General features: G+C 32.4%; 2 pseudogenes; one reads left to right on the top strand and one right to left on the bottom strand.

Moving 5' to 3' along the window:
- Window positions 1–18,027: 18,027 nt before the first annotated feature.
- LOC131646892 (uncharacterized) lies at window positions 18,028–20,521 on the bottom strand (annotated as a pseudogene).
- A 21,090-nt stretch (window positions 20,522–41,611) lies between these two features.
- LOC131627069 (calcium-dependent protein kinase 2-like) lies at window positions 41,612–46,352 on the top strand (annotated as a pseudogene).
- Window positions 46,353–56,646: the final 10,294 nt, after the last annotated feature.

Raw genomic sequence — 56,646 nt, 5'->3', positions numbered from 1 at the left:
TAAGTCAAGGACGCTTAACTGTGGAGTTCTTATGGTTAGGCTACCGAAAACAAGATGCATCTTCTTTTTGGTAGCCTAACCATAAGAACTCCACAGTTAAGTGTGCTTGACTTGGAGTAGTATGGAGATGGGTGACCTTATGGGAATTTTCTTGTAAAGTGTGTGAGTGAGTTCAAAGCATGATGAAAAGATTCGTGTTGATTTGTGGGGTCATTCGATAATCCCGAAAGATTCATCTGATGATAAAGATGAAATTATCCCTATCACAATGTTTTCTTCCAAATATTCCTACACAATCCTCCTACTTACAGTCATGGATGCAATTTCTTTATGGTTTGGCTTTTGATCAAATGAGCTTTTATCATGGAATTTTCAAGAATTAGGATTCAATTTTGACAGAAGATGCCACTATTCCGTCTTAGAACTAGAATTGTGATCGATTGATGATGAAGGAATATGAACATAGTGTATTGATCTCCATTATAGAGGCACGGAGATGGACCTACAAGGTTAGCACTTCAACGCTCAAGTTAGTTATGGAGTCCAAGATTAGTGAAGTGAAATTATGAGATCAGAAAAATGTACCTTGAATTTTACTTGTGTTGATTAAATACGTTGGATAAATTTTATGGGCCTTTCATGGTTGGACATTTGTTTGACCCGGGATAGTAATCAACACTAAAAATCTAAGGAGAGTTATGGATCATATTTCTCTTGTTGAGCACAATTGAATCATAAATGTCTATATTTTTCTAAAAATAATACTTTTGGTTGGAGACAGAGGTAAGCCACTTAAGTTATAATGTTTTGAATAAAGGGTTTCTTAACACTAGACTTAGAAGGATTGAAACTACATGGTTTAAACTTAAAGGTATTCACAAAAAGTTTCTAAGAATATAGTGTTCACTTGATCCTTAAAAACTAACAATTTAGTATTTGCTTAAAAAATAAAAAAGGACTCGACATGACGATGATAATCATAAGGAGGAAAGGACCTAAAAATGCTAAGCTTTGAGTCTTCAAAAGAAAATAGATAGGTACTTCGGACCTTTATATTAATTTTTTAGCATTTTACCCTCAAGCTCAGAAGCATATTCAGTCATCCCTTTGAAAACATATTTAGAGGCATGAAAGTGTGTTGAAGAGGAAAAATTTAAGAGCTTGAATACATTGATATTTGAAGAAAATTTGTAAATTTTTTGAAGAATGAGAGAAGTGAGAAAAGTATGTTCAAAAATTTTCAAAAGAAAAGATAATGAAAAAATATTTTGAGCTTTTATAAGTAACAATGAGTTCACGATAGACACTATTTGGAGAGTCTAAGTTATACTCAAAATTTAAATATTCAAAAGGAGGCATTCAAACAAGATGCATGTATAAGTGGAAAAGGGAAAATATAGCTCAACGATGATAACGAAAATGGTCAACACATATTTTGAATTCACTATATATTTGATCTATAATGCCATAGATTTAATAGTGTTTGTATGTAAAACGCTATTAAATATATCACCCAAAGATTTGTAATAGCACTTTTTTCATGGGCACAATTGTAAGTTGTAATAGACTAAAAAAGTGTCTGAACATTTAATAGCTCTTTATACAAAACGCTATTATAGGCTAAAAAATTCAAATAAAAAAATCATTTGAGCCTATGGTAGCTGTCATACCCCAAAATTTGCCCTCCTCTTTTCATCTTCAATGATTCAAGGTTCAAGGGTTTTCTCAAGTCACTCCCTCCTATTCAAAACTAGGGTTTGCATTTTATCAAAGAAGTTTGAATCTCCAAGGCCTAAAAGGGACCTCAAGGTATCTCATATGTCTCAGAGCCTCTCCAGGTTGATAGTCAAGCTTCAGTTCCAAGGATTGTTCATTCAATGGCTCAGATGACCCACAGTCGACTAGTCTGACCTAAAAGTCAACCATAGTTGAAATACGGTCAAACTTCATGACTTTTGGTCAACATCAAGTATTGGAGGTTATATCCATCATTTGATCAAAGGTTGATCATGATCCATTAATAAAAACTCAGAGATGAACAAATTCAAAAGGTTCAAATTAGGGTTTTTTTACAGGAAAAGTCAACTCAACTTTGACTGGTCATAACTTTCACATGGAGTATCAAAAATTTCCCAACCAAAGCCTATTCTGAAGGAAATTTGATTCTCTACAACTTTTCCTCTCACAAGCCAAGGCCAGAAATGCTTCATTTGAGAGATATGGTCCAGTACATTACAGGTCCTCCAAAAAGTCAACAAAAACACCTTTTGGGTCAAAGCTCATAACGTGAACATGGAAGCGTCAATTGAGATGAAACAAAAAGGATCATTTAGAGGACACTCTAAGCTTTCTAAAAGGTCCTAGAGCATGGCCATATGACAAAAATTGAAAGAGATATGCTTGGTACAAGTTGGGCGATTTTGAGGAAATGCATTGAATACAAATTGAGCAATCTTGTATATTCTCCAAATGGGCCCATATTTCTTTAATCCAAATTTGATTCTATCCTTGGTAGAAGTCTCCTGGCCCAATCACATGCCCTCTTATTATTTATTTTATTTTATCTCAATTCAATTTAATTAAAATAAATAATGGAAAATCAAAGATTTGGTTTTAAGTTTATTATGTGATCAAAATATCAAGATTATATCAACATAATTAGACTAAAATTCGTGATTAGGAGAGATTGGAAGGAGAAGAATGAAATTAAACCAAAATTGGAAAGTTTGGATGTCGATTTTCAATCAAATGCCAATCTCCTTAAATCATTGAAATTGGATCCAAGTGATGACCTAAAACTGATCTACTATATATAGGCAAAGAATCCTAATAACGATGGGGAGGAAAAATTGCTGGCAGCCTCAAGAGTTCTTCATAAAAACAAAAACAAAATTTCAAAGAAAAAGGGAATCCGGTTTTGGGAATTGAGGCAAGTTCAAAGGCTTTTGAAGATTGAATCATGTCCCCGGGCCCTCTCTGAAGCTTTTCCAATCATCTTCAAGGCGTGAAGCACTCGAAATCACCTCCAAGAACTCACGGTTTTGCACTCTCTGAACTTGATTCGAATTCAATGTTTTATACACCATAGATGTCATTTGATTGTATATTCACGTTTGTCATGATGCTATGAAGATTTTTGGATAAATTAATTGCTGTTTAATCGCTTGTATGGAAGATTGTCATTGTTAGGTCTTGAAGCTCCATATTTGGGGTCTGTTGATACATGTAAAATTGGACCAAACTGCTGCCATCAATGCACTCAGACGAAGATTCTGAGTTGATATATGGTCCTACCTAGAATTTATTTAACGTTTTTGTTAGCTTAACAGGTGCAAGTGTTCGGCTACGGTTATAATCGTAGCAAACTGGTGGCTAATTCGTAGCAAGGAAAAGGACAGATTCTGGAACGAATAAGATGAAGACGTGTTGACGTCTGATTGGACCGATTTGAAAATCCCACCGGCGCGCGTTTGATCTTTTAATTTCCAGATATTGCTATACTTTTATATAATATTGTATTCACATGTTTCACTAACAAAATAAACAAGTAGCACACTTGGCAGGATGCGTTGGCTGATGAAGGAGAAAATTGGGGTTCGAGCCCCACCTGGGACATATTTTTTTCTAACAATTGTGTGTTATGGTTGTCTCATGATTCAATGCTCTTCTCCTGCGCCTCACCATGGTACACTCTCATACAACAGCCCTTGGATCCATCAAACAGCAAATCTAATGCATCAGGAACTAAGGGTACACCATGGACCTCTCAAACGCAGCTGCACAGGAGTGAAGCCAGGTTTTTCCATATTAATATTTTATTTATTTTATTATTTATTTAGATTAAATATTAGATAATTAGGTTTAATTTAATTAATTTCTTTTAGGATTAGGTATAAATTAGGGTTAGGCTTTTAACTAGGGTTTAGGATTTTCTCCCGATTATTTCGATTATGTCGATTTAATTTATTTAATCATTTTTAATTATAACAAATCACAAAAAACCTAGAAAGGTTATATGCATTAGGGTTTGCCCAATCCCACTGGCCACTTGGCCAAAGTTTTAGGATTTAATTTATTATTCGTTCCGACTAAATCTATTGGTCGCAATGGTTAATAATCAATTAAGTTAATTAATTCAATCCTTCAATCAAATATATCCTTTCTAAAATAAGGCAAATAAATTACTATATTATATTAAACATTAATCCTTAATTAATTTTCTCTTCGATCCGATTATATCGAATAGTCGCATTGGTGAGAAATAAAAATAATAAAATACATTTTATTTTGCTAAATGGTTTTAACCAAATCTATTGGTTACAATGATTAGCATATTCAACTCGTTATCGTGTAATAATCAAACCTATTGATTATGAGGGATAACGATAAATTAATAATTATTTAAAACATACTCATTTGCTATTCGTGACGATCGAATCTATCAGTCAGAATGGTTAGCAATACTTTATCTAATCCGTTAACTATAATGATCAAATATATTGATCATCGCAACTAACGGTAATATATTAAACCAGGGTTGTACGCCATTTAAAACACTCAAAAATCATCTCTTCAATACTGCGATTTTCAAAACTACGATAAGGTAATTCAAAATACCTTGCGAACTTCGCATTTCAAAACTTCGACAAGGTAACTCAAAATACCTTCAAACAATTTCATAATCAATTCTAAGGCGTACAACTCTGTGCCCCGAACTACGTTGACTCTGATTCTCCCTAAGGAGATACGTAGGCACTTGGCAACAAGGCGAGTCCCCTTCCTCAAAATTCTAATCAGGCTCAAATCTTGCCATTCACCCTTTTCATTTTTTTAGCTATTAAACCTTAACATTTAGCCATAAAACCTTTACTTTGAACATAAAACCTTAGGAGAGGGTTAAGGGTGCCTAACACCTTCCCTTGACCTGATTATAATAATCTTACCCCGATCTCTTAACTGCGTAGGGTTTCCTATTCGCCCTGGTAGAATAGGTGGCGACTCTAAATAAATTTAATTTTTAGGGCAGGTTGCTACAGTAGCGCTCTATCAAAAACAATATCATAGGTAGCGATACAAAAAAATTAATTAGTGGTCTTTATTAGCGCTTTACCAAAAGCGCTATCTTAGATAGAAATAAATTGAACAATAAAATGGAATATATGCATGCCAACCAGATTCAAACTTGAGACATTGCGCTTAAATTTTACTTCCCGTCTATAATAGCGCTTTACCAAAAGCTCCATCTTAGATAGAGTTAATTAAAACAATCAAAAAGTTGATTTTGTATGCTAGGCGTATTTGAACACTAGACCTTAGCCTATATAAAAATTACTTCTCTGCTAGGCTATTTAACAAGTTTGATAATATTATTGAAACATACTAATACATGAATTTTTTTGAATAAATCAATTGTTCTTTCCATCAAAATATCTCGCCCTTCTTCATCTTTTTTTCATGAAATAGTTCCCACTAACTACGATTTAGTCCAATCATAAGGCAAATTTCAATTTTTTTTCCTTCAACGCAAGATTCACTCCCATAAAAACCTTAACTTGTTGTGTTTCACCTCCTTCAAACCCTAAAAATTTATTGATTTTTTTGTGTCATCTCATTTAAATCCTAAAACACCACTGGTTTGTTATGTGACCTGCTCTTAATCATTCTTTAAACAACCAGAACACCAATAGTCACAAAGTAGCTCCCTCGTAGCCCAATTTTCATCATAAACCATTTTCTACAAAAAACCTCTCACAATGAGGTTACTATATGAGGAATTCAACATTCCAAAATCTTAATTTTTCCCTTCACATCTCTTTGTCTCTCTTCAAAGCTTTAAAATCATTGTTTCAATGAAAAATAGAGGTATTTCTTGAAAGTTTAATCATACAAGAGTTGATATGTTTGTTCTTATAATTGATATAAATATAAGATGTTCGATTAAATGTCTCATAGAACAAATTTGTTAAATTTTTGAAATGATTATGATCTTGTTTCATTGATGTGGCTTGAGAGTAAGAGTTTATGGTTGTTCGTAGTGGAGTCGTATGTAGTGAAACTTAGGTTACATTCATTGACGAGTTTATTGTAGTTTTGGATTTTATTGTTAGTAGTGGAGTTATATAGTAGAGGTCATTAATGTTTTTTTTGCAGTGTCCTTGTGAAACTAACAATATTGACTGTAAATATTTTGTCATGCGATTTAAGGAGGTCATCATGGAAAATCAAAATAAAATTCTCTTAAATGTAAGTGATTTTAATATTAATTATCATTATTATTATTAAATTATAGTCATATAGCCATGAAATAAAATGTAATTCGGTTATAACTCAATTTTTATTGTTTTTATATTTGAAGTACTTTCCTGCACACAAATGTGTTACTTACTCTAAAAGTAAGTTAGCTGAAGTCAAAAAGAATTGTGCTTCCTATATGCTAGAGGATGTTATTTGTGAGATTCGTTTGCATTCTTCTTTAAAACTTTTTAATTTTGTTTGAGCTTATAGACCAATACAATACAAATAGTAATGGCATAGGTTTATTAGCAAGACGCTTGGTAAATTAGCAAGACTGAGATAGTTACATAAAAATATATTTTTATGTGTGGACTTGGGTATACTTTAATTTTCAATCATACAGGTTGTGATTCTTTTTCTTTAGTTTGGTGTGTTTAATAATATGAGTTTTTCATAGTAGAATGTGATGCTTGTGTTGGTTGTTTTTGACATTTATGAGTTTTTCATAGTTTTCATACACTACTACAATTTTGACTTGTAATAGCATAAAATCAATAGCATTTTTTTAACAAAGTGCTATTAAAAATTACACACAGAGATCTATAATAGTGTTTTATATTAAGTGTTATTATATGTTAACGCCTATAATAGCTATTTTCTTGAAAGCGCTATTATAGGGTGTTTAAAAAAACAAAAACAAAATTGTATCAAGAGGTGATGGGTTTGACTCCCATGTACCTCTGGATTTTAAATCCCAAAAAAAGAAAATAAAAACATTTATGGCTTTAATGGCGCTTTTCAATAAATGTTATTGTAAGATACCCTTTGTTAGCATTTTTGAAAAGCACTATCATAGGGGTTTCTTCTACCAAATTAAAAAAATGCAAAAATAACTCATAACGCAAGGGAAAAAATCTCATTCAACTCTTAACACTATTTAAGAAAACATTTTATTTTATTAAAAATAACACCGACTCTTGAACTCTCACTGAACCTCAAAGAGCACAGATTCTTTATCGTGGTACTCACCTTATCCCTCATTGTCTTCCATCATCTTTTTCTTCCCCAGAACTTATAAACCCTTCCTCTAGGAAGCTCACTTGAACCACCCTCCATTCTTACCACTTTGGACTTTGAAGCCTTCTTCTCTTCGCCGAACCCAACCTCCATTCAAGAACTTAGAAATCCTAAGACCAAAATTGATTGAACTCATAACTCAAATCCTAAAATTCGATTGAAACACTAAGAATTTATTAAACTCATAAGTCGATTGATTTGTTTCCATAGATCGATTGAAATCCTAAAACCATATTTGTAAGTATTCAGTGTGCCTAAGAGGGGGTGAATTAGGTTTTAAATTTTTGGTTTTATGAATGGATGCTTCGTTATTTTCTGGTTTATGAAATGTGATGAAAGAGGTAAATTGCAGAAAGATAAAAAAAAACACCAGAAAATTATACTAGTCCCCCTCACAGTCGAAGAGTGTGTCTAGTTCCCTTCGAACATATAAGAGATTTTAATAATTGTTAGAACTCTGTACAAGCATAATCCTAGACTTCTAGACACAAGCTTATAATCAATCACTAAGACAACAACACCTTATGATCCAACCAAGTTGAAATGAGAACAATCCTCACAAATTCAACTCTTTTGCTTCCAACAATCCTGGACAACAAGTTATATACACCAATCAAGTAGAAAAAGAAAATAATCTTTTTTTCCACTCTCTTTTTTCCAACAATCCTAGACAACAAGGTGTATACACAAATTTGGATTTTATAAGATGTTTGAAGTTGTAAGACTTATATAAATTACAATAATTGATCTTCTCTTTCAAATAAATAATTCTCAAGTATGTTATACAAGTGCTCAATGAATATGATGCTGAAACTTTCTGGACTGTTATGAAAATTGTATACAGCAAGTTACAATGAAAGTTTAAGAGAAAGTGCACTTATGTTTGAAAATGAGATGAAGAATGTGTTTGAATTTTATTTAAAGATGTGGAAAAACAAAATCTGATATGATAGATATTTATATCAACATATGACCTTTTTGAATCAGCATGAAATCATGAATCAATGCCATGATTGCTGCTAGATGCATTTGGAAATTCGTTAGAATGAGCTTTTATGTGAAAATTTTAATTTTTTGAATGTGTAACCAGTTACACCTGATATTTTTTCCAAAAACAAGGCAATTTTATAAATCGGTGCAAATTGTGATTGTTTTAAAGTGTTGTTACGTCGGTTTTAAATGCCACAATTCACCAAAAACAGAATGTTTGAAACAATTTTCAAAAAAACCAATTTTACATTTATGTAACCGGTTACCAAAAATGTATAACCGGTTACCAGTCATTATAATAAAAATGAAAAATACTTAGAAAACATAGGTTGAGAGCAACACCAAGATATATAAAAATAAGTTATACATATGGATGAATATGATTAAATATTTTTGAGCACTTAGGATATATCATAACTTGAATTGCAACTTGTACCTATTAAATGAAGATCAATGATCCAAACTCCATTTTGATAAAGTTGCTTATGAAATAAGTCTTGATCTGTAACTCTTTTGTCAAGTTGTTTTGCTCATCCTTTTCTCCATACATACACATAGTAATTGTCTTCGTCAAAACATATAATTTGGATAAGCTTGACTTCACAATATTCCCATATCGACAATACTTCATGTGTCCAAGATTTTAATCTTCATCTTCATACTTCAAATTTGACTTCCTCCCAACGTTTCTCCTCGCGTAACTAGCTATGAATTAGATTACAGCATTGTGTTCATCGGAGCTCAAAAGCCTTACAGATGTAACATCACATTCATTTCATTTATTTGGTTTATAGAAATAATATACCTTATTAATCCTATGAAGTTACTCTTTTTAGAAATAACCTTGTGGGTTAACACTTTATCTTTTAAAGATACCATTGATTCTCAGATTTAAATGTGTTGACTCTCTGTTAACATTGCACTTGTAGGTTCGACAAAGGCAAAAGTCAAGGGATACTCGCATTCTTTCAGCAATCATTGTTGCTTGTACATTGTTTCTCGTTATTTAATAGTTGTCTATGTAACAAGAATATTTCTACTTCTTTCTTTGTCTTTATATAATTTAGGGATGAGAAGATTAAGATTTTTTTACAATCTACATTTGTCTAGGAGCCTCATATTTATGTTTAGTTAAATGCGTAAAATAATTTATTTGACTCTTGAATTTTTACAAAACGTAGTCTTTGGTTCTCCAATTATTTTAAAGTAGATGTTATATGTGAAATTTATGCTTCTTATTTAGTGTGTTGACACTGCAATTTTTTTAATTGGTTGTGTTGGTACTGAAGTTTAATTGCATTCTTTTACATTTTATGCATGAGTTGAAGCAGCTTGAACAAATATCTAAAGTATCATTAGGCTTTTAATAGCGCTTCATCAAAAAGGGCTATTAAAGATAGTGTACGTGATAGAACTTTATGAAAAATGCTATTAAAATTTGGTCTTTAATATCGCTTTTATTAAAAATGCTTTTAAATCCTATTCCAAAAAATGATGTCATTTCGTTTTTCGGTCAATTAAGAGCCCACTTTCAATAGCGTTTGAAAAACACTACTATAGGTCGCCAACCTATAATAGCGTAAGCTTTAATAGCGCTACTAAAGCCCACAAAATCGCTATTAAAACACTTTTAGCATATACTTACAACATCTTGTGTACTGATAGATTTGTTGTACAATATATAATTGATTTTTTCTTTCGTGTCACAGAAAAAAGAGTGAAAAAATATTTTATCTCCTCGATATTGGATGACTTATAATCTCCTCGGCCTCGGTGTTTTTTTGGTGGTTCTACGCCTGCTTTTGTTATGTGCAAGCCTTACATTTATACTGCTATATATTTGTTTAATTTGGTTGTAATACCTTCTTTTATATATATATATATATATATATATATATATATATATATATAATTAATTTGTAACTAAAGAATATTTTTTATTGATAAAAATTAAGTTCATTTACAATATGAATTGTTGTTGATATTTGTGTTTTTAGAAGAACATTAATTTTACTTTTTATATATTGAATCAGTCAGAAATATCTCATATAAAAAAAAATGTACCTATGATAACGCTTTTTAGGAAAGCAATATTAAATATAGGTGTTTAAAATAGCGTTTTTAAATAAAATGCTATTAAATTAAGAGAAAAAGGGATATGCACTGACAGTGTAAAATATTTTTACACTGTCAACCAATCACAACCATGTATCCAATTAAAACACAATTTTAATTTTAAAAAATTAATATGACATGGCAAGTGTAAGGATTTTAATTGGATGCATGTGTAAAGTTAGTTTACACTGTCAGTGCACTACCTTTAAACTCTTAAATTAATGCATCTATCAAAAATCGCTACTAAACTATTGCATCTAACATAGACTATTAAATCTAAAATTAAATCAGAAACAAGAACATCCACTTTTATAAAAATGCTATCAAAAAGGGAGTTTAAGCGCTATTATAAATGGTGAACCTATAATAGCAGTAGCTTTAATAGTGCTTAAAAGAACTATTAAAACATAAAAAGGCGCAATAGGATTATCGTTTTGGCATAATGAAAGTGAAAAGAAATCCTTCGATGTTTAATCTCAGGCGACCAAGAGTTGAAGACTAGAGAGAAATACAAGTTCAAATGTTAAGATAACTATTTTCATAATTAAAATGTTCAATTTTTTTTTAATTACTTCCTCATAAAGATGGAAATAGGATTCTCAATTACTTACTCTTAGACCTTATAGATGAAATAAGTAACTCAATTAACAGTAAGATGGTCAAAATGCCGGTAATTGCACCTCTAAATATTTAAAAATTAACGACCTTTCAAATTGAGGAACCTACCCATAAACATCGAAACCAAAATACTTAAATTTCATTGTGGTCTAAGCATATGGACAAAACATAGAGTCCCCTGGTGGGAGAGGGACACTAAATGCTTTAAATGGAAAAGTGATGGATGTTGCCATGAGATTGCTACACGTTCACTATGGTCTAAGTATGTGAATGTGAGTGAGGCATTAGGACTTATTATATGACACTGAGTGAAACCTTTCTTTTTATGCATGAAAATGACGCAACCATACCTGTTGGGCTCACAATTCATTAGGTTTTAGGACCACTGATTTGAACCAAAGTTTGATAGATATAAATATATATATGTCACAAACCATCAGTCATCCTAATAGGATAAGCACTCAATGCTTAGATGAATGGAACACAAGTTTAGCACTTGATGCATCATTTAGTTCTTTCTTTTTATTATGAAGTGGGGCATGCTTTCATGTGATGATAGCTTTTTTTGGCCCCAACATTTATTAAAACATTTGATTTATCTAAATTATTTTATACATTTTTTATTGGAAAAACAACTAACAAAACTTTTGTTAAGTACAACTGCAACGTTATAGTAGACACAATATTATTATTCCGGTGCTATTAGACTATTAGTAAAAGGTCCACTTCTCTATAATATTAGAATGTCAAAAAAATTTAAATGTAAATAGTGTGGAAGTATATTGATTATCGAAATATATTTTCTCATGTTTGATAATTTTACTTTAAGGGATATTGAGAGTTTCTTGTTCAACAGTAAAATCTCTAATTCTCAATCCTAAAACTCACACATCATGACAAATTTTACGATACAAATCAAAAACTCTATCTCACATTGAATGATGGTGAATGACATAGGACAAAGTTTTACATAAATGAATCTTGCACCATGTTTCTTAATCAACAAGCCTTAACGTTCAACAAATTCAAAAGGTGCGTAGTTTTTATATGTTCCACTAGGGGAAACTATCTCTTTATATATAGATCAATCTATCTAGAAGGCCCATTAGGGTTTCCAAAATAAATCCATGACATATCTGATCCTTACTCAATAAAATCAAGCGGAAGCTGGAACAAAAGAAAATACAATTTAGATATGATTCAGATCGCGTAAAATCTAAAATCAAACGAAACCTTTCCAAAAATAATCCATCAGTGGATAACAGAGACAAGATGTCTCAAAAAATTAAGTGACATCTTACTTAACATCTTGACGATAAAAATAAGTCAGCCCATATGTAATAACAAACTCCCCTTCTAACTATTTTTAGAAGAAACAAGAATTTGAGCATTTCTATCATAGTAATCATCATACAAGACTAACAAAAAAACAAATTGACCAAAAATCGATACAAGCATTCAATTAACACAATCAAACAAAATATCAAAAAAATGATATGCATTATTTTCCCCATGTTTGCCTCAAAAGGGCCAAGAACAAAACAAGTAACCAACCATCTAAATAGAATGAGGGTACAAAGCTAACAATCCAAACGAGGAAATACTTAAACATCCCAACAATAAATCAACAATCCAAAAAGACAAACAAACTAAATCAGAGCGACGAAGTAGAAGAGTCACTTGTAGAGGCATACTCAACATCTTCTTCATTTCTGAAGCTAGACACATCTTTAGAGCTAGACTGATCAAAAGGAGCTGCAACATTTTCATTACCATTAAAAATTGGAAGAGCATAAGAAGGTTTATTACAGTGAGGAGTGAACATTTTGATAATCTCTTCACACACAATCTTCCTTGTAGAGGACATGGTGATGACCTCTTGTAAGGCCTTTAAGAATGTGAATTTTTGCAGGCCCTAAAATAGGTAGCACAATGTTAACAACATGTTTCCTGACAAACACCTTGTAACTAAAATTGAGAAAACTAGGAACAACACTGACTTCATCATCACTAGTCACAAATCCATCCTTTTGATTAACCAAAATACCATAAATCAAATAAAACAATGGCAGTTTCGTGGCATAAGACTTACCATGCTTCACAAATTGTTCAAAAACATACTCTCTAAAATCAAAGGAAGTACGAGTTCCTACTTGATACAATAGACCAACAAGACTAAGGTCCTGATCTGTAAGGAAAGGGGGCCCAGTTATCTAGTCCAATTTAGCATAAGATAATGTACTTCGCATTGAATGTATTGTTTTAGGATCATTTCATTTCACATGGATTTCGTTGTATTTTGTGCGCAATATTTTGGAATCTTATTTATGATGGTGTATTTTATGGGGTTTTTTTATCAAACAAATGAAATTTTATAGTGTAATAGGAAAATTCATATTCTATAATCTTGACACATGCAAAAGGGTTTTTGGCATGGCTTAGTTTGTAGATTTCGGACCCATGCATTAGGGTTTTTGGAATGCGTCAGAGCTCTATAATCCAACACACACACAAAAATTTAGACTATAATGCATAGGAACTTGTATAAATGATGTGGTTTGTTCATTTTCAATTCACATCAGGAAAACAATGAACTCTTCTTATCTATATCCCATCAAAAGAAACTATCACCTATGTGAGATATTTGATCGAACTCTAGTATGGTCGAAGAATAGCTTCTTGGTTTGATAATTTGACAGGTTCATAGCATGTCGTCGAAGTCTGTTCACATGTTGTAGTTGAAGTCGAAGTATGCGAGGATTGTTAGCATATCTAATTGGACATGTTTGTTATGCCCAAATGTTTAAGTTAGCTTGTTCTCTAGGTTAGCTTGTGTAATGGGCCTGTGTGAAAAAGTCCATTAATTTAATTTGTTAATATTATACTTATATGTTCAAGTCTAACTCGTTGATGTTATACTTATATGTTCAAGTCTAACTCGTCCTAAAATTTTGATGAGAATGTGGCGTGCATATTTACACCTCAAGAAGAGGTAGTTAATTTATCTAATCTATAATCCTGTTTGTATTTAATTAATCTTTTAATAATTTACAATTTATTATTAATGTTTGGTATGTAACATGTTAAATTTCATCTAGCTTAATTGATTTTTTTAGATCATGTATTTTTGTTCATGAATTCAACAATTTCAGATTCTAGGATTCAAAAGTTTAAAAACACATTTTGAATTCTAAAATTAAAAAAAAAAAAAAAACTTTTATCAATTTCAAGAATTCTGAAGATGTTCAAATGATGGAAAATAAATTCCCTAATAAAAAATTGATCACTAAGAGTCGCCATATATATTGTATTGTATTTATGAATCTTTGCTTTGTTAATGCAACCTAGTGTTCAGTTTTAAAATAGAGAAATGTTAAAATAAACACACACAAAAAACATCAATAGGATATTTTATACTACTAATATGGTTTTTTTAATATTTTCTCTCCACTTAGGATACATGCAAAAACTGATAGTCAAATTGTTCACGTGATGATATTCAATGATGCCAACTTTTATATTATAAAAATATTATCACATTAGTGTCTTCTCATTTAGATGCCCACTTTGGTTAAATATACTTAGATCTTCTTATCATTGTAGTACATTTGTACTTCTTAAGTTTTTTTTTTTTTCTCTAAGCAATCTGTTAGTTTTTTTTTTTCTCTAAGCAATCTGCTAGTTTGTTAATCCATGCACTACACGAGTTTTACATACCTGTATATTGTAAAATGAATTCTAATGAGAAAAAAAAATCTGATGTACTAAATGATTAAACACCATTGGAATTAATAATAATAATAATTACTATGACTGTGTTCTAAAATGACAAAAAAAAAATGTAAGTAAGAGAATAAATAATCAATGCATAAAAAATAGTGTCGCATAAAAATGTCACTAACTTTAAAAGTCCTTATAAAGAGTTGTACTCATTATCAACAAAAGAGTTAAAGAGAAAAAAGTGTCACCTTAACAAGTATGGTGGTCTCAAGTCTTATGTCACTTGTCTCCTCCACACTCCCCCTCATCAGTGTCGTCCGGATCCGAGGGCATGGACATAAAGGTGCTAGTGGTGGCTTGTAGGCGGTACTCGAGGAAAAAATTTGAAGTAGATTGAATTTGTTTCTTGATTCTAAAACATATAAAAATGCTTGAAATACTATTAGGGATGTGATTTCATCCATGATTCAAGCTTGAATCCATTCAACTTAGAAACATTATCTAACAATATAATAGTATCTCAATAATGGCTATTAAGGCTTTAGTTTCAAGCATCAATGAGATGAATCAAGACCTTATCAAGTTGGATCATTTCAATGAAACAAATTTCACATGCTGGCAAGACAATATGATCTTTCTCTTGGTTGCACTGAAGACTCACTATGTTTTGGATCCTAATTTGACACCGACTCAAAACCAAAAGAGAATGGCTCTGAGGAACTCAAGAAAGAACACAAGAAACGAAAGGAGGGTGAATTGTTATATCATGGACATATTTTGAATACACTATCAGATCGTCTCTATATGATCTCTACACAAACACTCAATCTGCAAACGAAATATGGAAGCACTCGAGTTCAAATTCAAAGTTGAAGAGGGAGGTACTAAATTTTTTTTTTAATTTCTAAATATTTTGATTTTAAAGTGTTGGATTCAAAACCCATTCTTGCACAAGTACATGAGTAACAAGTTCTCGTAAATAAACTAAAAGGTATAAAGATAGACATTTTCGGAGCTTTCCAAGTTGGTGCAATTATTGTAAAATTGTCATCTTCATGGAAAAGATGTAGGAAGAAAATTCTACATAATTCTAAGGACTTTTCACTAGACAAAATCCATAAACATCTTCAAATCGAGGAGAAACTAAAAGATAGCGATAAATTCGAGTCTGCTGAATTTTCTAAGGCCAGTGCATTGAGTGCAAAAGACAAGAAGAAACACGACGACGTGTAGAACCATCTTGGACCTAAGAAGGAACATAATAAGTTCAAGAACTCTGGCGGAGCAAAAAGACCCAAAGGCATATGTTATGTGTATGGAAAAACCAATCATTATGCTCGAGATTGCAGACACAACAAGTCCAAAAATGAGGCAAATGTTCTCCAAGCAAATGACTACGTAATTGCTACGGTGAGCAAAATTATGGAAATCAAAGGCAAGGTATAAGTATGGTGGTATGATACCTTTACTACTATTCATGTTTCCTATGACAAAATAGCATTCGAAGCCTATTATGAAGTCACTGATGGACAAGAGGTTCAAATGGAAAATGAAGGATGATTAAGGGTTGTTGGAATTAGAACCGTGGAACTCAACTTTATCTCTGGAAATAAAGTTACTCTTGTTAATGTACTTCAAGTTCTCGACTGGAACATGAACCTTGTTAGCGGGAATCTTTTGGGAAACCCATATATTAAATTTGTGTATTAATCAGACAAATTAATCTTGACTCGTAATAGTGTATTTGTAGAAAAATGTTATTCCATTGATGAAAATATTTGATCCATTGACACCTTTTTCATCTTTAAATAACTTTAAATAAGTAGGTGCAGGTATCCTCTTGTGACTAGCATTCTCCATACCAAACTTCTTCACAATGTTCTTAGCACACTTACTTTGAGAGATGAAGATAGAATCATCCATCTGAAATAACTTGAACTTCAGTATACACGCCACTCCTAACAAAAACACTTATGGATTCAAGACGAGTAACTGAAGCAAATATCTCATCAAAATCCACTCCTTCAATTTGAACGTATCCTTGAGCCACAAGTCTGGCCTTATTTCTTGTGAGAAGTCCCTTTTCATCAGATTTATTCTTAAAGACCCATTTAGTACCAATGATATTTGTTCCTTCACACCTAGGAACCAAATCCCACACTTCATTTCTTTTGAATTTACCTGGCTCTTCTTGCATGGCATTGATCTAGAATTCATAAATTAAAGCCTTATTCACATTCTTGGGTTCAAACTTAGAGACAAAACAAGAATTAGATACAACCTCTCTTGATCTATTGGTTATTCCTTCGTTATGATTCCCTATAATGAGCTCATTAGGGTGATCTTTTTGGATTCTGATAGAAGTACCTTTGTTGGCTTTATTGATCTCTAACTCAGTACCTCCAGACTTAGTGATAGACTCAATACCTGTTACATCCTATGGAGCATCATTCATCTAAGATGATGTTCCAACGTCTTCTTTGACATCATTTTCATTCTCTATGATTGAATCATCAACCACAATATTAGCATACCTTTCCAACCAAGGCTCTCAACTTGCATAGGCCCCGTTAAATCCATATGAAGAAGTTTCATAACTTTTAAAGTAGTCAGATGTTGGATCTTCTAGTGTGACATCTTGGCCTGCTTTCCAATTTGACACTCACCACATATTCTTCCTTCCTCAATTTTGAGCTTAGTAATGCCTTGGGTAGATTCTTTAGACACGGTCTTCTTCATACCTTTTAGATGCATATGGCTAAGTTTTTGGCGCCACAACTTGAATTCATCTTCCTTGGACAACAAACATGTGGATACACAATTAATTGCTTGAGGTATCTATAAGTAACAATTGTCCTTAGACCTGAATCCCCTCATCACCAATTCATTCTTCTCATTAGTGACCAACCATTCAGACTTAGTGAAATTAACTTTAAGACCTTGATCACATAACTGATTGATACTTATCAAATTATCAATCAGACCTTTTATAATAAGTACATTATCAATACTAGGGAATCCTTTGCAGACTAGTCTTCCAATTCCTTTAATTTCACCTTTAGCACCATCATCAAAAGTGACATAACTGGTGGAGTAGGACTTAATGTCCATCAAGAACTTATTCACTCCTGCCATATGTCTAGAACATCCACTGTCAAAATACCAGTCTTCTTTAAATGAGACTCTAAGAGAGGTATGGGCTACGAGACTAGTGACGTCATCCTTGGCTTCCCACTCCTTTCTAGTTTTAATCCTTACATTATTAGCCCTAGGTTAATGTGAATGTTTTGGATAACCATACAATTTGTAGTAAAATGGGTTTATGTGACCATATTTACCACAATAATGACATTTCCATGGGTGGAGCTTGGCTTTGGTGTGAGTTTTCTGAAGTCTAGCAGGATGTTGTAGCATTTGGTCAAACATTATGAGCTTGTCCTTAACTTCAACAGGAACAAATTTTGTCATGGGGGTTTTTCTTTGATTATTTAAAGACTGATAATTAAACCATATACCAGTAAATCTTCTACCTCCTTCCCTAATTTGAAGAATTTCATCCAACACATTAGACCCATTGTTCAACATCCTCGTGGACTTGGTTATATTTTAAAGTTTTAAGGTCAACAAGGTCACTTTATTTTGTAGACCAAAGATAGTATATGAGAAATTTTCTTTTTCAGCCTGCAGTTGAGCTATGATTCTCTTCTGCTTTTCTCCTGCCTTGCACACCTCTTCACTTCTCACGCAAAGCTCTTTGTTGGAAGCGTCCAATTCTTCATAAGAGAGATCCTCATCACAGAAATCTTCATCAAATTCATACGTACCAGTGAAGTTTGTAACATGCTTAAAGTTTCATCAACAGGTTCACCTTCAAAATTATCATCATCAAACCAAGGAACAATCAAGCCCCTATTGTTTTTCTTGAGGTATGTGGGACATTATGATCTAATGTGACCAAAACCTTCACATTCATGACATTGAATACCTCTTTCTTGATTTGGCTTCTCCTCTGTTCTTTCTATTCTCTAAAAGCCATTGTTTTTGTTGATGTCAAAGGAGATATTCTTGACATTTTGTCTTGCCTTTCTATCCATTTTCTTTAGCACCTAATTAAATTTCCTCCCAAGAAGCACAATAACATTAGCAATTCCTTCATCAATCTCCATGTCACTTTGATCCTCTTCATTGTTAGTATTAGATATAAAGATTATGCTCATGTTCTTCTTTTCAGATATATCATTGATAGCTAATTCAAAAGTTTGGAGAGACCCAATCAACTCTTCCTCTTTCATGTTGCAAATGTCTTGGGCCTCTTCTATTGTTGTGACCTTTATGTCAAACTTCTTGGGCAGAGACCTGAGAATTTTTCTAAAAAAATTTCTTCTGGAATCTTCTCCCCCAAGGCACTGGCCGAATTTGAAATGTCAAGAATACTCATGTGAAAATCATGAATGCACTCATCATCTTTCATCCTGAGATTTTCAAACTTTGTGGTAAGAAGTTGAAGTCTTGACATTTTGACTTTTGATGTGCCTTCATGAGTATTTATGATAATTTCCCATGCATCTTTGGCCACAATACAAGTATTTATGAACCTAAATATATTTTTATCAACACCATTGAACAAGGCATTCAAAGCTTTGGAGTAACCAAGAGCAAGTTCATCTTCTTCCTTAGACCAGTCCTCTTCTAGTTTAAATTTAGTGTTGTCCTTCCCTTCTTTGTCTGTCAACACATGATGTTTCTATACCTTTATGACAGTTTTCCAAGTTTTGCTATCCATAGATTTTAGAAAGGCCGCCATACGTGCTTCATAGTAGTCATAATTGATGTTATTCAAAATAGGTGGTCTATTAGTATTTCCTCCTTCCTTTTTCATAATGCCAGAAAATATCTTCCCTAGAGATCACCCAAAAATAGAACAGGGTATCTGCTCTGATGCCAATTAAAATTCTACCACAACAAGACAGGTGTCGTATACGATGTCACGACACCAGAATGTCAAACACAATGTCGAGCGCAATATTAAGACATTGTAACAACTGAAGTAACAATGAACAATTTAAAGAAGATGCAGAAAGTAAATAACACAGTTCAGTTGTTAACCCAGTTCAGTGCAATGTCACCTACATCTGGCGCCATTCAAGCCAGGAAAGAAATCAACTATAATAGTATTAGTTTGAAGTTCTAAACAACCTCTGGTTTTACAAACTTTGCATTTAAGCATCAACATGATGCAAGAATGGATCATAATGAACAAATGAAACCCTAAAGTATATTCTGTCACATGCAGCTTCATAAATCCTTTAGGATTATAGTCTTTTTTTTATAGCCATAGAAGCACCTGAGCTTGGATATTAAATCTGGCTAAATAAAATAATCTATCAAATCTTTTGGTGCAAAAAATAATGTTCCCGTTAATGTTTTGACATCCAATCTTGAGAACCAAATCTTCAAATATTTCTTGCTTGAAACAAATCTTCAGTGAATCAAATCTCCAAAATGTCCAGCTTGGTCCACACGAAACATCAAGCAAATCTTCTGAAGCACGAGATACAAATATTCTAAAAATAGAAACAATACAAGTTGCGATGTCGTACCAACATGTTACAACATCTTGCTGAACTAGTTGTTTTAATAAAATACAGGCAACAAACCAAAACCTAACAACCTCTCTTACCAATTTAGCCAGTGTGACAGTTCTATAGAGGGGTTTCTCATTAGTGTTTCCCTTTATATCTTGATGAGGAGTGCTCATCCTCGTCATATTACCTTTTCTCTCTACATCTAGATTTAACCTTTTCTGCCAATAATCATCCTTCTTCTTGGGTGCGTAAATCTCCCTTGGCTACTCTTGTATCTCGGTGTTCCCAACCCGAAGGTCATCCTCTCTAGGCTCTTCCACAGGTACCTCTAGCTTCACTATTTCTTCAACGATGTGGAATAAGTACTCCTTGTTCCTATCTGAAGAGTAAACATCAAGTCAATGTAGGTCATAGTATTTGTAAGATATATGACACATATTAATCATAAGTAAACATCGTCTCAATTTAAATCATAGTATTCATCAAATGTCTCAAAGCCAATGCTGACATATTTGTTGTTATTCATTAAGAAATGACCATCATCTATTTGAGCAATGTCGGTCACTAATTAAACATTGATCCATCTACCAAGTATGTCACGCAAAGAAGATGACGTCATTCCCCATAAAAGTTTGAAGCAACCAAGAACACTTATAATGGACTCCTTTAGGAGAATTTCATTTAAGAGTTGACGTATACAGAATGGTTGTCCAACGTGGTATTAGTTAAGAAATCATATGGAAGGTGGCATGTATGTGTCGGTTACACTAACCTCAACAAAACATGTCCAAAAGATTACTATCATCTGCTCAACATTGCCAAATTAGTGGACAACTCTGCATGGTACATATCATCGTCATTTATAAATCCTTTAAATGGGTCATCCACCATTTATATTCACATACCAAATCCAATATTGGTGGATATGAAAGATGTGTTAATAATTTCACATCGATTAATATAATCTTTAAGATAGAACTAGAAAAATACTCTTACATTTGCATATGTAAATTTATCTAATACAATATAGATTTTATTTAAATATACATGTAAATTTGAAATAAGTTATTTAATTGTAGAATGAATAAAGATAACATAAATCCAGTTGTATTAAATAACCATATAAAAAAAGAAAAAGGCCCAGTGAAATAGAGAAAGAAAAAATTGAAATTTCAAAACAAAATGTTTTAAATAAAAGCATGTGTTAATTAAAATAACATAGATATTTTGGCGATAGTAACATGTGAGTTAAAAAGTTAATTGGGTCATCCACCATTTATAAATGCATTAATTGGATCATCCGCCATTTATATTCACATATCATATCCAATATTGATGGACTCGAGAGATATGTTAATAATTTCACGTCGATTAATATAATCTATAAGATAGAATTAGGTTCAACCTCCTCATACATCAATAATGGACTATACTTGTGGTCTCATAGTATACAACATGATTAAATCATGACGAACACCAGTTTAATAAACTTGATGATAAATGGTCAGATTGTCTCAGCTTTAAAAAAATGAATTTTTTTCTTTATCTCAGCTTTACATAAAAAAATGAATTTTTTCACAAAAATGGTGAAATATCCAAAATAACATTTTAATAATAACTATTCGAACTAAATTTTCATTTGAAGCTTTTATTAAAAGTTTCTTTCTAGATTTTTTTTATACAAGATTATGGGCTTGTTTGTTTCGGCTTTAAGAAAATGATTTCTTTTTTGTATTTTAAAACATGAATTTTACAAAATCTTTTTTCAAAATATTATAAGTTTTTATATTTGATTTTTCTAAACTAAAAGACTAATTTTGACATTCTATGATATAAATATACATTATTGAATATCAAAACATAGTCGAAATCACAATTTTTTTAAAAAGTGATATTTCAAAAATGATTTTTATGAAAAGCTATTTGAAATAGCTTCAAAATTAAATAATTTTTTAAAATTTTTATATTCAAAAAAATTTTCATTAAAATGATGAAATATCTAAAAATAACATTCTAAAAATAACTATTCAAACCAATTTTTCATTTGAAGTTTTATAAGAAATTTCTTTGCAAATTTTTTTTATCACAAAATTATATGTTACACTACAAAAATCATTTTTAAAAAAAGCTAAAACAGACCCATATTACAATATAAAAATCATTTTTTTTGAAAAGACAAAACAAACATACTCATAAATTTATAAAAAATTGTTTTTAACAATAATAACTTATAAACTTTAACAAAGTAGCTAGTGCAAACGCAGCGGATAAGTAACTATATTTTGTTTAAAAAATAATATGATCAAATTTTTTTAGCAATGAAGGAGGTGTAAAAATAAAATAAGCCAAGAGAACATACAATATAGTTAAAAATTACAACAATAATCAGATTCAGGCCTTAGAAAAAGGCCCACCCACGCCTCACAGGCCTAGGGCAAGCATTGTAGTTACTGATCATCCGTGCATAGAGCCCAGTGCTAGTAACACCAGCCATAAGCAATCAATGACATAAGTTATGGTATTTATTTTACTAGCAAAATTCTTATGGTCTGTATATTTATATTTGATATATACTATCAATATTATATCAAATATTTTTATAAATTATTTTTTATTTTATATATTAGAATCCTTTAAAATATTGTGATGTGTTTGTTGCAGATTTTATATATTTATATTTGAAAAAGTGAACATTTTTGTCATTCCTAGAGTCAAAGTGAGATTTATTAAATCACATTTAAAAGTATAAAATGACAGATTTATACCAAATTAATGTTTTATGTTTCTTCATGACAAAAAATATGTAACTTATTTTTAAAAGGTTAAATATAATTTTGACCCTATAAATATCTCAATTTTAAATTTTAGCCCCTATAAAAAATATTGATTTTTAATTCCTATAAAATTATCTTTTCATGCAGTTTTAGTCCATGTACTAAAACTGCGTGAAAAAATAATTTTATAGAGATTAAAAATCAATATTTTTTATAGGACTAAAAATCAAAAGTGGTAATTTTATAAGGATTAAAACATATTTAATCCTTTTTGAAATATTAGTGTTAAGTATTTATTTTGTATTTTCTTATGAACAATGTAAACTTAAATCAAACTCTCCTATATAATTAATTATTCGTAAATAATAATATATGTTACTATAGTAAATGTTATTAAAATGTAGGATATTCTTTAGTAAGAGTAAAAGCAAGAAGAGGGTAACAAAAATTAGATGATAAATAAAGTGATAAAAATATTAATAAGAAAAGGGTAGATTAATCAACTAAATATAATTTAAATTTTAAATGTTAAATTGAAATAAGTTAGAGAAGAAAGTTTAACATATAAAAGAAAGTGGTAAAAAATAGAAAGTGTGTGAGAGAAATAAATAATATTATAAAAACAAAATTTCTCAAAAACATTAATTTCAATTATTGTCCACTTTGTTAAGAAGATATCATACTTAATTGTGGAATGAAACTCACATCACTTTTTTTTTTTTTCATTTCTTTTAAATATCTATCTATTTGAATATATGATAGCTAATAGCAAAATAAATCGCTATTTTTTTCTTTTTCTAATTTTTTTAGGCTTAAATGCACTTTTGATCCCTGTAAGTTAGCGAGTTTTTGATTTTCGTCTCTATAAGTTTTTTTTTTGTTTGAGTCCTAATATTTCAATTTCGCGTTCGTTTTAGTCCCTAAAATCAAAATCCGCAGGAAATTTCGCAGAAAAATCCGCAGGAAACCTGCAGATTTTCCTGCGGATTTTGGCTTTAGGGACTAAACCTCAAGCAAATAGTAAGATATAAGGACTCAAACCGAAAAAAATAACTTACAGGGACGAAAATCAAAAACTCGCTAACTTACAGGGACCAAAAATGTATTTAAGCCTTTTTTTATATATGTATTCGGTTAAGAGCTAGAAATAGAATATGAAGCATTAAAGTTACGTCTCACAGCAGTAGAGCAAACTTCTGATGAAATAAGATCAGGTGGATATGCAAGGTTAGCACTTTAATATCCAAATCACTAAGAGAATCATAAGTAACGTGAGAGTGGGCATGGATTGAATACTTGAAATTTCGTGTTTTATCCTTATATACGAAGAGCGGTTGAAACCGTTCGCGAATGACGCGACGTGTTCAACGAAAAGTTGTCTGATTGAATTGGAAGGTGATTGATGTATTGAAGGGCACAATCACATGTTTCTAGTCATAATTGTGGATCTATGTACTTGCAGGTATAATTAAGAAGTGACCCAAGATGATAAACCTCATGGATAGAAAAATTCAAGCAGCAACTACTTAGCTTAGATGATAACAACACTTGAAGTGGTTTCGATGATTACAACATCTGAAGACAAGCAACTACTAAAGTTAGCGCAAACTGTCCAAGATGCACAAGGTGGTTGATAGAGATCAAGATATTCTTCCTAATCAAGCTAAAGACTTTTGTCAATGACTTTATGATCATTGGTGATCTAAAACATCTTAGATGATGGAAACTAATACGAAATATCTTAAGCCTCATCAAGAAGACTCAAGAGTCTTATGTGATAAAGTCAAAGATAACGTCAAGCTTCAGAGTGGAAAAAAGAAGAAGTGTGAAAGCTCGTTAAATCGTGTTTGTTTGAGTGATTAGTGTATTATAAAGACACGAGAATTTTCTAGAAGTAGTATGGCTTAATCACATACACATTTAAAACATAGAGAAGCCTTTCACTTTTTAACTAAAACAACCCAAAAATAGTTTTGGAGTCTAGCAAGTTGATTAGGGGTTTTTATGCTTAATTAAGAAATGCATTTTAAAGTTGTCTAATCGATTAAATTTATAGCATAATCGATTAGATGATGCATAATCAATTTTATAATAGATTATGACAGTCTTTTAATGATTGGTAACGAATCCCTGTCTAAACCTTCCATTTTGGACAGCAATTATTAATTATTTGTATTGCCTAATTGATTAAGTCATTTAATTAGTCCATGGATTGTTTTCACATTTACCCTAATTCTTGACCTATAAATATAGAGTGTCTCTAACATTATAAATCATCTGGAAAATATGAAAAACCCTCACTTTTCATTTCTCTCATAATTTCTCTAAATAATTTCAACTTTCTTATATATTTTAGCCATAATGTTTTGAGGGAATTCTTGAGTATAAAGTGAGGAATTTTTGAGGCAATGACTAAATTGTAAATTAACCAAAAGTATATATTTTTTCTCTTTAGTAAATTATTCTTCCTTAGAAAGTGAATATTTTTGTTAGGAGCTAAACCATTGTAAGAACTCTTTGTTTATATTTAGGGATTAGTATATGTCTATATTTGGTTCGTGAGCTCCGCCATTGAAAAAAAAGATCTTTGTTGGGTTCGTGAAGATCAACTAGTGAAAATTCTTCACAACAGTTCATAAGTTCAACCCGGTCAAAAGATCTATTGGTTCGAGATCGACCTGGTATAAAATTTCACTCGGGTTCTGAGTTTAGCTTGGTTAAAAGCTCAGTAAGTTCGAGATCATCCAAGTAAAAAATTTGGTTCAATTCGTGATCAGCCCGTATAAAACTGTAATTTGGTTTAAAGGATATCCAATTCAAAACAAGATCATGGTTCAATATCGTCCTGTGCAAAATATCTTCCTGGTGTGAAGATGGTGTTATCAAACCGCAAGTGCACGGTGCTGTCAAGTAGTATAATAAGATAGAACCCACATGGAGATGTGTATAAGTACCGAATTTTACCCTAACTGTGTTTAGCTAGAATGATTGCAATGATTGGTTGGCTTAGTGCAGTTTGAAATAAAGTTTAATAGATAAATAAAGCAGGACACGGGGTTGTGGTCGTTTATCCATACTCACCTTATCTACTATCCATATTTGAATGACGAGAATTTCTAAGTTTATTTATAGAAAAGTAGATAAATATGTGCGACACCCACTTTCGAGGCGTGGGCATCTAGACGTGTTTCTGACACAGATAAATGATTCAACCAAGAGCGAAAACACCTTGTCACACGATGTCATAACTTGGTTGTTTCTCAACTGAGATCAAGTTGCCTTGTCAGTGGTGCCTAAAACACAGTTGTTTAGCATTCCGCGGTCTGATATCGATTCATATCCTTTTGGACTATGATCATATATAGACTGATTTTACTTTCGCGTCTGACATAGACATGTTTATAAAACTCAGATTCTAAAATAAAAAGTCTTATGATTCCCGTGTTTCATATTTAGATAGCCAATTAAGGATCATCATGAGATAGATTCTCACGACCCCTTCCCTTATAGGACTAAGAATGATAAGGCATAACTGCAATTGAATAAAAATAAAGCAATTGAACAAAACCAAATAGAAGTGAAATTAAAATATAAGAAAGCAATAATTATTTGGCCAAATTTGTTGAGCAATTACAAGTAAAAGCAAGAACAAAAGCGAGAAAAATTACAAATAGACGTAAGTAACAAGATGCTTTGTAACAAGTGATGGATGATGGAATGATCAAACTATAGGTCTCCATTTATACTAACCTTAGTCGTCAATCATCCATAAACAACTATAAATTCGTGCAAAATCATTAAAACACACTGTCAGAAAGTCTTGGGGGGTTACAAAGATCCAAAAGTCACAAAACGTCCAAAAACATCAAGAATTTGTAACTTCCTGGGAAGCTGACACGACCAATGTCAGGGGACACGACCAACCCGTGTCATACTCGGCTTCTTTATATGGGTGCAGGTTATAACACCCTAATTCCCGACTCTTTATATATAAATAATAAACTGATAATTTTGCAAACATCGGTGTTACACATGCTCAACATACATCTTCAACATCAACATAATAAGAAATAGAAGTGAAGCTCAATTAGTAGTCATATTTGGTTGTCTTAAATAAAACAAAGTGTTTCATATACTTAAATAATGCTGAAAACATTAAATAAATGAAGAAGCCTCAACGTCATCCTCCATCTCAAACAACATCTACTCTATACCTGATTATTTGTACTCCCAAAGAGAAAAGAACACCACAACAAAGCAAACAGGGGTGAGAATACGCTTAAAATATGTTATCGGTGCAAAAGATAGCAAGGGTAACATCATTCATAATAATCATCAATGTATAAATGTTTCACAACAATCACAATCACAATGCCAATATGTATGCAATGCGAACAACACTTTGACTCTAATGGATGTGGTACCAATCTTGGACATCAGAGTTTTATTATTGATATCTTCCACTCGCCAAGGGTTCCCCTTCGAACCCTAACTCGTCATTGGTCCCCCATTCTAAACTCGAGACTCGTCACCAGACCAAGGTCCATACAATTAATTCAAAACACACATGACATGATGCATGATATGCAACAATAAATAGGTGTCAGAATCACCAATGGTTCATCTTTGAATCGTAACCATCGCCCATTATGAGGCCACCATCTCAACATAACAAGTACGATATGTAATTTATAACTCACCAGTATAAAATCATACAAGTATTCAGCAACCCATACTTATATCTCCATAAACTATTCACACAACTCATCCAACACAACAAAATAACAACCAATGGTCGGTGGAATTGGAAATAACTCAAAAAAACAATTGGAAACAACCTACTCTGTATTGTCATCGTTCGCCCAAGCGACCATACAAGTCGCTAAACGTAGCCACCACTTGCTAAGCGCGAATCCAAAACCAGAAACAGAAAATCAAACTGAACATCTCGTTATGCGACACCTTTCCTCGCTAAGCGAGAACGCGCATAATAGCAAAACCATAAAACACAATTTTTACCATTTGAGCCCTATCAAAGCTGGGATTTCAACCCTAAACAATCCAAATTGCACAAAAATCGACATGTATACTTTATAATAAGTTTATCACATCAATTACTCACTGATTTATCACTTAATTCATCAATTTAACATAACTGCTTCAATATGTTCATCATACCCCAAACCTATTAACATGAACAACAACATCCATATTTACACATACCAATCAAGCACAAAATTCAATATGATTTAGAGCACTAAATTCACGTAGATTGCTTCAAATGAAATAGGTTTCACTCAAGCATTTACCAAAACACATAAAGCTCAACAATGGAGGAAACATTGGAAAACAAAAAAGAGGACGAGGATCCCTCTCTATCCTTCATGAAATTTACACTCATATATGAGTAATTCCCCCTTACTTGGATTCTGAAAAAAACTGAAGTTTTTGCTAAGGTTTCTCTCCCTAACTTCCAAAGGCTCCCTTAGGTTTTGTTTTCCAACTCTCCTGACAACTTCTGTGTAACCCCAATTCTCTCTAGTTCTTCCATTTAAATAAATAAAAATAAACCTAATATTATATCTCATTATTTCTACTTCCCCCTTCAACTATTGAGATCTTACTCTACTAACTTCACAAAAATATCGTTTTCCTCTCAAGGCCTTAGTTCTTATATTTTTCTAATTAATTTAATTAATAAAAATTCTAATAAACTGCAATATTTTCCAACATCACCAAATAAATCAAACAAAACACCCTAACATTCCAATAAATTAAAAATAAAACATTTAAGCACCTAAAACTCAATTAAAATAAATTAAATGAAAAATTGGAGTGTTACAACTCTCGCCCACTTAAAGAATTTCCACCCTCGAAAATTACCAGAAGGAAACAACTCCAGATAAGACTCTCTCATTTGACTCTATAGCTCCCACGTCACATTTCTTACGAAAGATCTTCCCCATACCCCTTCACAAAAACAATTTATTTACCTCTCAAGTATTTCACTTCACGATACTCAATTCGCAATGGTGATGCCTCAACAGTCAAGTTATCTCTTACTTGCACATCATTCAATTGGATCATATGGGATGGATCAGGAATATACTTTCGAAGTTGAGACACGTAAAAAATATTATGAAGATTCGAAAGAGACGGTGGTAAGGCAACTCTGTAGGCTACTTGTTCTACTCTCTTAAGGATCTGGTACGAACCAATAAAATGAGGCACGAGCTTTCGAAAATTCAACGCACAACCAACACCAACCACTAGGGTGACTCTCACGAACACATGATCTCCCTCTTGGAATTCAAGTGCCTTCCCCCGCTTATCATGACAAATATTATGCATGCTCTATGATGCTTTCATCTTCTCCTGAATCATCTTGACCTTTTCAATAGTCTATTGAACATCTCTAGTCCAACACAACACTTTCACCAGATTCATACCAATACAAAGTTTTTCTATATCTCCTACCATAAAAAGCTTTAAAAGAATCCATTCTAATAATAAAATGGAAAATATTGTTATAAGTAAACTCGATCAACGACAAATAACTATCCCAATTACCTCCCTACTCCAACACGCAAGCTCTTAACAAGTTTTCTAAAGATTGGATAGTCCTTTATGTTTGATCGTTCGTCTGCGGATGGTAAGCATAAATCAACCTCATTCCTACAAACTCTCCCAAAACCTCGACGTGAACCTCGGTTCTTTATCTGATACAATACTCAAAGGAATACCATGCAATTTAACTATCTACTCAGTATAAATTTTAGCTAGCTTCTCCAACGGATAACTAATCTTTATCGGAATAAATTGAGCAGACTTGGTCAATCTATCCACAACAACCCAACTAGAATTAATCCCGTTAAACGTCTTCGGTAAACTCGTCACAAAATCCATAGAGATGATATCCCACTTCCACTCAGGAATACACAGCGGTTGCGTCAACCCAAATGGCTTCAAATGCTCAATCTTCAACTTCTGACAAGTCAAAAAATAATACGCGAACTTTGCAATATCATTCTTCATACCTGGCCACCAAAACTTCTATTTAACGTCTTGATACATTTTAGTAGCACTAGGATGAATACTCAAACTTCTTCTCTGACCTCCTTGAAGAATTCTCTTCTTAAGCTTTGGCAAATCTGGCACACAAACCATGTCTCGAAACTTCATGATCTCATTCTCATCAACTTTAAAGTCCACTTCCTTACCTTGATTGATCAGCACCAATCTATCAATCCAACTCAAATCCAACTTCTGACCTGCTTTGATTTCTTCGAGTACACTAGTAGTCAACTTCAGCATACCCAGCTTCACACTTTGTGGATTCACCTAATGCACTAAGCTAAGATCTCTGATTTGTTAAATCAAATCCATTTCTCTAACCATAAGTGCCAACATATGCAAAGACTTCTGACTCAATGCATGTGCTACCATGTTAACCTTATCAGGAAGGTAACTTAACTCAAAGTCATAATCCTTCAAAAAATTTAAGTCACTTCCTTGTCTCATATTCAACTCTTTCTAATCAAATGAATACTTCAAACTCTTATGATCACTGAAAACTTCAAACCTTGAAACATACAAATAATTCCTTCACACCTTAAGCACAAACACTACTGCTGCCAACTCCAGGTCATGGGTAGAATAATTCCTTTCATGAATCTTCAGTTGCCTTGAAGCATAGTCTACAACCTGACTATTCTGCATGAAAACACCACCTAGCCCTATCTTTGACAATCAAAGTACACAACAAAGGATTCCTTCGCACTGGGAAAGATCAAAACTGGTGTTGACGTCAACTTCTTCTTCAGATCATGAAAACTTTCTTCGCACTGAATACTCCACATATAAGCTTTCCCTTTTCTGAGTTAACTGGGCCAAAGGCAAATCCAAATTCAAAAATACTTCTATAAACCTTTTATAGTAACCAGTAAAACCTAGAAAACTTCTGATTTCAGTAACCGACTTCGGTGTCTCCCATTGCAACATTGTGTCTACCTTAGACGGAGCCACTGTTGGAAATCACATGACCTAGTGTAATACGGTGAACTGACTTTATTTGAAATGTGCGGATAGCAAGAGTCGCCACCGACTTTTATTTTATCCAAATTAATGAAAGACTAAAAGAACAGAAAAAACCTTTTTAAAAGAAACTGAGTACGGGGGGTAATTTATACAAAGGGAAGGTGTAAGGCACCCTTTGCATCCATGGTTTTCCATGGGCTCTTAATTGCTTTGCTCTTTTGAAAGAAATGTAGAAGAAGTGAATACGGACTTTAGCTCGTAAATGAGCGTAGCCATATTAAATGTTTATGAAAAAAAAGGGTAGAAACAGATTTTAGCCAGAGCAAGGCAATTAGGAGCAATTACCTTAATAATGTAGAAAAAACAAGTCTTTTAGCCTTTCAGGATGAAAGGGTCTATCCATGCCATAAGAGGGCAGGAAGCCTTTCATTTGGATGTTAACGGGTCATCGAGTTATCGTTCGCCTTAAGACTGTCCCATGCCATAGAGAGACAGGTAGCCTAAAGGGAAGGATCAGAATAGCCTTCTTCGTTAGGCAACCAGAGGATACCTCAGCCTTTCGTAGGCAACTTCCGAGGGACGAGATCATATTAGTGTATCGAAGGTAGCATCATTAGGGACTTATGATCTTTGCATTAATCGACGCAACATGGCTGAGGTATCCTCGTATTCGAGGGACATGGCTATTCTGTAAAAAACACAAGGCAACAAGGCAACAGGCAACAAGAGAGGTTACCAAAAAAGTGTGCGTGGGTGCAACAATCATGTGATTCAATTCGAAATATATTATCTTGTAATTAAATGGCTCTAATTCAGTTCAAGGTTGCACTCCCTAAATTACCAACCATGGCAGAAAATATAAAACAGTCTTAAGTGCCTTTAAGGCCACACAATACAAACCAGGAACAGATACATAAGAATATGGGGAAGGGAAAAAGAAACCAGCAGGTTTGACATAAGTAATAATTAAGCAGAAAAATAAAAGAGATTAGAGTTTTAGGGTTACCGACTATTTGAGCTTTGGCGATTGGCAAACCCTGAAAGGGTGGGAAAAATAGAAACCAAAAAAGGGGGTGAGTGCATTATCAATTCAATGGCAGATATGGTTAACCCTAATCAAAAATAAAAAGATAAAAGAAAAAAGGGAAACAAATATAGAAACTTAGCTTCGATTGATAAGGTTGATAGTCGGAGGTTGCCTCGAGCATTGACTCTGAACATCTGAGAATTAACAGGAAAATAATAGGAAGTGAGTGTATGGACAGTTCTTTTAAATTAGCAAGGCAAAATAAATAATGAAAAAGAATAAAAGGCAAAAATGATATTGTATTAAATATAAAAAGAAAAGGAAAAATAAATAATAACGAGAGTTGAATCGGGACTTAGCTTAGTGAAAGGCGTGGCGCGTAATCGGAAGATATCTGAAAACAACCCTGAAAAGAATGCACAAAGAAATATTTTTTAGTGTACGAATGATCTAAGGCTAACCTCGCAAACCTTCATCAAGGCACAAGTTAACCCTGATTAATAGAATAGTGAACTAATTGAAATAATACCGAAGTTCGGAGAAAAATCGAGAGTTCGACTCAATATATCAATTAAATAATTATTGGATGTAATCCTAATTATTTAATTGATAAAAAAGTTCATTTGAAAATGATATTGAATTTTAAATAATAATAATAATAAGACAATTAAGAATAAAATATGAAAACTCGAACTTTCGATAAAATAAATAATTATAATTTGTTATAAAAAAAAAGTTTATAAAAATAAAAGTAAACAAATAGTGAAAATAATAAAGAAATAAAAGAAATAAGTAAAATAGAAGAAATAAATAAGAAACAATTAGAAATAATTAAAAATTTAAAAAAAAAACTTAGCTGACTGATCCTGTGTGTATGCAGCCTGGGGTGCATTATACGCTTGTGGAATCAGGTGCGTTGGATTTGAGGGTGTAGTGGGTGATTGGTATGAGAGGACATACGGTGAGCTTGCATGAGTGGCGCACACTGAATCTATTGTTGAGAATTTCGTAAAAAAAGTTAATGTTGAGAGTGGGAATCGATCCCACGTCTCTACACTTACTGACTTACCAAGACGTCGCTCCACTGGCAACAAGGCAACAAGGCAACAGGCAACAAGAGAGGTTACCAAAAAAGTGTGCGTGGGTGCAACAATCATGTGATTCAATTCGAAATATATTATCTTGTAATTAAATGGCTCTAATTCAGTTCAAGGTTGCACTCCCTAAATTACCAACCATGGCAGAAAATATAAAACAGTCTTAAGTGCCTTTAAGGCCACACAATACAAACCAGGAACAGATACATAAGAATATGGGGAAGGGAAAAAGAAACCAGCAGGTTTGACATAAGTAATAATTAAGCAGAAAAATAAAAGAGATTAGAGTTTTAGGGTTACCGACTATTTGAGCTTTGGCGATTGGCAAACCCTGAAAGGGTGGGAAAAATAGAAACCAAAAAAGGGGGTGAGTGCATTATCAATTCAATGGCAGATATGGTTAACCCTAATCAAAAATAAAAAGATAAAAGAAAAAAGGGAAACAAATATAGAAACTTAGCTTCGATTGATAAGGTTGATAGTCGGAGGTTGCCTCGAGCATTGACTCTGAACATCTGAGAATTAACAGGAAAATAATAGGAAGTGAGTGTATGGACAGTTCTTTTAAATTAGCAAGGCAAAATAAATAATGAAAAAGAATAAAAGGCAAAAATGATATTGTATTAAATATAAAAAGAAAAGGAAAAATAAATAATAACGAGAGTTGAATCGGGACTTAGCTTAGTGAAAGGCGTGGCGCGTAATCGGAAGATATCTGAAAACAACCCTGAAAAGAATGCACAAAGAAATATTTTTTAGTGTACGAATGATCTAAGGCTAACCTCGCAAACCTTCATCAAGGCACAAGTTAACCCTGATTAATAGAATAGTGAACTAATTGAAATAATACCGAAGTTCGGAGAAAAATCGAGAGTTCGACTCAATATATCAATTAAATAATTATTGGATGTAATCCTAATTATTTAATTGATAAAAAAGTTCATTTGAAAATGATATTGAATTTTAAATAATAATAATAATAAGACAATTAAGAATAAAATATGAAAACTCGAACTTTCGATAAAATAAATAATTATAATTTGTTATAAAAAAAAAGTTTATAAAAATAAAAGTAAACAAATAGTGAAAATAATAAAGAAATAAAAGAAATAAGTAAAATAGAAGAAATAAATAAGAAACAATTAGAAATAATTAAAAATTTAAAAAAAAACTTAGCTGACTGATCCTGTGTGTATGCAGCCTGGGGTGCATTATACGCTTGTGGAATCAGGTGCGTTGGATTTGAGGGTGTAGTGGGTGATTGGTATGAGAGGACATACGGTGAGCTTGCATGAGTGGCGCACACTGAATCTATTGTTGAGAATTTCGTAAAAAAAGTTAATGTTGAGAGTGGGAATCGATCCCACGTCTCTACACTTACTGACTTACCAAGACGTCGATCCACTGGACCCCATGCACTACGCTGTTAACAAGACAAGCAACACATAAAATATACAAAATTTGTTTACCTAGAAATTCAAAAACGCGCGCCTCCACTTCTTCTTCCTCGCTGGTCTGCTGAAGCAATGGGAACGTTTTTTGCCACGGTTTTCACGCGTGGCCATAGCTCTCAATCTCTCTATCCTGCAAATCATCATCAATCGAAGCAAAACAAATATCCAGATCAAGTATAAATGACCTCACGAATTCAATGGAATTATCAATTCGGCCTAAAATCGTCTCTACGGGAAAGCCCTATTTGGGGGAGTTTGGAACCCTAACCATGGTAGTTACGGATTCGTGTATCAAACCTTGCTATTAACGATTCAAAAACATTCCACACAATCATATGAACACAAATATTGCATTAGAACATGTTTAATATGCGTGGATGGATGCAATTGAAATAAAAAAAGGTGAAGCAAACCGTGGCTTGATTGTACCGATTGAGGGGCGGTTTACGGTCTGCAGCAATCTGGAGATGTTCAAGAGGCTTCAAGGAACGTAGTAGGATCTTTTATTTGGCTTGGATCGGCCTCCAAACCTCAAACCGAGTTTCAAGATTTCTTGAGTTTTTTTGATACTTTTCTATGTTCTTTTTGACTACAATTCCTATCCGAAAAATCCCCCTGTGATCTGAGTAGCTTGTGCTTATATAATAGATGGAATTAGGGTGAATCTTTGGCCTTGAATCTTGAATTTCAATCTTTGAAATTTGATTGAAAATATGGTTCCTAATATTTCTATTTTTGTCCAATTATTGATTCTCTTCATTCCAATCATCACTTGGCTAATTTACAGAATATATTTGATTGATTAAAATCAAAGCAAATAATATTTCCCATTTATTTTACTATTTTGTGTAATTTATTTATCATTTAAATGAGAAAAAACCATAGAATAATTAACAAAAATAATATAAAATAGGAAGATATGTTCTTTGGGTCGTGCATGGGCTCAAGATGAAGATTAGATAAAAAGAATATGGGCCCGTTTGGAAGTAATTGGATTTTTGGACCTTTTCTCTTCATGTATGCCCTTAAAAAAAAGTGAAATTGTGCACCTTGCCATATCCTCATACTTCAACATTTTTCCAAGTTCTTGGACTTTTTAGAAACCTTGAAGAGTCCCCTAATCACTGTTTTTGGTCCCATGTCAAAATAATTTTCCATGCTCCTTACGTGCTCTTTTGAAAAAGATGACTTTTGGTTGACTTTTGAAAAGGACCTATAATGTTTTGATCCATATCTCTCAAATGGAGCATTTTTAGACTTGGCATGTGAGAGACAAAATTGTAGAGAATTCAATTTCCTTCAAAATGAGCTTTGGATGGAAAATTTCTGATATTCCATGTGAGAGTTATGGCTGGTCAAAGTTTAGTTGACTTTCTCCTATGAAAACCCTAATTTAAAAACTTTTGAATTTGTTGATTTCTGATCTTTCTTTGATGAACCATGATCAATTATTGATCAAATGGTGAATTATACTTCAAAACAAGGTTGTTGACAAAAAATTAGGAGTTTTGACTGTACTTTGACCACAGTTGACTTTTAGGTCAAATCAGTCGATTGTTGACTATTTGAACTGTTGACTTGGCAATCTTGAGAATCAGAGTCTGAAACTTGGCATGAGGACCCTTTGAAGCATATGAGGGGCCATGGGATCCATTTGAGGTCTTAGAACTTGATTTTACTTTGAGAAATTCAAAACTTTAGTTTAGAGGCTGCTGTTTAGGAGAGAGATTGCATGCTTCCTTCTTTTGTATCTTTGAGCATTTGAAAGTTAGATGGATTGAAATATGAATAAATATGATGGACAAATTTTGGGGTATGACACCAAGAAAACTCACTTTTCACAACCATAACTCACACTTGGACAACTTGGCATGTTAGACAGAAAAAAACTTATCTAGAGGAGGTGAATAGATCCCCAAATTTAAATTTCATTTTTTTAAAGGTTTTGAAACATTAAAAACTATGGCAAGCGGAAGTATCATATTTTTATCGAAAGTCGTCTAAATCGGACCGGTTATTGGAACCTCATATATGCACACAATCTTTAGTATAGGATCACAATGATACAAAAGATCGACCAATTAAATTCTCAATCAACCGTTCTAATGAAATCACCTAAGCAACCAATTTCCAATGAAATCAATAGAAAAACTCATTATCAATTTATCAAACACTTAACGTGCGATCGATTTTTCAGATTTTCCTTTTGAGTTTGTTGATATCAAATTCCTCTTACAATCTATTTGATTGTAAGGCGATCAACAACTTATTGGGGCCCGATAATAATATAACAATACAATATCTAACCTCCCATATAAATATAAACCTCTAGCAATGACGCATTTAAAATTGTTGTTATGTAACTTATAACATTTAAAAGTATATCCTAAATATTCTAATATTAAAATGGTAACCTAATAAGAAAATGCAAAAGACTTTAATGAATCATCCTCTATTTAAATATTTTTTTTCTAAGTAAAGCCTAAAGCCAATATATTAAAGAAGAAAAATACAAGATAGAATAACACAAGGGGACCTAAAAACCTCAAGAGGATGTAATTCTAAAGTAAAGTCTTGCTTGTTACACAAGTAATCATTCTTTACGATGGTTTGAACCTCATAAAACCAAGTGAAACCTCTAATAACTAGAGCTAAACTAATAAGACCATCCACATACTTGTTTTCCTCCGTGAAAATATAGTAAACCACGAAGTCCATAGAAGTGGTTTTGTGAACAAAGTTAAGCCAATGAGTCCTAATTAATATGCCAAGGAACAAGTTAAGAATTTGAGAAAGCATGAACAACTTGTTTAGAACCAATTTCTAGTCAAAGCTTACTCAAATTTCTCTCCACATCCAGCTATCAAGCATGGCACGACTTAACTCACCATGGAAAGCATTTCCATCACGAATAAAAGAAGAAAAGGTTCCAATGTGATTAGAGTTGACATTTCTAAAGATGCCTCCATAAGCACAAATAATGAGCAGTCTAATGGTTGTTCCATTTGTGTTACCTTTGATCACCACCTGCAAATATGACTGCCACAACACTTCAGAAATAATCTTACCTTTTGGAATGAACTTTTATGTCAAATTGCATAAGGATAACAAAGTTTTTCATGGAATAGTGGGTGATTTATTAGATGCACTACCAGTAATGGATGATATGTTGGTTTTATTGTGAGTTCTGAAGCCAATAAATATGAGATTGTTTCAGGAACCCTCTCTTCCATTTCCGCTTGAGAAGCATCCACAAAGTCGGAGTCAAGCTGCTTGAGAAAATTACATTGTCAATATATTAATCCCTTAGGATTTTAGACAGATAATGTAGGCAACATTTGACCGGGCCCATTCTTCACCAGGCCACTAGTCCACCCAAAATGCACGTATTATTTTTTCAAATTAAGATTTTCTTTGATGATTTTAACATTTTACAGTAATGATAAAGATGAATACACAAAAGTATACTAATGATACTTTAATAAAAATATTAATATCTCTTGTATTTGTATATTTTTTTAATTCATGTGAAACAATTAAGAAGATGAATTATTTTAAATTGGCTAAAATAATAAATAAAAGAGATTAATTGCTATCAGTCGGTGTGTAAAATATCTTGATAAATATCTTTACACTATCAGTGTATTTCAATTAAATTTTAAATAAAAATATTAATAAAAAATAATTAATATTTATTAAAATGTTAGGATAAATATTACAAGTAACACTTTTTTATGAATAAGGGAGTTCATGAATGTGTGTCGATCCACAAATCCGCTAATCCAAATCAATCTACTTATAAATAATTTTAATATGTATATTTATGAGTATACTCAACTCAATCCGTAACAATCAGTATAGTTTTGCTTTGAATATCAAGTTAGAGTTTTTCAACATAGGAACATGTTGATCCAACCGGTTAACGTGACATTAGTGACTTTTTATTTTTATTAATATTATTATTTTAAATGAAAATATAAAATTAATATCCCACTACTAATAACAATTTTGCCAATTGTATTCACATCCAATACTACTCTAAGATTAATTGTTGTTTCATTTCTTTTATATATATGATTTTCAATTTATTTTTTGGGTTAAATATGTTTTTGGTAACTATAAATAACCAATTTTTTTTTTAGTTTATATAAAAACAAATGGCATGTTTTGGTCCCTACAAAATTATTATGCACGTAGTTTTAGTCACTACTGTTAAACCAATGTGTATTTTTGAATGATTCTTTTGGAGACATGTTAAAAACGTTTTAAAAAGTTTCTTGAAAAAAAATGAACTCAAAATTTGATTTTTAAGTTGATATTTTTCCATTACTTTTATCATTATTTTTGGAAATTTTAAAAAAATCATATTTAATTCATGTCATTATAAAAAATTCTAAAATTTGGTAAATAAATATTTTACAGTATTCTAAACATGTATACAAAAAATTATTCAAAAATTTAAAAATTAAAGGATAATTAAACAATTTTAAAAATTTTAAAAAATAGCAGGAACTAAAAATGCATGAAATTTTTTTTAGAAGGACCATTCATTGAAGGGAAATTTTTTAGGGACTAAAATTAAATGTTAATTTAGTTATTGGAACGAAAAACTTATTTAACCTTACTTTTTTTATGAAAATAATGTGTCTTGTAAATTTTTTTATCATTATCAAATGTTATGTCATATTGATGAATTTTATTAGATATTATATAATGTGTATCATCCAAATTAAGTATTAACAATAATTGCGTTACAAATTTTTTATTATTAAAAAAGATTATCAAAAATATCTTTTCATTTGAATCACAATTCACAAACCGATTTGATTTGGGTTTGACTTTAAAATTACAGATTGAACGAGGAATAAACCCATTAAAATTTGAATGAATTGGATAATAAATTAGACCAAACTTGATCCAACTCATTTCGTGTAAACTAGGGGTGGCAAAACGGGCCGGGGCCCGCCGGGCCGCCCGCGCACCCGCCAAAAAATGGCAGGTTGGGTTGGGATTTTAGGCTCGCCGCTCGCCAAAGCCCGTCCCGCCAAAACCCGCCGCCCGCCATACCCGCCCCGCCAAAGCCCGCCGCTCGCCAAAACCCGCTCCTCCTCCAAAATTCACTATTTTTTTAGTTAATTCTAGTAATTGCAATTCTTGATGGTTTATTTTATACATTTATTTATAAATATATGTAATATTTTTAGAGCAAATTTGTTAAAAAATTACTTTTATAAAAAATTATTTTAAAAAATAAGTGAAAAGTTTAATTAAAAGGTAAAAAAAGCATATTAATCTATTAAAAAAATATAAATAAAAATAGGCGGGTAACCCCGCCGCCCGCCAACCCGCCATCTTGGCGGGACGGACATGATTTTGATGCCCATTTTACTTGGCGGGCATGCCCGCCCCGCTCGTTTTTTGGCGGGTACAAGGCGGGGCGGGCGGCCCATTTTGCCACCCCTAGTGTAAACCCTTAATTATAAGGCAATGTAATTTATTTTAGAATAATGTTAACTTGTATCCCAAAGACACAAATTAAAAGATAAATATAAAAAAAATTATTTAAAAAATAATTAATGATTTTATTATTTTTCTCTATACAAATTTATTATTTATGAGTTTTTTAAAATGTGTACCCTTTATTAAAGGATAAAGATCCTAATTCCTCTATGAAAAAAAAAAACTTCTAAAGATTTATTTGTTATAGTAGTAATTTATGTTATCAGTTATTTTCTTATGATAAATATTAGTTATTTTATTTGAATATTAATCTTTACTATTCATTTTAAGTGTGATCCCTTTTAAATGAGATACCTGTGAACGATTAGTCTAGAATCTAATTTTTATTAATAATAATTTTTTTTTATTTTCATAGATTATATTAAGTTAAATAAATTATTAAAACTTATAAATTAATATATATTTTTTAATTTCATTTACTATCTACTAAATTTTCGCTTGTAAACTTTTTAACAATATATAAAAAAATTATTATAAAACTATTTAATTAAGAACAAATAATAATTTGTAGTACACACATAAAAAAACGTGTGCAAAATAATGTGTGATGCCTTATGATTGAATGAACAAACCGGCCAATTTCATTAATCCATTAAATAATAACATAAATATAAAAGCCATAAAGGATCCTTTATGAAAAAAACTTCTATTTTTTTCTTACCCTATATAGTAATTACGTTATCAACCTATTAATATGTTAACTTATTTTTATTTGACTATATCAACCTTTACTATCCACTCTAGGTTAAATATGTGTGAATAGTTAATCTAGAGTTTAACCTTTAACAACCATATATATATATATATATATATATATATATATATATATATATATATATATATATATATATATATATATATATATATATATATATATATATATATATATATATATATATATATATATATATATATATATATATATATATATATATATATATATATTATATTATTATTTTAATATAAAATAATCAATAATAATTTTTTAAACTTTAACATCCAGTAAATTTTCATCTGTACACGTCCCAAAAATGTATTATCAATATATTTAATTAAGAAAAAATAATTTATAGTACACACAAACAAAAACGTGTATAAAAAATCAAATAATGTGTGATCTTATCATTGAATGAAAAGGCAATTTCTTTAACGCGTTAAACAATAATATCAATAAATACATGCATTTAAATTTCAAAGTCAGGTTAATATGTGTCCTAAATAGTAATTCAAAAACAACTTATAATATAAAAAAATTTAAATATATTACTTTTAACATAACATTTAATCTTAGATATTTTCATAAACTAGAAAATAATGAACCTAGAGTTATTATAACAATTTAGAAAATAACGTGATAAACGACAGAGAATGATCTGTAATCAACCAAAGCGGAAATAATTTGCATTACCCTCTTTTTCAGCTAATCTGTCTTTTCTGTTCCAATCTCCCCATCCCGCGTTATACTCATCTTCTCTCTCTTAAATCATTGTTTTCTTTCTCTCTCTTCTCTCTTTCTCTCTCTTAAATCCACAATGGGTTGTCGCGGTAGCAAGGAGAAAAAACCTAAGGAAGATTTTAGTGCCCGCCGTGGACAAACCGCCACCGGAGGTGGCGCTTACGGCGGCGGTGGTGGTGGAGGTAGTAATAATACTAACTACCACAGTGTTCAATCGTCTTCGTCTTCCAGTCATGTTCAGACTTCAGTACCACAGAAACCTAACTCACACTCACAAGCTTCTTCAACAGTGATAACAACAACAACAACACCGAATCCAAAACCCTCAATCACACCTCAGAATGCGAAAACTGTGCAGAAACCAGATACAGCTATATTAGGTAAACCTTTTGAAGATATCAAGAAGTTCTATAGTTTAGGTAAAGAATTAGGGAGAGGCCAATTCGGGATTACGTATTTCTGCACTGAGATTTCTACTGGTTTAAACTATGCGTGTAAATCTATATTGAAAAGGAAGCTAGTGAGTACAGCTGATAGGGAAGATATTAAGAGGGAGATTCAGATTTTGCAGCATTTGTCTGGTCAACCTAATATTGTTGAGTTTAAAGGTGCTTATGAGGATAGATTTTCTGTGCATCTTGTGATGGAGCTTTGTGCTGGTGGGGAGTTGTTTGATAGGATTATTGCTCAGGGGCATTATTCGGAGAGAGCTGCTGCTTCTCTTTGTAGGGCTATTGTTAAGGTTGTGCATATTTGTCATTTTATGGGTGTTTTGCATCGCGATTTGAAGCCCGAGAATTTCTTGCTGTCTAGTAAAGACGAGGGTTCGGCGCTTAAGGCGACTGATTTTGGACTCTCTGTCTTTATTGAAGAAGGTGCTGCAGCTCTTGCATTGCTTGTGTTTTTGTATTGGTTTAGTTATTGTTGTTTACTGTTCCCGCCTATGTTTGATTATGTGGTTCTTGATTTGTTTCAAAACTTTCTATGTTTAGATATTGAGGATGCTGTGATTGTGAGCTATTAACTGAGCTGAAATTTGGTTATTTTATTGGCTTTCCAGTTATTGACATTGTTGAGAAATATGTGTGATGCTAGTTTGATTGCTATCTGGCGGTGAACCCTTAGGATGGTAATATTAAGTTTGAGTTATAACTCAGTGGCATATTGTTAGGCTAGGCCGAAATTTCAGAATTCTGTCCTTAATTCTAACTTGAAGTTTAACATGAGTAGTGGCCAGTGGGATTTTACAACTTCAAATGCAACGACATTCTGCGGATCATGAGTTGCTATTTTTTTTAATCCATACTACCTTGCAATGACTATTAGATATGGAACAAACAATTTCATGCTTACAACTTGTAATGCAAGATTGATTTTTGTTTTAGATATCTGATTTTTTCATTGAAAAAATATGATACTATTTAAGTGTTTTGTCAAGACCATTTCTCATTTTAACTTTATCTTGAGTTCTAATTGTGTTTGACTACTGTGGTAGTTTTTAAGGATTTACGTGTTGCTTCCTGGTATGACCTTTGCTTTCTTTGTTGAAAATTCATATGTAGTGTTTACTATAATTTATTTCAGGAAAGGTTTATCGTGATATGGTAGGCAGTGCTTACTATGTTGCTCCTGAGGTACTGCGTCGTAGTTATGGAAAGGAAATAGACATTTGGAGTGCAGGCATCATATTGTATATTCTCCTTAGTGGTGTACCACCTTTTTGGGCTGGTAAGATCAACTTGTAATTTCAAAATGTGATACTACTATATTTATTGCTTTTGGTTGAGTTTCTGATTGAAAAATTAACTGACATGGTTAATTTTCTTCGCAGAAACTGAAAAGGGAATATTTAATGCCATTTTGGAAGGCGAACTTGACTTTGTTAGTGAACCATGGCCATCAATATCAGACAGTGCTAAAGATTTAGTCAGGAAGATGCTGAATCCAGATCCAAAGAAGAGAATTACTTCTACACAAGTCCTTGGTACTAGACTATTGTTTCTATTTTGGCTTAATCCTCAAATAACTCCAATAACAGTAGTTCTTCTTTAAATAAATTAAAAGTACTAATCTATTTATTTATTCAGCATTAATTTCGAACCTAAATTGTCCTCCTTTGAGTTTTTGTTACAAATGTTGCAAGATTCTTTATCTACTTCTGCTCTCCCAAGTATTGTCATATACATTTAGCACATTAACTTCTTCTCTCCCAAATATGGCGGTTTGGGGGCTGCTAGCAAGCAGTTTACGCTGCTGATTTTTTCTCTGCTATAAGTCTTGTTTTGGATTACATCATTGTAGTATGATAATGGGGCTTTCTTTGGGGTTTGAAGTTTCTCTGTGTTTGTTGCTCTGATTTATGTAAGCTAAACTTTATTTGTATTCCAAACTTGTTTTGTTCCGTTCTTGCACACATTGTGCTTGGATGTCTTTTTATATAAGTTTCTTTAGCCTTTGCAGAAACCAAATGAATTCTCATAATTCATTTGTCTTTCAACTTTGTTGTCTAACTTTTCTATTACACGTGGCCTGACTATGATTAATGATTTGTTTGCTAAGAACATCCGTGGATGAGAGAAGGTGGAGAAGCATCTGATAAACCGATTGATAGTGCTGTTCTATCTAGAATGAAACAATTCAGGGCAATGAATAAGTTCAAGAAACTTGCATTGAAGGTACGCATTCAAATTTAATTCAGAAGCTACTATGTTCAGTGTCATTTTTTTTTTTGGTTCTTGATGTTGTTGAAGAGTGCTTATTTCTCTTTTGGTTGCTGCACATACTCATTCTGGAATATGTCTGTAGATATAGTATTATGGAATTGCTTTTGTTTGTTCTGTCTGGTATATGAGCCTCTTTTGCTTTCTCTCAAGTCGTATCTCACTAGGTGGGTTGAGCTACATGGATAAAATCCCACCATTAGGCTGTATAAAAACCAATAAATTCATGTGTTGGTTCTCGTATAGTTTTCCTTGCGAAAAACCATAGATAAACAGATTCAGACCAGTCTATTATGTTGGCATAAAACAAAAAAAACTGGCATATTGAACGCAAATTTTACGGGTACTGCTGTCATTCTGGAAGCTTAGGTGATTCCAGAGTGTTTTTTTTTCATCATATGCAGGAGTATTCTGAACATTCTATGAGTTACATGTTCTGGCTTATCTTTTCTGGGTATTTCTCCATTACTAACTTAATGGAAATTTCTCTAGGTTATGGCTGAAAATCTATCAGAAGAAGAGATTAAAGGTCTCAAGGCAATGTTTGCAAATATGGACACTGATAGTAGTGGTACCATCACCTATGAAGAATTGAAGACAGGCTTGGCTCGAATTGGATCAAGACTGTCCGAGACTGAAGTTAAGCAACTTATGGATGCTGTAAGTCGTTACAAATCCATTACAAAAGCATAACTAGTAGAACGCATGACTCTTATCTTAAACTCAACAAGAATTGGCTTTTGGTGTATAATGTTTCTCAGGCTGATGTTGATGGAAATGGGTCGATTGACTATCTTGAATTCATATCGGCCACAATGCATAGGCATAGACTTGAACGGGATGAGCATCTTTACAAAGCATTTCAGTATTTTGATAAGGACAATAGTGGGTGAGTATTGCAAGATCGGTGGTATATTATTACCAATATTTAGAAAAAATCTAATCATTTTTGTTTGAACATCTAAACGATGACTTCTCTCTTTAAAATGACACATCTTTTTTATATTTTCGCTGTTTTAAAACCTGCCATTATTGTAGTTGAGTTCTTGAATGAATGTTGATGTTGTTTTCACGTTGTTTCTAATTTCACAAACAGGCATATTACTAGAGAAGAATTGGAGACTGCCATGACAAAGCATGGAATAGGTGATGAAGCAACAATAAAGGATATAATTTCTGAGGTGGATACAGATCATGTAAGTTAGTCCTAATTTAATCAGGGTAGCTCTGTTGCGGAATATCAGTATTGTCGCTAATCATTCTTAAACTAACAGGATGGGAGAATAAACTATGAGGAATTCTGTGCAATGATGAGAAGTGGAATGCCACAACAGAACCAGGGACCACTATTTTAAATCTACTGAATGGAGTCAATTTCTCATGTGGTTCGTCATGAAAGCCAATTGGTTGAGAGACTTAAAGTTGTTGGTTCGGCAAGTACTGGTTATCTCCCGAAATATGTAAAGGCACTTCCTCATGTATTGGTGATTGATTACTTTGAGGCTCTCTGCAATCCCAATTTTCTTAGCAGGGTTGTTTTGTGCGCGTGGTGCTAAACATAGATTGAGTGAAGTATTGTTATGCGCTAAAAATAGATCGATTGAAGTATTTTATGCATTTGTACATTTAATTTCCAGCCGTCACATTTTCGGAGTGTCTTGAGCTGAATTTATATGTTAAAATGCTGACTATGATATCCTTTTAATTATGGTAGAGGAAAGAATAATCACGGTAGAAATCTGATTTCCTTAATCTGTATGAGGATATGCAAACTTAAATTTTCAGTTCCTATAATAATGTATTTTGTTCATGTGCTAAATTAGAGCTTTTATTTGTAAGTCATGCCCATGATCTGATGCACTAGCCGTGACAATCGAGATTATGTTTGACTGTACATCATAGGAAATTCCATTCAAGATTACACATCATTAGTTAATTTCAACATTATCATTTCTGTGAGCATATACACAGTTTGACACTCCATGTAATCTATATCTGCCAACTCAAGTTACAGGAGATAACTTTTCATGGTGGAGTAGATGAGGATGTTGTTTCACCATTGTTACAAACTAGCAAATAATGTCGTATTACTTTTCATATGCAGATGGGATGAAATGATGACATTAAAATGTTACAATATTCACAGAAAAGAACTCATTTTTTTTTTTTTTTTGATAATTAGCTGTTGGAAACTTGGAACACTATCCTAAGTTAAAGAAAAAAATTAGACAAAAGAAACATAGAATTCAATGATCATAAAGCGTCTTTAATTTGGAGGTGTCTGAGATAGATTAGACAAAAGAAACATGGAATGCAATGATCATAAAGAGTCTTAATTTGTAGGTGTCTAAGATAAATAGATAAGGGAAACAGGTGCTATTTTTAGGTTATGTACAATGGGGGTGTTGAAAAAGAAATTCAATAGTTGAATCCTTGTAATGAAGGTGTTGAATAAGGTGTTTAAAGTGAGGTGTATTAATTGGTGTTGAAAGTTTTCAATATGTTGAATGTGGAAAGAGTGGGGTCCACAAAATATTTAATAAAATTTTATTGGTTGTTTTGAATGTTTAAATTTTTTAGTGTGTTGTGAATGGTGGTGGAATATGATGTTGAATTTTATTAAATGAAATCTTTGTAGTGAGTATAAATTAAATGTGTGTTGAATTATTAGTGTATGTGATTATGTCAAGAAGATGTGGCGGAATCCTAGTAATTTAGCGGAGATTAATCAAACAGACATATACCTCATTCCTAAGGTTCAAGCTCCTGAATTTGTTACTCAATTCAGACCTATCTCTCTATGTAATGTCATTTATAAAATAGTTAGCAAAACTATTGCTAATAGATGGAAAGAGAGTTTGCCTCTGATTGTTTCTCCTTACCAATCCGGTTTTATTCCTGGTAGAAGCATCCATGAAAACATAGTAGTGGCTCAAGAGATTGTGCACTCCATGAACAAAGCTAATGGAAAGAAAGGGTATTTTGCGATCAAAGTGGATCTTTCCAAAGCCTACGACAAGCTAAGCTGAGATTTTATTGGCCGGATTCTTCATGAAATCAAAATTCCAACCAAACTTATTCAGATTATAATGCAGAGTGTTACTAGTGTAGAAACCAATGTTAAATGGAATGGCGTTAGCTCAGATTACTTTCGTCCTAAAAGAGGTATCCGACAAGGAGACCCCATTTCTCCTTATCTCTTTGTGCTGTGTATTGATAAGTTATCTCACTTGATATCTCAAGCGGTTGATGATGGTAACAGGAAGGCAATCAAAGCTGGCAGGAGAGGACCGGTAATTTCGCACTTAATGTTCGCAGACGACTTGCTTTTATTCGGGGAAGCTTCTATCCAGCAGATTCAATGTATGGTGAATATCCTTGATAAATTCTGCAGGATGTCAGGTCAGGAGGTTAGCCAAGAGAAGACACGAATCTATTTCTCCAAGAATGTTCATAGAAGCCAAAGGTTGGAAATTGTAAGAGAGTCAGGATTTATTGAAACTACTTGTCTTGGAAAATATCTTGGTGTGCCTTTGACCGGCAAAGCACCCAAGAGAACTGATTTCCAATACATAATTGATCAGGTTAGTGCCAAGTTGACCAGTTGGAAAGCCAATCATCTTGCGTTTGCAGGGCGTGTTACTTTGGCCAAGAGTGTCATCGAAGCCCTCCCTTTATATTCTATGATGACAAATATGATCCCGAAAACCTGTATGAATCAAATCCACAAGCTTCAACGTAATTTTGTGTGGGGAGACACGGAGAATAGTAAGAAATATCATGCTGTCAATTGGCAAACCATTATGAATCTGAAGAGTGATGGGGGTCTTGGCCTCAGGAAACTTGATGTGATGAATAAAGCGTGTTTGATCAAAATGGGATGGAAGTTGCAACAAGGCAATGAAGATCTATGGAGTAAGGTGATCTGGGGAAAGTATGGTAGAAATACAGATGCTAGAAATCCCTCATGGAAGCCTGCTGATTCTAGTTTTTGGAAAAACATCACTAAAAACTGGAACTATATGAATGAATGTAGTTTCTGGCAGATTGGATCTAGAAACAAGGTTAATGCGTGGGATGATAGATGGATTGTTCCAAGCATAAGGATTAGAGACCTGAACATTATAATTCCGGAGCATTTAAGTATGGCCACAGTTCGCGATTTATGTACGGATGCGGGTGAATGGAACTGGACGGAACTTAATAAGTGGCTGCCTCGTGATCTTTGCTGCAGAATTGAAAGTATTCCTCCTCCCTTGAGTGGAACCATCCCTGATGTAAGAGTAGGAATTGGAGATGAAGGTAATAAGTTTACAGTGAGTGCAATGTATAAACAACTCAGTAGTGACACTGCAATTATAGAAAATACGAAATGGAAGGAGATATGGAGCATTGAGGCCATTGAGCGAGTCCGCCATTTTATATGGCTCCTTCATCATGATGGTTTACTTACCAACGAGAAGAAATTTAGAATGAGTATTGGCAGTGCTATGTGCAGGAGATGTGGAAATATTGAGGAGAATACGTTGCATGTTATTAGAGATTGCCCTAGTGTGGAGAAGTTGTGGAGACAAGCGGTTCCTACTAACAAACGAGTGTTATTTTTTGCAGGTACATTAGAAGAGTGGCTTCATATTAATATGAACCGCAACATGGGCAGTGAAGGCCCTACGGAATGGAGGAATTTTTGGGCAACTGCTTGCTATAACATTTGGTTGTGGCATACGAAGGAAATACACCAGGAGAATTATAATAGACCGACTTGCATGTACTCCTACATCATGAAGGAGCTGTGGGATTATAGTGCTGCCAAAGCTAGTTCGAAAATCTTCATACAACCTAATATGGAAGAGCATTTCGTTCAACGGAATAAGCCCCCTAGAGATTGGATTAAGATCAATGTTGATGGAGCAGTAGATAAGAAAGGCAATGCAGGATGTGGTGGAATAATTAGAGGTTCGGATGGAGAGTGGATTAGAGGTTTTGCTAAGAGGATAGGCATTTGCAATGCTCATAGTGCAGAACTTTGGGGTGTCTTTGAAGGATTAAAGTTAGCTGAAAATCTGGGCTTCAATCAAATTATCCTTGAAGTCGATTCTAAACAAGTAGTGAAGGATATCACAAGTAATCAGGTTTCAACTATTATTGGAAGAAGCTTGTTGGACAAAATCAGGAACTATTTCCATCATGAGCTCGTTATTTCTATTAAGCATATTTATCGGGAGGCCAATTCGTGTGCAGATTCTATAGCAAAGAAAGCCATGCATCAACAAGCTAAATTTATGCTTTTCAGAGAGTGTCCTAGTTTTATTCAATCTAGTTTTGAAGATGATTTGTTGGGAAAGCATTTCCCGCGTTTTGTTCCGTGTTAGTTTGTTTTTCTCCGGGGCTTAGGCCCCCCCATGTAACAAAAAAATGAAAAATAAGAGTGTTGAATAATAAAATCATTGTACATAGCCTTACACCTTATTTTACACCCAAATACTTACACCAAACACTGTTCACCGTATTTATACGGTGAACAGTGTATTTTTTTAAAAAAAAATATATATATTTTATGAATAGTATGTGAACAGTGTCAATGAACAGTGTTCATAAACATTATTCGTGAACAGTGACTTTTAATAACAAAACAAAGTTGGTTAATACAATGTTAAAAATTGGTTAATGTAGTAATAAAGTTGGTTAATAAACACCCAGATATTAAAAATATTTTTTAGTAGTAAAATAAAGTTGGTTAATGAAATATAAAAAGTTGGTTAATGAAGTTATGAAGTTGGTTAATAGACTCTCCAGATTTATTAACAATTATGAAGTTGGTTAATGAAATTTATAAAGTTGGTTAATAGAATTGGAAAATTGGTTAATAAACTATCCAGTTTTTTAGTAGCTATGAAGTTGGTTAATGAAATTTATAAAGTTGGTTAGTAGAATTGGAAAATTGGTTAATAAACTGTCCAGTTTTTTAGTAGCTATGAAATTGATTAATAAAAAAAATATTGAAATATATATTATTATAATATTTCACTGTTCACCGTATTGGTGAACAGTGAAATACGGTGTAGGTGTATGAATGAGTGTAAAAATAGCATTTTTCTAAGGGAAAACACATATTTGCAAATATGGGAGGGAACAAGCATGACAAAATTCGTACCAACCTACCAATGATATCTGCTCGAGTCCCTCACGTATTTGATGAGAAAATCTGTTTTGACTGAGTTTGAGTTTGGATGTAAATTTGGTTTTTCTTCAATTTTAAAAATGGGTATATGACCGGTAATGAGGATATTAGTATTCACCTCGAACCCTCCGTTAATGATTTGTAATATTTTTTAAAATTTATAATATTGATTGTTTCAATAGTACATTGATATTTTAATTTATATTTATTATTTAAAATATATGTTAGAAAAATTTTCACAATTGTTTTATTTATTATTTCTAATATTTTCAGAGTTCAACATGTCTTATTAGTTTGAGGAAAATAACTATTTTAATTTTTTAAATTAATTCTAATACAGGGATGAGACGAGGCGGGGATATATAAACTCGTTTGAAACGAGTTTTAAGTTTAAATATTTATTTTCATTTGAATTTGGTCCAAAGAATTGATATTTAATTAGGATTCAAGATTGGATACGGGGAAAGCAAAACTCACATCTACCCCGTTGTGTTGTCATTCCTAGAGCAGAATAACCAACCTCTTTAACATTAATTTGAGACTCATTATTAATTTGAGACTCATTATTCAAAATCTACTAGATATATTTATCCTTTCTATTTACATAGGTTTATTTTCACTATTGTAATTACAAATTTCAATATATCAAAATCTTATTTTAGAACATTATATTATAGTTCTTGATTTTTGGGACTTACTTTTGTATAAACCATAGTTGCAGTCAAAGATAATTATGTCGGGCATTTATTGTATATTATTGTTATTTTTTTCAATAACCTTTTGAAAATTGTCATTATTTAGAACTAGATGATCCAAAGGTATTGTTTTTTGTCTCCACTTCGAGTATTCCTCTTCCACATCACAAATTGGCCTCAGCACAATCTTTGGCATATTCTATTTTATATAATTATAGCTATGTTTCCATATTTATTCTTACGAAATCTCATTGAGTCTTATAAGTGTTTCATTTTTCGATTTGCAAAATCAAAACTGTGTCACTTTTGTTTTCATATTTAACAAAAATGATGAATCATTTAATGTTAATTATTCTCATGTTTGGGGCCTTCCCCTACCTCTAATAATTTTATGTCAAAAAATTTTTCTTTTTTTTTTTTGATTGTATTCGAGTAATTTAGATTTTATTAATGAATACTACGTCAGTAGTACTATGGCTCTCTGTTTGGTAAAAGTACCTGGTAGCTGGTAGCTGATGACTGGTAACTGGTAGCTGGTGATTGATAGCTGGTAGCTGGTGACTGATAGCTGATAAGTTAATTTGAATGTTTGGTAAATTAGCTGTTATACTAGCTGATAAATACAAAATGACACAAAAGACCTTCTTATTAAGAAATTTGTGATTTATTTATATTATCATATTATATTATTATATTATTAAATTAAGGGTTAAATAAGTTTTCCATCCCTACAAAGAAGCCATCTTTCAATTTTAGTCCCTAAAAAAAACTTCTTCAAATAATGATCCTCCTAAAATTTTCCGTCCACAATTTTAGTCCATACCGTCTGTTTGGTATAACGTAAGCTGACGTGGCTTGCCAGGTTTGATGCCACGTCAATAATAGCGGACATAAAAAGTACATTAGATTGCGGGGGTTTGTAACCTCCTTTAAATAACTGAAACATAGGCTCTGTTTGGTAAAAATAGCTGATAGCTGATAGCTGGTAGCTTTTAGCTGGTAGCTCATAGCTTTTAGTTGGTAGCTGGTAGTTGATAGGTGGTAGCTGATAGTTGATAAGCTAATGTGAGTGTTTGGTAAATTAGCTGTTTTATTAGCTGATAGATACAAAATGACATTAATGACATTTTAATTAATGAGGGTAATAATATATTTTAGTTAAAATAATAAGGGTATTAATGAAAGAAATACTCACAAGCTAAAAGCTACAAGCTCAAAAGCTACTTCAAATAGCTTTTGAAAAAAAAGCTAAAAGCTAGTAAAAAAGCTACAAGCTAAAAGCTAAAATAGAGTTATCAAACAGAGCTTTTTTATTAATACGAGCTGAAAAGCTAAAAGCTAAAAGCTAAAAGCTCTTTTTTTGGTCTTACCAAACAGGCTCATAAACTCAACTTTTATACATTCATATTCAATTTCTTACCTTTCACTAGCTGGTGTTCCACAACAGCTTCATTCATGCACACAGAACATACAATGAACTATTTACTTTCTTAGAATTCATATGTAAATTTTCTTGTTCGTTTTGTTATAATTATAAATTAAAAAAAACTTTCATAAATGTTTTTGTTCGTTTTTATGTGGCTTGCACGTTACATGTTTGATAAAATGTGTCTATGAAATTGCGATAGTCATTTTAATAACTTTTTCTTGCTCTTACTCCACCAGGTACCTTCCTTAATTCTAAAATTCAAAGAAGCTTCTTTTGTGTAATTAGTGAGCACACTTCAAAGTTTGACTATATATGCTCACTATTTTTCTAAATTAATCTTGTTTGGATTCATAATTGAAATTGCTTTTTGGCTCCTGTTTTCATGTTGCAGCAATGAGGTTTCAACCAAGTTCTTCCAATTTTTCTATGGTATGAATCTTGTAACTTATGGCTGGTTTTTCTTAATATTTATTGGTGGTTGTGTCTATTGTAGTATTCCTCTCTATTTTGATTAGAGGTTTGCAAGGATGTTGTAGTGTTTCTATTCTTTTGTCAAGTGCTTTGTTCATGTTTGGCTAGTGATTTGATTCGTTTGTTTTTTGTTTTGGTTGCGGTTTGTGTTTCTTTTGTGTAAAGGGACAAATGTGCAAGTTAGTTTCTTCCCAAGACTCGTCATTGTCGAGTCTACATAAAGTGTGTTCGGAAAATTGTAGGTTAGTTTCTTCCCATTTACAAATTAGCTTCCATTTTGTCTTTGAATTTGCAATTTAAAGATTCATTTTGACCTTTTTTGTTTGTTTGCTGAATTTGATACAAGGTCATCACTGCTTGTAGATTACTCATGTTGTGAGGTATGCGTACAGATACAGTAGTTCCAGTACATATATTATTGTTGTAAGCTTTGCCTCGGCTAATGTCTATGTTAAATTCACATGAGTTTCCTAGTGTATTGATTCAATTAGAAGATTCTGTTTGGCTTTATGCATAAACTTTCTTCATGTTTCTTTTTGAACTACATCTAATGATATTCTAACATGCCAAATTGCTTGGCTTTAGAGTGAGTGAGACCTAAAGTAAACTTTGAGAGACATGTCTACTTATAAGTGAGAGCATTTTTTACTTTCTGGTTTTGGGGTGCTGTAGAGATTCATTAGATTCATTGTATGTGCTTGGTTTATATTTTATACATTTAGCATTGTATCACTTTTTCTCATCATAAAACTCAATATCTTATGTATTTAATTTACTTGTTGTATTTATTTACTGTATCACTTTACTAGAAATAATATATTCATAATATGCTTGAAAGATTATATAAGCATTGTTGGTTTCTCTGAGGTCGAAGTTTGTTGAGCTCAGAAACAATGATAACATTTAGAACTAAGAATGCTCATAAGGTGTTTGATGAAATGCACGAGAGAATGTAGAGATTTAGGGAAGTTTGTAACCCCCTCAATTTATTTATTTTTTTTTTACTTTTGAATTTAAGTGATGTGGCGTGTCACATGGCGTGCCACGTCAACTTCCGTTAGAGCAAATAGACGGTAGGGATCAAAATTGGGGACGGAAAACTTTAGGAGGACTATTCTTTGAAGAAAATTTTTAGAGGGACTAAACCTGAAAGTTGAGATATTTGTAGGGACCACAAACATATTTAACCCTTAAATTAATTTATATTTGAGAAAAATAAATACATTAATACAAACTTACAAAATAATTTTAATATATGTGAAAAATTTAAGAAACATCAAAATATTTTAAATTTGTATATAAATTATATAAATAATTTTAACGAAATACATGAAATTTGAATTCAGTTAAATTAATGATAAAAATAAATTTATTATTTAATATTATACCATAAAAATAAAAATAAAGTTTTAATTTTCTTCGTCTTGGTTAATCTCATTGAATCTTCGATTACGTTTCACTAATTTGAGAATTATCAACACTATTTTAAAATTTATTGTATACTTTAAAGATTAAAGACATTAAAGATTAAAAAAAATAACATTAAACATTGAATCATAATATATATCGAAGGGTAAAAATAGATTTTCGTTAAAATAATAAGGGTATAAATGGAAGACAAAATCACAAGCTAAAAGCTACAAGCTCAAAAGCTACTTCAAATAGCTTTTCAAAAAAAAAGACAAAAGCTAGTAAAAAAGCTAAAAGCTAAAAGCTAAAACCAGTTACCAAACAGAGTTTTTTTATTCATATGAGCTGAAAAGCTAAAAGCTAAAAGTTAAAAGCTCTTTTTATGGCCTTACCAAGCAGACTCAATAACTATTTATCCAATTTATAATATGATACAAACACAATTTTTAAAAAAAAGATAAAAAGAATTAGCTTTTACAAGGAGAAAGAATATGCCAATCATGTATTTCTCAACTTTACCAGTAAACATCACATTATCCATGAATTCACATGTGTCGGCACCCCCTCAACAAATTGGAATTTTAGAAAGAAAAAATCATCATTTACTTGAAGTTGCTCGATATCTCTTATTTCAAATGTGTGTTTCCAAGCAGTGGCGGAGCCACCGCCCGACCAGGTAGGGCAGCTGCCCAGGCTCCGCCGGTCCACGCTTCACTATTCCACCTGTCCGTGCTACACTATCCTGCATCGGAGATCTCTCATGGTGATGGTCATCCACCGCCACACCATACCGTAAACAGACGCACTCCGCGACTCCACTCTTACTTCTTTTTTCTTCTATTTCAGTTCAATTTTTGCTACGACATCGTTGTTGTGTTGTTATTTGTTGTTGTTACAGGTTGTAGTTGACGAGTTGATGGAGAATTGGTGTCGAATTTATCGTTTCGCACTATGCCCACCAAGTATTCGGTAAAAGTTCTGAACCGAAATTCTTCTTCCTTTGTCTTGGTTTTTTTGCTTGATAGAATAGTATCAAAACATTTATCTGCAGATTCTCCTTCTCAAGTTGGTTATTCCACATGAGTAGGTGGTAGCGGATCCTATAATGTTCTCTAATGATACTTGTTCTTTAGAGTAATCATCATCAATTATATTGTTCTCTAATGATACTCGTTGTTTACAGTAATCATCATCATCAATAAATTGAGCTTGATTTCCATTCCTTCACTATCTTATTGCTGCTATTGCTTAGAACCATAACATGATGTTATTTGATTTTTTTGAAATGTGTATAAAATGCAAAAATAAAAAAGTAAGAAAAGAGATAGAAATAAATGTATACTGATGAGTAGTTTTACAGTGTTTATTGATTAAACATGTTCTATTATATGTTGGAAGTAGTTGAAATTACATCCAGTTCATTGCTTTTGAGATATAGATGGAACTCGAGCTTCTGTGAATCTTCCATGGAAAGATTTTCGTTGATGTTTATCTCTCCAACATCAATGAAAGGGAATTGATTTTCATCCCATGGTTTAGAACAATCCAATGCAATCTCGCCGCGTCTGTTACCAAGTAAGCTCGCAATATGTTCCTTTATGAAACTTGTTAGTGTTTCCATCACATTTTTATCAGGAATATTTCTGATGATGTGCTCTACTATAGACCTTGAAGCAGTTTTCACTCGATTTTCATTCTGTATTTGGCTAATAATAACATGCTCCAGAGTAGCCATCGAAGGTGTTTTCGAAACTTTTTTTATGAACTTAATTAATAACCAAAATAACAACTGCAACAATCAATACTCCAACAACTCCAATACTTGATGAAACCACTACTGCTTTACATGTTGTTCCTTTATATTTATGTTGTTGACGCGGCAAAATATTCACCGCGAGAGCTTTAGTGCCGCAGACTCTGTAACTATGTTGTGATTGTTTGGTGTTACTTTAATTTGAAATTGTTATAGTGGCTATGAGGAGTTGAGTTTTGGTTTATTTTTTCTGTTTCTAAAGCTATACTTTTTCTATGTAATA

The sequence above is a fragment of the Vicia villosa genome, linkage group LG1 (assembly GCF_029867415.1).
Source record: "Vicia villosa cultivar HV-30 ecotype Madison, WI linkage group LG1, Vvil1.0, whole genome shotgun sequence".
Lineage (NCBI taxonomy): Eukaryota > Viridiplantae > Streptophyta > Magnoliopsida > Fabales > Fabaceae > Vicia > Vicia villosa.
Note: the sequence above shows the minus strand (reverse complement) of the source record. Positions and strands in the feature narration are given on the sequence as shown.